General features: G+C 43.4%; 2 protein-coding genes across 10 annotated transcripts; both read left to right on the top strand.

Moving 5' to 3' along the window:
- The first annotated feature begins 26,008 nt into the window (after positions 1 to 26,008).
- LOC141027258 (uncharacterized) lies at positions 26,009 to 26,869 on the top strand. Its single transcript, XM_073504247.1, has one exon. The coding sequence runs from the start codon at positions 26,009 to 26,011 to the stop codon at positions 26,867 to 26,869; it is 861 nt and encodes a 286-aa protein (XP_073360348.1).
- Positions 26,870 to 30,281: 3,412 nt separating this feature from the next.
- On the top strand, positions 30,282 to 56,805 carry LOC109748988 (GDSL esterase/lipase At3g43550). 9 transcript variants are annotated; one of them, XM_040394060.3, is made up of 6 exons: positions 30,282 to 30,667; positions 36,651 to 36,781; positions 36,899 to 37,132; positions 38,662 to 38,914; positions 40,050 to 40,137; positions 56,416 to 56,571. In XM_040394060.3, the coding sequence occupies exons 1-6, from the start codon at positions 30,406 to 30,408 to the stop codon at positions 56,432 to 56,434; spliced, it is 987 nt and encodes a 328-aa protein (XP_040249994.1). In that variant the 5' UTR covers positions 30,282 to 30,405; the 3' UTR covers positions 56,435 to 56,571. The 9 variants fall into 9 exon arrangements, with proteins under 9 accessions (XP_040249994.1, XP_045086575.1, XP_073360635.1 ...); XM_045230641.1 differs by lacking the exon at positions 40,050 to 40,137 and adding an exon at positions 32,101 to 32,189 and having other exon boundaries at positions 30,535 to 30,667; positions 56,416 to 56,805; XM_073504532.1 differs by lacking the exons at positions 30,282 to 30,667; positions 40,050 to 40,137 and adding exons at positions 31,783 to 31,902; positions 32,101 to 32,189 and having other exon boundaries at positions 56,416 to 56,805.
- The last annotated feature ends 15,284 nt before the right edge of the window (positions 56,806 to 72,089 follow it).

Here is a 72,089-nt window from a genome sequence, read left to right as displayed (position 1 = left end):
CCTAATAGGTTTCCAACAAGGGAAGAGAGGGGGAAGGAAGGAGAGGGAGAAGGAAAGGGGGGCACCGCCCCCCTTCCCTTGTCCTATTCGGATTCCAAGGGGGGGGGCGCGGCCTGCCCTGACTGCCCTAGTCTCTTTCCACTAAGGCCCATGTTGGCCCATTAGTTCCCTCGGGGGTTCCGATAACCTCCCAGCACTCCGATATTTATCCGGTGACCCCCAGAACTCATCCCGTGTCCGAATAACATCGTCCAATATATCAATCTTTATGTCTCGGCCATTTCGAGACTCCTCGTCATGTCCGTGATCACATTCGGGACTTCGAACTACCTTCGGTACATCAAAACACATAAACTCATAATACCGATCATCGTCGAACGTTAAGCGTGCGGACCCTACAGATTCGAGAACTATGTTGACATGACCGAGACTCATCTCCGGCCAATAACCAATAGCGGACCCTGGATGCTCATATTGGTTCCTACATATTCTACGAAGATCTTTATCGGTCAAACCGCGAACAACATACGTTGTTCCCTTTGTCATCGGTATGTTACTTGCCCGAGATTCGATCGTCGGTATCTTAATACCTAGTTCAATCTCGTTACCGCAAGTCTCTTTACTCGTTCCGTAATGCATCATCCCGCAACTAACTCATTAGTCACATTGCTTGCAAGGCTTATAGTGATGTGCATTACCGAGAAGGCCCAGAGATACCTCTCCAAAACACTGAGTGACAAACCCTAATCTCGATCTATGCCAACCCAACAAACACCATCGGAGACACCTGTAGAGCATCTTTATAATCACCCGGTTACGTTGTGACGTTTTATAGCACACTAAGTGTTCCTCCGGTATTCGGGAGTTGCATAATCTCATAGTCATAGGAACATGTATAAGTCATGAAGAAAGCAATAGCAATAAACTAAACGATCATAGTGCTAAGATAACAGATGGGTCAAGTCAATCACATCATTCTCTAATGATGTGATCCCGTTCATCAAATGACAACACATGTCTATGGCTAGGAAACTTAACCATCTTTGATTAACGAGCTAGTCAAAGTATAGGCATACTAGTGACACTCTGTTTGTCTATGTATTCACACATGTATCAAGTTTCCGGTTAATACAATTCTAGCATGAATAATAAACATTTATCATGATATAAGGAAATATAAATAACAACTTTATTATTGCCTCTAGGGCATATTTCCTTCAAACATGATATAACACTGGCTTCATTTGGGTACAAGCGTTGGTATGACCGCACACGGTCGTACCATGCGCCGTCTTCTCCTGTGAAGTGCTTGTGACATTACCTCTTCTCCGCAATAACTTCTAAGGTGAAAGGTTAGTCCCATATCCAAATAAAGCATATCTAGAGAGAGAAGTTTTACCAAGCATTAGTACCACATAATTAATTTAAAGAGATGAAACATTGTACCTATTAAAGATTAGTCCCAAACCAACTTTAATAGAAATTCATGCAAAAATAAAAGTGCCAATGCAAAACATAAATGCATCCTAGACTCAAAGACAGGAATCTAAGAAAGGCACATACTGACTTCCGAGTTTCCTCTCGCAATGTTTTCTTCAAGGCCATGTAGATAGTCTTCGATGCTCCATATATATTCATCCGACCGCGGTTTGGTGCACCTCATAGCAAGGGTTGGTCGGAGTCGTACCCGCTTATGGTGAATTGACATCATATATTTAAAGAAGTCCTCGGTCTTAAGCAGGAGCCGATGCACCAAGAATGGTAAGCATGTCTCATTATTAATCTACAAAGGGTTAAAGGATCATATATAAACTTTAAATTTTCACCTTGGATAGCTTCGATTGTGTCTCACACGTGAGTATGTGAAGCTTTCCATCATCTTGTCCCTCCCCGCGAGTTGCATATATTCCTGTATAGTCATCTAAGAAGACATTATGAGTAGGTCTTTTACCTTCTAAACAAAAACGGTAAGAAAATAACAACAAACAATACATACTATATGCAAGTGGGAAGGTAATCAACAAGCGCTATGCTCCCCGACAACGGTGCCAGAAAATATTGATGACCTGCAAGTCCACAGGGTTGTTGCAATTTGTGATAAGTAGATTTTTTGAACCCATGGGGAGTGAAGCGCAGGCAACTACCAGCCCGCATCTACGTTGTCACGGGTGCAGCCAGACGATAGTCTAGAAATATTTCATTTTATTGGTTGTTATTGAAACGATAAAAAAGGTTCTTTTACTAAACTACGAACAACAAAGTCAAAGCGAAAGAAACTAAACTGACTTAGGAGGTGCTTGAGCAATGAGGTGAAGTCATCATTACTAGTACGATGTATGTAATGTATGCACAAGCATAGCTCTACGTTGCAGATAACTAAACCACTTCACATTGTTTTTTTGCAGTGAGTGAAGGTCGGTACTACATATGTGCTATAGTGTAGTCTCTGTATCACACATGCCACCACCGTTCCTCCCCATAATAAGCTTATGGCAACGATGATTAAGGTCCAATGGGCGGTCTCCGTTATTCCCCTATCAAATGATCAGAGAAAGGAAGGGAGGACATTACTACCACCTCTTTTCCCCCACTTCCAACCATCATATGGATCTCACCTGAGGCCACTCACTTCGGCTCTCGCTTCCTTACTTTAGTAACATCCTTGTGTCCAAATAGGAAAATGTTGGAAGGTGCACTTCATCCAACAACACGAAGGTTAATAAACATGCAAAAGGGGATTTTATATCTCATAAAGGTGTTCACCTAAAATAAAACTAGAGTTCATCCTTATTCCCCAGAACTAAGAAAATTACTAAAACATATGAATGGAGAACATAGCTAGGAGTGAGAGACATATTAAAAATCTGCATCAAGTCGGCGAAGGAGAACATCATGGGTGCTGGTAGAGAATGCCCCGACTGAAGGCTGGTGCCGAGCTTGGAAGAGCCTTCTTCCTTCTTCCTTGTCTTTTCCCTTCTTCTATGTTGGAGTTGCCGCAATGGAGGTGTGGTGCCATGTGGTGGAGTTGATGAATATTGATAGTTGATGAATGACTGATGCTAGGGTTGGAGGTGCATATATAGGAGGATCTCCTCGTGTCTCCTCCTAGATCATTCACCTAACCCTTCATCCAAGGGCTCTAGGGGAGCGTTATCCTATCCCAATATCTCCTTCGGTCACTAAAGATTGCGTAGGAACAAACCGGCACAAAATGGGTCAAGAAACGCCAAACTTATGGCTGATTTCGCAGCCTTCGGAGGATGGTACGAGCACCGGTGTGACCATGTGCAGTCGTACCAGATGCCATCTTTTCCTCTAGACTTGCAGTTTCGTATTTTTGTGGTCATTTCTTCATACGAACTGCAATTTTGGAGTCCTTGGGCTCGTTAGAATCGTCTCAGAAAGCCTGATACACACATGGTAATGGATATTCAATTTGGACACTTTTTAAAATGTCATAATATCAAACTCTCCACAGGGCCCAAATCTGATTCCTGGAACTTCTTCGGTTTTGCCAGGTTGGGGACGTATATGCCATAAAACATGTTCACCCGTCAAATACGTTGGGGATGTATCATGGATCTAAAACTCTTTTTTGGCAAGATATTTGTGCCGGAGGTAATTCTTCGGCTAGTAAATTTCCTAGGCTATATAACTTAACTTTACTAGGTTTGTTACTCTACAACTGGTTAACGACAGAGGTTGGGATATGTTTGTTTTCATAAGGATTTAGTTTGGTGAGACTCAACAACAATGGAGTACTTTGAAGAAATTTTGAATGAAGTGGAACTGACTGATGACAAAGATAGAGTGAAGTGGATCCTTTATTCTAGAAACAAATCATTGTGAGAGACTTGTATCTGCACCTAGAAGCTTCTGCTTTGGTGGGTTATAGGTTTATTGGGAAACTCAAGATGCCCAATAAAATTAAAAGTTATGGTTAATGTTGAAATACAGCATCCTAACCCATGATAATTTGCTCAAGAGGGGTGGACTAGTAATGATCGGTGCCACTTCTGAGGGCAAGGTAATCATTGAACACTTGTTCTTCAAGTGTAGTTTGGCCAAGTTGGCTTATCAAATTATGATGCGGACCTTTAACTTTATCAGACCCCCAGACAATGTTGATGATCTGGTTGAGGAATGGGCTCTAATATTTCCTTAGAATTTGAGGGCTTTGGTGGTAATATGGGGGTTATATTTAGAGTACTTTGAGGAAATTTTGAATGAAGTGGAACCGACTGGTGACAAAGATAGAGTGAAGTGGATCCTTTATTCTAGAAACAAATCATTGTGAGAGACTTGTATCTGCACCTAGAAGCTTCTGCTTTGGTGGGTTATAGGTTTATTGGGCAATTAAAGATGCCCAATAAAATTAAAAGTTATGGTTAATGTTGAAATACAGCATCCTAACCCATGATAATTTGCTCAAGAGGGGTGGACTAGTAATGATCGGTGCCACTTCTGAGGGCAAGGAAATCATTGAACACTTGTTCTTCAAGTGTAGTTTGGCCAAGTTAGCTTATCAAATTATGATGCGGACCTTTAACTTTATCAGACCCCCAGACAATGTTGATGATCTGGTTGGGGAATGGGCTCTAATCTTTCCTTAGAATTTGAGGGCTTTGGTGGTAATATGGGGGTTATATTTGCTAGACTTTCTGGAAATCTAGAAACAAAACTTTTTTGAAAAGAAGTAGTTCCGTAAAGATCCAGGTGTTGTGATTTTTAGCTTGTTTTGATTTTTCACATTACTAGTTGGGGCATCCTAAAAAGAGAAGCATGTCGAAGAAGAACTAAGGAAGCTTGCATAAAGATCAAGGTGGCGTTGGAGGAAGTGTATGCCATATTTCATTGTTGGGATCCTCTGAGGAGGCACCTGGAAGCTTAATGAAGGGGTATGTGATATCTGGAAGCTTCTTTTCTGGAGGCATTTTGTTTTCCTTCTTATGAACAACCCTTGATCTCCAGGCATTGTTTAGCTCGCTCTGACAAAAAATGGTGTTAAAACTGGGGGCAAATAACCAGTGGATGGTACCCCTGGAAAGGGCTACCAATGGGGGGGCGTGGTGCGCCCAGCGACTGCCATGTGTCGCATGGTGGGTCCACCCCGCTGGAGCACATGTTTTTCTGCACACGCTTTGGGGTTATTTTTAGGGTTTTTTGTGGGGTGGATTTTGCTTGGTTTTTTTATAGATTTACTTGAAAAGAAATCATTTTTCCCTCTTGTGAAGCATACAATGTGAAAGAGCACAATTGTGCTTCTCAAAAGTAAAAAAGGAATGTTATGTTTCATGGTGAAGCATAGTTATGCTTCCCGAAAAAGTGAAAAGCACAGTTGTATTTCATGTTGAAGCACATCTGTGCTTCTCGAAAAGTGAAAAGTACAGTTGTGTGTGTTCAATTTCCCCCCTTTTGTGGGTTTTTTGTTTCTGGGTTTTTTGACAAAATAATCATTCAAACCAATCAGCGTGGGATCTAGTTTCAAAGATTTCGATGCGAGAAACGCAACAGTGAAAACTATTTGTGGTTTGGAAGTGCATAGTTCATGAGATAAAACATTTGAAAAAGATACTACGAAAGCCACAAAACTCCCAGTTTGTGACAAGTGTTGCACATAAAGCACGGCATATCTCTGCAAGAGGATGTTGGAGTGACTTTTGGAAGGAGTACCCTTTAACCAGTTATTTTGGTTAAACATTAGGATGGTTTTGTTGCTGTTGGATGTGATGTTGGCCTTGGTTGGGGTAGTTTTCGACAACAGTTATTAATTGTGATGTGGTCTGGTCTGCATCATGTGTACCGAGATGTAAGCATGTTCAGTGGTATCCCGTTATTTATTTCTTTGTTTTATTAAGATGCTTCTTAAAAAAAGATATTTTGTGAAAATTATGTTAGCGGTTTCTTTAACAAAAATTCCACAATATTGCTTGCTATTTAAAGAAAATATGTAATGTCTTTATTTTCAAACTAGAAATTTGTATTATCTTAGCTTTTGATACGGGGCTATTTTTGGTGGGGATTTTTGAATTTAGGACGAAATCACACAAAACAAGGCTAGAAAACGGTGGGAGGGACTGCAAATACGTGAGAAACGTGGCTCTGATACCATATGATATGGGGCTAACCCGGTGTAGGCCGATCTTTTACGATTGGAGTGGGTTCCCTCGAAGAACACGATGAACACGGGGAAGAACAGAGAGAAATCACAAGGGGAAACACTCAAGAACAAGTCCAATCACACATCCACTAGATAATCAAACACACAAGATCCACAAGGTACATGAACAACAAAGGTTAAGATACAAGGTAAATTTCATCTCCGTGAGGAGGTCTTGAATCCACGAGGGGATCTTCCCATGAAGGGGTCTTGAATCCAAGGTGGATCTTCTCCGTAGAGGCCGTGGTCTCTCTCGTGGAGTAGATCCGATATGGATGAGCAAAGCTCTATCTCAAATGAGCTAATCCTTTGCTGACCCTAACTAGAGGAAGGGGAAGGAGTATATATAGGCTTGTCCACGAAGGGGTAAGTGAGAGGGGGGATATATGGGCCTCTGGCCCGGCTGTGCACGCGTAGGTGCCAGATGTCCGGGCTGGGGGCCGGATGTCCGGGGCTTCAGGAGGCGTCGGATGTCCGAGGCTCGAGCCGGATGTCCGGGCTGAAGTGGCCAAACTTCGGGTGCGTTTTGTCGCCAATGCCGGATTTCCGGGGGAGAGGCCGGATGTCCGGGTGTTGGCGAGGCGCCGGATGTCCGGGGACGCGCCGGATGTCCGGCCGCTGAAGCTTGTCCGGTCGTCCGTTGGCGCAGCTGTTGGGCGGCTGCACAGGTGCCGGATGTCCGGCCGCTGTAGCTTCAGCAGCTCTGTCTTCTTCCGTCGTCTCTTCCAGGCTTCCCTCGCGGATGGTGTAGTTGTTCCTTGGCGCTTGCACTCCTCCTCAACATCCGTGAAGCTCTGACAATACCTATGCATGCACACGGGAGAAGTGTCAAGTAGTATACCATCCTCGAAGGGGTCAAGTGAGCACGTGTAAAGGAGTTGATTCACCTTTGTGTATGTGAAGTAGAGGTCGCACGTGTGGTAACCCACAAGTGTAGGGGACGCAACAGCTTTCGAGGGTAGAGTATTCAACCCAAATTTATTGATTCGACACAAGGGGGCCAAAGAATATTCTCAAGTATTAGCAGTTGAGTTGTCAATTCAACCACACCTGGATAACTTAGTATCTGCAGCAAAGTATTTAGTAGCAAAGTAATATGGAAATAATGGTAACGGTAGCAAAAGTAATATTTTTGGGTTTTGTAGTGATTGTAACAGTAGCAACGGAAAAGTAAATAAGCGAAGAACAATATGTGAAAAGCTCGTAGGCATTGGATCAGTGATGGATAATTATGTCGGATGCGATTCCTCATGCAATAGCTATAACCTAGGGTGACACAGAACTAGCTCCAGTTCATCAATGTAATGTAGGCATGTATTCCGAATATAGTCATACGTGCTTATGGAAAAGAACTTGCATGACATCTTTTGTCCTACCCTCCCGTGGCAGCGGGGTCCTAGTGGAAACTAAGGGATATTAAGGCCTCCTTTTAATAAAGAACCGGACCAAAGCATTAGCACTTAGTGAATACATGAACTCCTCAAACTACGGTCATCACCGAGAAGTATCCCGATTATTGTCACTTCGGGGTTGTCGGATCATAACACATAATAGGTGACTATAGACTCGCAAGATAGGATCAAGAACTCACATATATTCATGAAAACATAATAGGTTCAGATCTGAAATCATGGCACTCGGGCCCTAGTGACAAGCATTAAGCATAGCAAAGTCATAGCAACATCAATCTCAGAACATAGTGGATACTAGGGATCAAACCCTAACAAAACTAACTCAATTACATGATAAATCTCATCCAACCCATCTCCGTCCAGCAAGCCTACGATGGAATTAATCACGCACGGCGGTGAGCATCATGAAATTGGTGATGGAGGATGGTAGATGATGACGGCGGCGACGAATCCCCCTCTCCGGAGCCCCGAATGGACTCCAGATCACCCCTCCCGAGAGAGATTAGGGCTTGGCGGCGGCTCCGTATCGAAAAACGTGATGAAATTTTCTTTGTGATTTTTCTCTTCGCGAAACGGAATATATAGCGTTGGAGTTGAGGTGGTGGAGCTCCAGGGGGCCCAGGAGACAGGGGGCGTGCCAGGGGGAGAGGGCGCGCCCCCACCCTCCTGGACAGGGTGTGGGCCCCCTGGCCTTGATTCTTTCGCCAGTATTTTTCTTATTTTCCAAAAATAATCTCCGTGGATTTCCAGGTGATTCCGAGAACTTTTGTTTTCTGCACAAAGATAGCATCATGGCAATTCTGCTGAAAATAGCGTCAGTCCGGGTTAGTTCCATTCAAATCATGCAAGTTAGAGTCCAAAACAAGGGCAAAAGTGTTTGGAAAAGTAGATACGTTGGAGACGTATCAACGTGTCACTTGCCAAACGGACTCTTGACATGGTGATGTCCATAGGATGCTCCATATCATCTTTGCTAGAGGACCTCCTATTTGGTGTGCTAGCCCTTGGCGGATGAGCCAGCGCGTATCAGCAGAGCTATATCTCGCTTAGTGCGAGACTAGGATTTTCTATGCTACCTAGAGTAATCGGTCGGGCTGTTTCTACGTGCTCTTGGCTTGCTCGCTCGGGTTTGCTCGTTCGCTCCCTGTGTTTTGCTCTCTTCTTATCTTTTCGTTTTTCTTCTATTTATTGTTTCTTCACTTTTTTTTTGTTTTTTCTCCATTCTTCGTTTTATTCTGTTTTTACTGGGTTTTCTTTTTTCGGTTTTCTTTTGTTTCTTTCTTTTTTTTCTTCTCTATTCTATTCTTTCTTTGTTTTTTTTTATTTCTTAGTTTCTTCAATGTTCTTTTGTTTTTCTTGGTTTTTCTTTGTTTCCTCATGGGTTTGCACGGGTTTCTTTGTATTTTCGGTTTTGAGGGTTTTCGTTCTTTATTAACATTTTCATATACAATATTAACATTTTTTAAATACATGGTCAATAATATTTTATACACATTTTTAATTTTTTCAAATGCTTGATTAACATTTTTTGAATATAAGATTAAAAAAACCTAATGCATGGTCAACATTTTTTATACACAGTTAACACTTTTCAAATGTTTTATTAACATTTTTGAAATGCAATATTAACTATTTTTTAATACATGGTTAACATTTTTTCTCTATACTTTTAGTATTTTTCAATTACAAATTTGATATTTCTTTAATACAAAACAGTATTAAATATTTTTTGAATACATGACAACATTCTTTTATACACAGTTAACATTTTTAAATGCTTCTTTAACATTTTTTCAAATGCAAGATTAACAATTATTGGGCCGGCCCATGTGCGGGGTTGCACGTCCCTTGTTTTCTTCATTCATATTTTTATTTTCTTTTATTTTTATTTTCTATTTCTTTTGTTCTTTAAAATCACCGAGGATTTCCAAAAACTTCAAATTCTAGAAAAAATGTGAATTTCTTTTTAAAAAATGTTCAAGAAATCATGAAATGTTTGTGAATTCAAAAAATGTTCATGATTTTGAAAACTGCTCACAAATAGTAAATAAAAATTGTGATTATGATAAAATGTTCACTTATTCAAAAATAAAATTTTATTTTGAGAGCTTACTGTCGTGGTTCTATAACTGACAGTAGAGTGGGGGGTGCGGACCCTTGTGCCTGAGGAGGGGGGTGGCTTATATAGAGTTCGCCAGACCCCTCCGGCCCTCAGTTACACAGGGTTCAATGTACATAAAGAGACGGCGTTACTGGTAACGCCAGTAATAAAGCGACATAAATGACCATTAAGTCTATGAAGTAAACGTCCGACCGTTGCTATGCAGAGTGACTTTAGATCTTCTGTCCGTCGAGTGGTTTCTGCTACGGTCGAGTGATATCGAGCTTTCTGAGTGGAAAGCTTCTGGTCGAGTGGATGATGCTATCCCTTGAATGCATCTGACTTTAGGGTGATGTCTTAGGGGAGGGTGTCTAGGTCAGGCCTATGACCCTACCCTAGGTACATAGCTTCATCATTAGCCCCCAAATGGTTCAGGGTTCGAGTGGAAAAAGGAGTTGAAGTTGGTTCCGACTCAGTTTTACGCTGCAGAAAACGTTCTCCTTGGATTAATGAACCACGCGACAACTTTGACTTCCATTTTCAGTCGCCTTGATCCATTCTTGGTTTTGTCGAGTGAACTTTCATTGCTAGGCTTTGAGTGTTGATATGGAGAAAATCTCCAGTCTGACAGGCCGCTCTGCTGCTCGCGGATATCACGGGATTCGAATTTTGGGAAGTGCGCGGGGCTGAGGAGGCCGCAATAATCGGGATGGATTAGGCAGGGCCGCCTCGATCTCCGCGCCACATTTTTCGCCACGTATCGCGCACGCGACTGTTGCGGGATTTGATAGGATCACCTGGGCCCACGGGTCAGCCACTCGGAGGTGACCTCATATAAGGCTCTGGACCGGGGTGTTTTGCACAGTGCGTTCCCATTCTTCCTCTTTCTCTTCCGATTTCTCCACCGCAACCATCTCTGTTCTCGGCGCCGCCGCTCTGCTCGAGCTCCGCCCGCCGCCATGGGGAAGGAGAGGACGGTGGCCTTGGAGCGCGCGAAGAAGGTGACGGCGAAGGTGAAGTGGAAGAAGACCAGCCGGGCCGGATCTTCGTCGAGGTCTGCCTTGCCGCGCGGCTGGATCCAGGGCGATTGGATCCGGTCGACGATCCGGTAGGAGGACATCGATGATCTGGCCGAGGGGGGGGTCTGATCCCCCATGGATCAGCGCGACTCCCGGAGGACGAGACCGAGCCACGGCTGGAGGAAGGTGAGTGCGTTCCTCACATCGACTGTGGGTTTTCTCTGCCCCCCCCATCCTTTCTTCCGAGGTTTCTTGAAATTCTTTGGAGCACAACTTCATCACTTTTCCCCCAACACCATCGTGTACCTTGCTGCCTTCGTGTCAATGTGCGAGAATTTCTTGGGCTGTCGACCACATTGGGGCCTTTTCAAACATACCTTCACGTGTCGTTCTCTGTCGGTCAAAAAAGCAAATCCAAGTGATGAGAGGACGCATGTGATCCAGATGTGTGGGGGTCTTGGGATTCAGATGAGAGGTAAAAGCACTTTTCCAGCCATGATCCTTCCTGAGTCAGTCAGAGGATGGCAGTCGACCTGGTTCTACTGCAAAGACCAGCCGACTCCAGGTTAGTCGACTGGACTCCCTCCCTTTTCCATGGCTCGAGTCGATTAGCCCTCTGCTCTGAAAGTGACCGCGGAGGAGAAAGCGGAGGTGAAGGTGCTGGTCGAGCGAGTAGTCCAGCTCGTTCGTGACGGCATGACTGGCATGGACCTGTTGGAGGTTTTCCTCAAGCGACGCATCCAGCCGCCTCAAGCTCGTGACCATCCAATGTGGATGTATTCGGGCCTCGACGACACCACTCGGATCCACCCAGAGGAAGTCGGCGAGGAAACGGTGGAGCAGTGGCTGAGGGGTATCACCGGCAACAAGGACAACCCCAGGGGGTCCAGGAGGATCCCTCCAGTCGACAACTCTTCTGAACCAGACAAGGTCCGACTCTACGTTGCCGAGTGTTTTCTCGATTTCTCGTGTAACTGCTTGCTGCCAACTGACTGATTTTTGTTTCACTTGCTGTCCTTCAGGCCTTTACTGAGATGTACTCGATGCCCAACGGGGAGCAGGAGCAAGACCCAGAGGGGGAGGCGAGAGCGGCGAGTGGCACTCTGACGGAGAAGAGGACGAAGACAGTGACGACCCGAGTGATGAAGAAGAGGTCGACTCTCCTCCCCGTAGGGAAAGGCGTTCCAAGCATACTCATGATCCGGCAGGTACCCATGGCAAAGCGATCGTGCAAACCCGCGAATCGTCTAAGCGCCCTCGGACTTCCTCTCCAGTGACGACTGAGAAGGCACCAAAGCAACAGAAAGTTGTGCCGTCAAAGCCGCAAAAGGCCTTGCCCAAGATCAGAGTGGCTATCCCCATTGCTTCTGGGTAATAATTGGACTTGTTTTCTTGGTTTACTTCGAATCCGAATTTTGGTCGACTCACTACGGCAGACATGACCGACTGAATCTTGAAATTTACAGTGCTGCCACCTCTGAGACTTCTGCTTACAAGGATGAAGACTAGGAAATGGAAGATGCAGTCACCTCCAACCCAGGTTCGAATCTCGTAATCCTTTCTTCGCTTACTCGACCGTTTGGTTGGTCGATTGAATATCTGACTATTGATCCTTTTTGCAGTTCCTCCCCCTGTCATTGATCTTCCGGACGACGACGAGGACGTGTCGCTGAGGCCTCACAGAAGGAGAAACAGGAAGGCGTCAGCTGGGAAAACGCCTCAATCAACGCTGGCAACGGAAACGGCAACCCCGGAGGATGGCAATGCCAATCGGACTTCGGTGACTTTCGCCGTACCATTGACGAGTGCTCAGCCCTCAGCGTCGACTGTGCGGACTCCAGCCGACCCTTCTTCACTCTTTACTGCACATCACGTCCCGGAGGATCAAGTGGGTGCTGCCAAGGAGGCCATACGCCAGGCGGGCATCATGATGGAGCAAATGAAGGTGGTCCGGGAGGCCAGCCAAGCTGCTTATGACGCCAGCTCAACTCTCCAGAGCAACGTCCACGTTAGCTGATCACCGACTGACTCCTTAGTTCGTCACTTGTTCTCTTAGGATATGGTACCTGAAAATTTTTCTTGAAGAATCTTTTCATCCATCCGCGTTTCGCGTTTGCACACCCACTGGGTGTTTTAACTTGCCACTGAGCGAATTTGTATCTTAGAGTCGACTAGGTCCTATCAATTGAGTCTTTGAACTTCGTCACTCAGCCTGGACAGACTAGCTCGAGCGGAATCTGAACCAGTGGGGGCACGCTAAGTGCACCCACTGGGTGTAGTCCCCGAGACCATAGTTGACTGCGGGCAGTTGACTGTGGTCTGAGAATTGAAATTTCCTCACTCGACCTGGACGGACCATGTCGAGTGGAACCTGGACCAGTGGGGGCACGCTAAGTGCACCCACTGGGTGTAGTCCCCGAGACCGTGGTCGATTGCGGGCAGTCGACTATGGTCTGAGAACAACCTCTTCTTTTTTTACACACTCGGCCTGGACGGACCATGTCGAGTGGAAACTGGACCAGTGGGGGCACGCTAAGTGCACCCACTGGGTGTAGTCCCCGAGACTATTGTTGGATGTTTGATTCGGCAGTAGTCTTAGAATTTGTAGTATTTTCATCTGCCGACTGACAGTCCTTTGATTACAGAAATCCTGCGAACTTGGAGCTCGTTTTGCTGACCTGGAGCAGAAGCAGATCCAGCTCAACCTCGATCTGGAGCTGGCCAAGGCAAATTTGCAGAAGGCCAAGGATGAAGCCGTTGTTATGAGAAACTTGTCGACTGATCTGTTCCCGAACCGATTGTCATTTGCTTTTATCTGAATCGAGCACTATTTCTTTCAGAAACGATGAACCAGGCTCTTGCACAGAAGGATCTTGATCTTGCAGCCGCACGGAAGACAGCCGAAGAGAAAACTGCACTTGCCGACCAGAAGTTGGCTTCAGTCGGCACACTGGAGGAAGAGAATACCAAGCTGAAGGTTGCTCTGGATGAAGCCAACAAGGAGGTGACTCGCCTGAAGAAGGACAAGAGGGTTCTGACTGACAAGATTGGAGATATTGCCGGCAAGAGGGACAACTTGGAGAATTATCTGGGAGGGCTTGCTAAGAAGTTGTTCACCATGCTTGAAGGTGCCTTCTTTTGCTCGACTGGTCTGTTACAGTCGACTCAACATATAATCACCAACTCATCATTGCATTGTGTGTGCAGAATTTTGTCAAAACTTCGATGAAGAAACTGGGCGAGTCAAAACAAGCTTGGACCCCATTCGCTCTTCCGTGAAGGATGAAGCTGCCATGAACGTGCTCCGACTGGAATCTCGTGTTGCTGGCGTCATTGACTACCTCGCTCGTCTGAAGGTCGCGGTGTCGCGCATTGACACGGCGCTCTGGCCAAGGATGACGCTTCAAAATGACCTCGAGTCTCTGATGACTCGACTCAATGAGATCCCTGGTCGAGTCCAAGAATGGAAGAAATCCTCTGCATGATGCGGTGCTGACGTGGCTCTGTCGCTTGTTCGTGTCCACTGCAAGGAAGCTCGAGAAGAGAAGCTGGCGGCGATCAAGGTTGCCAATACCAAAAAGCATGACTTCCAATCCTTCATGGAGTTTCATTGCTGCTGCCACTCGGATTGCCGACGGAATTGACCTGGACGAGTTCGTCGGGCCTGCTAGCCCTCCTCCTGCGGAGTGAACAAACTTTATGTCCCACCTTAAATTTGCCTCGGAATGCCGAGTGATTTTGTAGTCATTAAACTCCTTTGGGCCTGACGCCCAAGCACTTTTATCCGTGGTCCGGAACCTTAGGATTTATCTGAACTTGGCTTATCTCTGAATATGTTTGTGTTTGCCTCCGAGTGGAACTTGGTCGACCTGCACCTCATCGTCCTTGCGGATAGGTACGGAGCGTACATTGTACTTATGGCGCAGCTCTGAGGAGAAGGTCGCAGTCGACCTACACCTCGTCGTCCTTGTGGATCGGGATGGAGCGTACATTGTATTTATGGCGCAGCTCTGAGGAGAAGGTCGCAGTCGACCTACACCTCGTCGTCCTTCTGGACCGGGATGGAGCGTGCAGCCAAGACTCCGAGCGAGAAGGCCGGTTCTCACTCGGAACATATTTTACACTTAGGCAAGTACTGGACTGTAGCTAAGCCCCCGAGTGAGAGGGTTGTTCGCCACTCGGTAGGATTTTCAAACTTAGGCGAGTACTGGACTGCAGCGAAGCCTCCGAGTGAGAGGCTGGCTCACCACTTCGTAGGATTCTTTGAAACTTAGGCGAGTACTGGACTGCAGCTAAGCCCCCGAGTGAGAGGGTTTCTAACCACTCGGTAGGATTTTACAAACTTAGGCGAGTACTAGACTGCAGCTAAGCCCCCCGAGTGAGAGGGTTGCTCACCACTTGGTAGGATTTTACAAACTTAGGCGAGTACTGGACTGCAGGTAAGCCTCCGAGTGAGAGGGTTGCTCACCACTTGGTAGGATTTTACAAACTTAGGCGAGTACTGGACTGCAGCTAAGCCCCCGAGTGAGAGGGTTGCTCACCACTCGGTTGGATTTTACAAACTTAGGCAAGTACTGGACTGCAACTAAGCCTCCGAGTGAGAGGGTTGCTCCCCACTCGGTGGGATTTTACAAACTTAGGCGAGTACTAGACTGCAACTAAGCCTCCGAGTGAGAGGGTTTCTCACCACTCGGTAGGATTTTACAAACTTAGGCGAGTACCGGACTGCAGCTAAGCCTCCGAGTGAGAGGGTTGCTCACCACTCGGTAGGATTTTACAAACTTAGGCGAGTACTGGACTGCAGCTAAGCCTCCGAGTGAGAGGGTTGCTCACCACTCGGTAGGATTTTTTGAAACTTAGGCGAAACAGATTCGCAGCTAAGCCCCCGAGTGAGAGGCTGGCTCACCACTCGGTAGGAGTTTTTGAAACTTAGGTGAAACAGATTCGTAGCTAAGTCACCCACTGGGGGATTTTAGACAGAAGAATACAAAATGACAATCATTTTTAGATAACTGTAAAACTCTGTCTTTGATAAACAAACTAAACAGGCATTTCTTATTACATCTCAACAGGCCGAGTGCTTAAGTATAAAAGGGGCGGAGCAGCTCCGCATTCCAAGCGCGTGGCTCGTCTTTATCGTGCTCGACATTGTAGAGGTGGTATGCCCCGTTGTGGAGCACTTTGGTGATGATGAAGGGACCTTCCCAAGCTGGGGCAAGCTTGTGTGGTTTCTGCTGATCCACTCGAAGAACCAAATCTCCCTCCTGAAAGGCTCGACCTCTCACGTTTCTGGCGTGAAATCGACGTAGGTCTTGCTGATAAATGGTCGACCGGATTAGAGCCATCTCTCTTTCTTCTTCCAGGAGGTCCACTGCATCTTGCCGTGCTTGCTCTGCTTCAGCTTCTGAGAAAAGTTCGACTCGGGGTGCATTGTGAAGCAAGTCACTCGGAAGTACAGCTTCAGCTCCATAGACCAAGAAGAATGGAGTTCGGCCAGTCGACCGATTGGGTGTAGTTCTCAATCCCCAAAGCACTGATGGAAGTTCATCGACCCAGGCGCCTGCTGCATGCTTGAGATCACGCATCAATCAGGGTTTCAATCCTTTGAGAATCAATCTGTTCGCTCTTTCTGCTTGTCCATTCGACTGGGGATGAGCGACTGAAGCATAGTCGACTCGAGTGCCTTGGGAAGCGCAGAAAGCTCTGAACTCATCAGAATCAAAGTTCGACCCATTGTCAGTGATGATGCTGTGCGGCACACCATATCTGAATGTCAATTCTCTGATGAAGCTGACAGCAGTACTGGCTTCAAGATTTTTGATAGGTTTGGCTTCAATCCATCGACTGCCACGAGCACATGAGTGAAGCCACTCCTGCCAGTCTTCAGAGGTCCAACCATATCTAATCCCCAGACAGCAAAAGGCCAGATGAGTGGAATGGTCTTCAGAGCAGATGCAGGCTTGTGAGACATGTTGGAGTAAAACTGGCGACCTTCGCACTTGTCGACTATGTCCTTTGCCATTTCATTTGCCCGAGGCCAATAAAATCCTACTCAGTATGCTTTGGCCACAATGGTCCGAGATGACGCATGGTGACCACAGGTCCCCGAGTGGATGTCGTTGAGGATCACTCGACCTTCTTCTGGTGTTATGCACTTTTGGCTGACTCCAGTTGCACTTTTTCTGAACAACTATCCTCTTATCACAGTAAATGCTTTGGATCGACGAACAATCTGCCGAGCGTCTTCTTCATCCTCTGGGAGTTCTTTCCTAAGAATGTATGCAATGTATGGCACTGTCCAGTCGGGAGTGATGACCAAAGCCTCCATGATCATGTCGACCACGGCTGGGACTTCAACTTCAGTCGGATCAGTGGCACTCTTAGGCTGTGGGGGCTCTTCTGTGAAAGGATCTTCCTGAACTGAAGGTGTATGAATATGTTCCAAAAACACATTGCTGGGAATGGCCTCCCTCTTGGAACCTATCTTTGCCAAGTCATCAGCTGCTTGATTTTTCAGTCGGGGTATATGATGGAGCTCTAACCCCTCAAACTTCTTCTCCAACTTTCTTACTGCATTGCAATAACCAGTCATAGCCGGGCTCCTGACGTCCCACTCTGTCATTACCTGATTAACCACCAAATCTGAGTCGCCGTAAACCATTAAGCGACGGACGCCGAGTGAAATGGCCATACGCAACCCATAAAGGAGTGCTTCGTATTCAGCATCATTGTTGGAGGAATCAAAGTGAATCTGGAGAACATATCTGAGCTTGTCTCCTCGGGGGGATACCAGTACTACCCCAGCACCAGAACCATTCGGCATCTTGGATCCATTAAAGAACATAGTCCAATGCTCCGAGAGAATCTGAGTCGGTTGCTGCTGCTCAATCCACTCGGCGAGGAAATCTGCTATTGCTTGGGACTTGATAGCTTTCTTTGCCTCAAACTTGATATCCAATGGAAGGAGTTCCATCACCCATTTGGCCACTCGACCAGTTGCATCTCTGTTGTTCAGAATCTCAGACAATGGTGCGTCGCTGACAACTGTAATGGAATGATCTGAGAAATAGTGAGCAATCTTCTTCGTGGTCATGTAAATTCCGTAAACAAGCTTCTGATAATGTGGATATCTCCTCTTGGACGGAGTCAAGACTTCAGAAATATAGTACACTGGGCGCTGAACTTTATAGGCTTTTCCTTCTTTCTCCCGCTCGATCGTGAGCACCATACTAACAACTTGTCCAGTGGCTGCAATATAAAGCAGTAAAGGTTCTTTGCTGATTGGAGCAGCAAGCACCGGCTGGGTGGAAAGCAGGGCTTTGAGCTCTGCAAACGCTGCATCAGCTTCATCAGTCCACTCGAATTTGTCAGACTTCTTCATTAGTCGGTAAAGAGGCAAGGCCTTTTCACCGAGGCGAGAGATGAATCGACTCAAGGTGGCCAAACAACCAGTAAGCTTTTGGACATCATGCACACGCACAGGACACTTCATCCGGAGTATGGCACCAACTTTTTCTGGGTTTGCGTCGATCCCTTGTTCGGAAACGAGAAAACCGAGTAATTTTCCACCAGGAACTCCGAATGTGCACTTTGATGGATTAAGCTTGATATTGTACCTTCTTAGGTTGGCAAAGGTTTCAGCGAGGTCAGTCAGCAGGTCGGAACCTTTACGTGACTTGACCACGATGTCATCCATATATGCTTCCACATTCTGACTGATTTGAGTGAGCAAGCACTTCTGAATCATCCTCATGAATGTGGCACCAGCGTTCTTGAGGCCGAATGGCATGGTGACATAGCAAAAGCACCCGAACGGGGTGATAAAAGCCGTTTTAATCTCATCGGGTCCACACAGTCGGATCTGATGATACCCGGAATATGCATCCAGAAAAGACAAACGCTCACACCCCGCAGTTGAGTCGACAATTTGGTCGATGCGGGGGAGAGGAAAATGATCTTTCGGGCAGGCCCGATTGATATGCTTGAAGTCAATGCACATGCGGAGTGAATCGTCCTTCTTGGGGACCATCACAACATGGGTGAGCCACTCGGAGTGGTAAATCTCTCGGATGAACTCAACTGCCAGGAGCCGAGCCACTTCCTCGCCGATTGTCTTTCTCTTCTCCACGACGGACCGACGGAGATGTTCTTTGACAGGTTTTGCCTTTGGATCGACTCGCAAACGGTGCTTAGCCAGTCCCCTGGGTACACCTGGCATGTTAGAAGGTTTCCATGCAAAGATGTCCCAGTTCTCACGGAGGAACTGGATGAGCGCTTCTTCCTATTTGCTGTCGAGTGTAGTTGAAATATGAGTAGGAGCAGCATTGGGATCGGTCGGGTGAATATGAACTAGCTCGGTTTCACCGGACGACTGAAATGCAGAATCCGTGGCAGGCTTCTTGGCTCGCAGCAAATCACTCGGATATGCGTTCTTCTGATATTCTTGCAATTCAACTGCTGCCATTTGTGCATCAGCGATTTCGAGCCCTTCTGGAGGCACTCTTCTGCCTTCTGCCGATTGCCAGTGACTGTGATCACACCTCTGGGACCAGGCATCTTCATCTTGAGGTACACGTAACACGGTCGAGCCATGAAACGTGCATAGGCGGGCCTACCCAGAATAGCATGATAAGCACTCTGGAAATCCACTACTTCAGATGTCAACTTTTCCTTAGGATAATTCTTGGAATCACCGAAAACCACGTCAAGGGCGATCTGGCCGAGTGATTCGGCTTTCTTTCCAGGGATGATGCCATGAAAACTCATGTTGCTTTCACTAAGTTTGGACATCGGAATGTCCATCCCCTTCAAGGTTTCTGCATACAGAATATTCAAACCACTTCCACCATCCATGAGCACCTTGGTCAGTCGGGTGCCTCCAACAACTGGATCGACCACCAACGCTTGCCTCCCAGGGGTGGCTACACGTGCTGGGTGATCAGACTGGTCGAACGTGATGGGAGCCTGAGACCACTTCAAGTCACTGGGTGTTGCCGGAGCAACCATGTTTACTTCCGGGTTGATAACTTTCAGTCGACTTTTGCTCTCGACATCAGCAAAACTCACCAGAGTGGAGTCGACGTGAGGGAAACCATCATCATCCCCATCTTTGTCCTCATCCTTGTCTGACTCCTTTTCCTTTTCGCTGGGCTGTTTCTCTCTGAACTGCTGGACCAGGAGCCGACATTGTCGAGTGGTATGCTTTGGGTAAATCAGATTACCCTCTTCATCCTTCTTGGTGTGAATGTGGCATGGTAAGTCCAACACATCATTTCCGGCTTGATCTTTTACTTTCTTGGGGGTCCAAGGTCCTTTGGGCTTCCCCTTGAACTTCCCTTGAGCCACAACTAAAGCCTCACCGGGTGCAGCTGGCTCGGCTTTACGCTTCTGCTTCCGATTAGAATTACCACCGCCGGTGTCTTGACCGACTGGTTTGCCCTTCCCGCTACGGAGTCGATCTTCTTCTTCTCCGTTAGCGTATCGAGTGGCTATTTCCGTCATCCGAGTCAAAGACATATCTCCTATCCGACCGAATTTCAGGACCAGCTCCCGATACTTCACGCCTTCCTTGAAGGCACAAACTGCTTGATGTTCAGATACATTTTCCACTGTGTGATGCAAAGTGGTCCATCTCTGAATGAAATCTCTCAAAGTTTCACTCGGTTTCTGCATGCAATGTTGCAATTCTGTTAGCCCTGCTGGTCGTTTGCAAGTGCCTTCAAAGGTTCTAACAAACACTCGGGCGAGCTCCTCCCAACTGAATATACTGCCAGGTGCCAGCTGATTCAGCCATGCTCTGGCCGAGCCTTCCAACATTAGAGGAAGGTGCTTCATGGCCACTTCATCATTACCGCCACCGATCTGCACCGCCACTCGGTAATCCTCAAGCCAAGTATCAGGCTTGGACTCACCAGTGAACTTGCTGACTCCAGTCGCCAACCTGAAGTTGGGAGGAATCACCGCAGCTCTGATGGCTCTGCTGAAACACTCAGGACCTGAAACATGTACCCTGCTGCCAGTCAGCTGGTCTCTATCACGACCCTCTCTGTGTGCCCTGTTCCTGTCAACCAGACCTTGAACAAGAATTGATCTCGCATCAAAGCTTGGCTCCCTGGGGTCGACTGGACCTCTGCGCTCGCCACTGTGAGGGCGTCTGTCATCATATTGCCGAGGCATATACGATCCACTCCTCGGAGGAGGTGTGGGCACTCAACGACGGTCATCACGACCGAGTCGGGGATCATATTGCTCATGGTTTCTGTACCGATCTTGCCGGGGCTCACGTCCCTCACCCCTCGGGGGCGATCTTGGGTTGTGGGCCGACTGAACTGTATCCGCCATCACAGACCTGCTATGAGTCCTATTCCGCGACTGAGATACTGATGTGTTCTGTTCCCCTGCTGCCCGGAGCAAGGCCCGAATCTGCATCAAACCTCGGCCAGCCTCCGACTGGGAGGGCTGAATTGACTCTGCTATACGGGCCGTAGCAGTGAGATTTTCAATCAGAGTACGGTATACCTGCAGTGGAGGTGGAAAAAGTTGTCATCGACTGGAATCAGGAATCCGCTGCCGAGCACGCTCGTCGAGAGCACGCTGGAGGTTATCCAGTCGAGTGCGTTCAGCCAAGTTGGCCAAGCGCACCTCCTCCAAGGCCCGGGCCTCAGGGGTCTCCCCAACGATGGGAGTGTAAAGTGCATCCATATTGCGGCGTCGAAGCTCTTCCCTCTGCTGCGAAGAAAGGGGCTCAGGGCGGTACTCCTCATGAGCACGCGACGGATCGCTGCCGCCATCACCGCCATCATCGCGGGGGAAGCCAAAAGGACTGCGTGGTCCGTTGACCATTAGGACTTCTGCCGCGGGATCGCTGCTGTCGCACTCGGATGCAGTCTCTATGGAGCCAGTCGACAGGTCGAACAGGCCGTAGAGAGTTTCATCGGGCTCTATTGCCGCGACTTGTGGGGCGGCCGATTGACGAGCCACTGCGTGTCTCACCCACCACTGGAGTCGCGACTGACTGGATCGCTTGCGCCGGCGTACAGTGGGGAGCGAGGACGCCACAGGAACCGACCGATACTGGGTCGACGGCTGCCGGAGGAGGACGCCGCGGACGCACGCGCGGAAGTGCATTGCCCCGCGGACGGGGAGCGCCTCGACGTCGAGTGGAGCTTCCTGGAGCCAGGCGGAGTCGTCGGCGACGAAGACGAGCGCGCCGAGACGGATCTCGCGGCCCTCAGCCAATTCTCCGCCAGAAACCATGATGATGAGAATCAAGAAAAACGCAACTTCACCAAAAAGTTGCTAAGACACCTGCCCCATGGTGGTCGCCAACTGTCGTGGTTCTATGACTGACAGTAGAGTGGGGGTGCGAACCCTTGTGCCTGAGGAGGGGGGTGGCTTATATAGAGTTCGCCAGACCCCTCCGGCCCTCAGCTACACAGGGTTCAATGTACATAAAGAGACGGCGTTACTGGTAACGCCAGTAATAAAGCGACATAAATGACCATTAAGTCTATGAAGTAAACATCCGACCGTTGCTATGCAGAGTGACTTTAGATCTTCTGTCCGTCGAGTGGTTTCTGCTACGGTCGAGTGATATCGAGCTTTCCGAGTGGAAAGCTTCTGGTCGAGTGCATGATGCTATCCCTTGAATGCATCTGACTTTAGGGTGATGTCTTAGGGGAGGGTGTCTAGGTCAGGCCTATGACCCTACCCTAGGTACATAGCTTCATCACTTACCTCCCATGTTGCCCCTCCTGTGGTGACACGGGGGGTTACCCTAGCCGTCGCCAGCGGCCTCCTTCACGACCTCTCCTTGCGTCACCATCACCGAAGGGCTCACCGGCGAAGCCGAGCGGAGCCCAGGGATGGTGGTGGTAGGGCGGGTTCATTCCCCCATGGCGCTGGCGTTGCGCCTTCCCCCTCCCCGAGAACCGGCCATGCTACTCGGGAGGTGCCCTCGGACTGCTGCTTTCCCCTTGCCCTCGAGCGTTGCTACAGAATGGTAGTGCTACCCTGCTGGCTTCGGCCCTGCTACTCCTCCGCTGCAGTTCCCCCGATGGCACAGCCTAGCTCCTCTGCTTCGTCTGTTGTTGTTGGCCGGGTGCAGGCACAACTGTTGCGGCCATGCTGGGGCCTTGTTGGCTGGGCGCTGCGTGCCTGCCTCGACGGAAGTGGGTTGTTTCATCCACGTGGGCGTCTGCCTCCAAGCTATGGTGTTGGCTTCGGTTTGGTGGTTTTGAGGTCGTGTGGTTTTTCCCAGCGGCAGTTGCCCTTGGCGGTGCGCCGGCCTGGTGGGGTGGTCGACACGTGTGACCTCGCAGCAGGCGTTTTGTCAACGCTGCTCTGGCCCAGCTTTCCAGGACCTACGTCTTCTAGTGTCCACGGTTCTGCCGACATCCTCTACCGGTGCAGTTTCAGCCCCGACGACCTGGTAGCGACGTTCCTTCCCGCTTCGTCAGCTCGTCGGTGTCCTGATGGCTATGGCGTCGGCGGCTCAAATCTGCATCACTTCCAGTTCCTTGCTCACTTGCGTTGCCGACTGTTCTCGCTTTCCTTACGTTGGTTCTCTCTGCCCATTGCCTCCCCGACCACATCCAACTCCACACCTTGCCTTGCGCCAGATCCATTGCTCGTGGTCTGGCGGCGCCCGATGCCATCCTCCGACGACAAGTGCAGCCCCAACCACCTTCCTGAGGTGGTGGTTCCGACCGGCGGCTTGACTTCCTTATCTTTGATTTTCCACCTGGCGGCTATGGGATTGCTCAGACTCATGTCAGGGCGAAATCCATGCTTGGCTTGCCGATGCTGGTAGCGGCGACATCCGCGGGTGCCGTTTCCTTCTTGAAGGCGCTGTCATGGCCCTCATCAACGCCCCTCTTCGAGCACATGGGGAACCCTTGGTCTAGTCCTTCGGATCGGATGGCGACGACGTCTCGGCATCGTTCTTCTTCCTATAGGCACCATCTTGCTCGCTCGCGGTGTCCCTGTGGTTGGCTTTGGTGATGTTAGCTTTAATGGCGGCTTCGGCCCGCCCTTCTACTTCTGAGCCTGTTGGGTTTAGTTGTGTTGTACCCCTGTTCGGGCCGAGAACCCCCCTTTATTTTTTCTCATGGCATCACGTACACGCCATCTTGCGTCCGTGTATTGTGTTGTACCCTTCCTTGTACTCATCATCTTTCCTTCTATCAATAATGATACGCAAGTGTTGCGTATGCGAAAAAAAATATTCAAAACAAATTTGCGAATTTGATAAATATTAGGGATATCATAAAGAATGTTCACAATTTTTTAGGAAGTTTTCAAAAAAAATACAAAAAATGTTAATTTAAAAAATTGTTCCCAAATTTATTGAAAAGTTCATCAACTCAAAAAATGTTCATGCAGTCAAGAAATGTTCGTCAAAAACAAAAAAATGTTCATGAATTTCAAATATTGTAACCAAATTTTCAAAAATGTTTGTCGATTAATTTTTTTTCACCGATTAAAGAAATATTTGTGGGGGTTCAACAAAATTTTCAAAATTTCATAAATGTTTTAAAATTGTCAAAAATTGTTCGTGAATTACAAAATTGATTAAAAATTATTCATGATTTCAAAAAATATTTATGATTTCAATAAATATTCATGTATTTGAATTTTTTTATGATTCCAAAAAATGTCCACGAATTTGAAAGATGCTCATAAGAATGAAGAACAAAAATGAAGAGAAAATAAAAGTAAAAAAGCTTAACATGAAAGAAAGAAAAGGAAAAAAAGAAAATGAAGAAATAAAAAGGAAATAGGAAAATAGAAAAGAAAAATGAAAAAAAGGGATAAAAGAAAGAAAAAAAGTAAACCCGGTTCAAGGAAGGTTCTAGAAGCTTCCCAAAACTGGTGGAATAAAAATGAGTATGGGTCGGCCCATACAAAGGAAACGCACACAGAGATGGTACGTGTTGCGTCGCTACTTGGAAACATGTGCACTAAATATGACTCGTCAACCCCCTCCTTGGGCCATTCCTTCATGGTTGTCGTGCATTTAGCGATGATTTTGGTCAACCCCCTCCTTGGGCCATTCCTTCATGGTTGTCGTGCATTTAGTGATGATTTTGGTCGATGTCGTAAAAAAAATTCAGATAGCAACTAGTTAAAGTGTACTCTCTATGTTTTTCCGAGAGGTCATTTATGGTTGTGGGAGCACTCCAGAGGTCCACACGGTGCGTCCCAGTGCCGTCACGTGTCGCGTGCTAGTCGCTTCCCCACTGAAGTGTTTATTTATTTATTTATTGTGATTATTTTTCCCACATTTCTCTGGGTTTTTCATTTTTCTGATATTATTTTCTAGGTTTATTTGGTTTCACCTGTCAGGAGCACGGGTGTATTGTGTTCCTGCGTAGAGCGCAAGTGTGCTTTCAGCCTTTTACATGGAGCACATTTGTACTTCGCACGGAAGTACGGGTGTATTGTGCTTCCAAGTGAAGCATATTTGCGTGTCACCACGCGCGGGGAATCACTATTTTACTTGGTAAGCACATGTATGCCTCACGCTGAAGTAGTGGTATATTGTGATATATGTGCTTCACGCTGGAGCACATGTGTGTCTTGGGTGGAGCACCTGTGCGCTTCACCGTGAACGGGAAATCACAAGTTAGTTTACTTGGGAAGGGAGTACATGTGTGCTTTCTCGAAGAGCACTATTGTGCTTCACCATACGATAGCACAAGTTAGTTTCACTAGGAAGCACGAATTAATACAATTTAAAAGCACATGTTAATTCACTTTGAGAGCATTTTCTGAAAAAGATTCATCAAAATATATTTAATATCACTGCTAAACCTCGTCTGGTGGCACACTTGTAGGAGCGCAACAATCGGATCTTCTAGGGCATCTCTTCTACTCCGGCGCAGCCGCACCTGATAATCAAAAAAGGACATCGAGCTCGGGAATGCAGCACAGAAGTGCAAGATCTACAACCTGATGCATAGACCCCTGGAACCTGACTAGGCACTTTCTTATCTGATTCATGTTGCGGTTTGTGTGGCAACCTGTTGTTGTAGCACTGCCCGAACTCTTGATGGTGGCTCTAGGGCATGTACTTTCTCCTCTTCTTCCAAATATATTTAACATGAGTTTCGATTTTGAAAATCTTGATATGAGGAGCACATCAAGAAAAACTGTTCGTGATTTGAACGCATGATTCAAGAGATAAGTCGTATTGAAAAACTGTTCGTTATCGGGCGGTGTCGATTTTGATTGGCATTGCCTTCCTCCGCGAGGAAGATCGGGTGGGATCTTGCTTGGAGTGAGGTGCGAGTCGCTGGAAGTCCGAAGAGTTGTGATGGGGGACTTCGCGGTTAAGTTCCGTGTCAGGTCCAAAGCTGATGGGTTTAACTGGGCACTGGTGGCGGTGTATGGGGCCGCGCAGCCCGAGCTTAAGCCGGAGTTTTTAGCGGACCTTGTTCGAATCTGTGGATCCGAGCAGCTCCCAATTTTAGTTGGGGGTGACTTCAACATCATTAGGAGGAGAGAAGAAAAGAATAATGATAATTTTGACGGTAGATGGTCGTTTATGTTCAACACCATTATTGAAAGCTTGGATCTGAGAGAGATAGAGCTTTCCGGTAGAAAGTTTACTTGGGCTAATGCTTTGCCAAATCCGACGTATGAAAAGCTTGATCGAGTCCTCGCGAGTGTTGAGTGGGAACAGAAGTTTCCTCTCGTAACGGTCCAGGTTCTCTCGCGCGGTATCTCGGATCACACACCTTTATTCGTGGACTCTGGTGAGCCAAACCACGTGGGAAACAAAAACACCTTTTCTTTCGAGCTGGCATGGTTTGAACGAGAAGGCTTCCTGGATCTGATTACCAGGGAATGGGCTAAGGATGCAGGAGGTACGACGTCTGTTGAGCGTTGGCAGAATAAGATTAGGCATTTGAGAAGTTTCCTACGGGGATGGGCTAAGCACCTTAGTGGGATTTATAAGGTTGAAAAGGAAAGGCTCCTTTCTCTTATTCAGTCCCTAGATTTAAAAGCCGAATCCACGATCTTGCAAGCCGCAGAGCTGCAGGTTAAACTTGATGCTGAGATGAGGTTGAAAGAACTTCTCCGCGAAGAAGAATTGAAGTGGGCGTTGCGGGCTAAGGTCCGCAAAGTTGTCCAGGGGGACGCGAACACTCAATTTTTTTCACTTGATCGCTAATGGCAAGCACAGAAAGAAGAGAATTTTTCAGCTTGAACAAGACGAAGGAACTATTTTAGGACAGGACAACCTAAAACTTTACATAACTAAGTATTATAAGCAGTTATTTGGACCTCCGGAGGAAAGTTGTGTGTCCCTCGATGAGTCCAGGATTGAGGATGTGCCTCAACTGACTGCTGATGATAATGATATTTTGGTTGCCTCGTTCTCGGAGAAGGAGGTGTTTGATGCTATAGCGCAGATGAAAAACAATAAAGCTCCCGGGCCAGATGGTTTCCCGGCGGAGTTCTACAAAAAGTGTTGGCATATTATTAAGGGGGATTTGCTACCAATGTTCCACGATCTATTCTCTGGACAGCTTCAATTATTTCACTTAAATTTTGGAACAATAACACTGCTTCCTAAGAAAACGGATGCTATGAGAATCGAGCAGTTCAGGCCGATCTGCCTTCTCAATGTTAGTTTCAAAATCTTCACCAAGGTTGGGACTAATCGGCTCTCACAGATTGCGCATTCTGTGGTGCAGCATTCCCAAACCGCTTTCATGCCGGACAGAAACATCCTAGAGGGGGTGGTGGTCCTTCATGAAACGCTCCATGAAATTCACTCGAAAAAACTAGATGGAGTTGTTTTTAAGGTGGATTTCGAGAAAGCGTACGATAAAGTCAAATGGCCATTCCTCCAACAGGCATTGCGTATGAAAGGATTTGATGAAGCCTGGCGCCGCCAGGTTGAATCGTATACGCAAAAAGGGAGTGTTGGAATTAAAGTGAATGACGAAATAGGTCATTATTTCCAGACACATAAGGGCCTGAGACAAGGGGATCCGATGTCTCCTATCCTGTTCAACATTGTTGTTGATATGTTGGCAATTATGATAGGGAGGGCTAAGGAGGCTGGTCAAGTGGGTGGCCTGGTACCTCACCTCGTTGACGAAGGTGTGTCCATCCTTCAGTACGCTGATGATACAATCATCTTTATGGAGCACGACTTGGCCAAAGCGAGAAATATGAAGCTGGTGTTATGCTTATTTGAACAATTGACCGGTTTAAAGTTTAACTTTCACAAAAGCGAGTTGTTCTGCTTTGGGAGAGCCAATGACGAACAAGAGGCTTATAGGCAATTGTTTGGGTGCGATTTGGGGGCATTACCCTTCACTTATTTAGGAATACCAATCCACCATCGTAAGCTGACAAACAGAGAATGGAAGTGCATCGAGGACCGATTTGAAAAGAAACTGAGTTGCTGGAAGGGCAAGCTCATGTCTTACGGAGGCTGATTAATACTGATTAATTCGGTTCTCACGAGTATGCCTATGTTTCTTTTGTCTTTCTTCGAAGTCCCAGTTGGAGTTAGGAAAAGACTGGACTTTTATCGATCACGTTTCTTTTGGCAGGGTGGTGAAATTAAAAGAAAATACCGTCTTACCAAATGAGATATCATCTGTAGACCGAAAGACCAAGGGGGTCTTGGTATTGAGAATCTTGAAGTTAAAAACAGATGCCTTCTCAGCAAGTGGCTATAGAAGTTATCTAGTGAGACGGATGCCACTTGGGTGCAAATCCTCCGTAGCAAGTATCTTCAAACCAAAACTTTGTCTCAGGTGACAGGAAGGCCGACTGACTCACCTTTTTGGAAAGGCTTATGAAAGTCAAACTGTCCCTGTTTAATAGGACAAAGTTTATTATTGGTAACGGTGCTAGTACGCGTTTCTGGGAGGATACTTGGCTCGGAGAGACACCCTTAGCCATTCAATACCCGTCTTTGTAACGTATTGTTCAACGACGTGAGGTGTTTGTTGCAACGGTACTTCAATCTATCCCCCTTAATATTCGGTTCCGAAGGGCGCTAGTGGGAATCGTTGGGAAGAATGGCTCCGTCTAGTTAGGAGACTGATGGAGGTTCAGCTTTCTCAACAGTCTGATGAATTACGCTGGAAGCTTACTAGGTCTGGAGTATTTACAGTTAAATCAATGTATGTTGATGTTATCAATTCAAGCTCGATTCCTAGTTCCAAACATGTTTGGGTTGTCCAAGTCCCTTTGAAAATCAAAGTGTTTATGTGGTTTCTCCATAAACAAGTTATTTTAACCAAGGACAACTTGACAAAGCGTAATTGGACAGGACCTACTAGGTGTAGTTTCTATGATCGGGATGAGACGATCAAACACCTCTTTCTTGATTGCCCGCTAGCCAAAGTTTTATGGCGGACGGTTCATATTGCTTTTAATATTACTCCACCGAGTTCTGTCAACACGTTATTTGGAACGTGGCTTAACGGGATAGAGCCCGCTTTAGCGAGACAGATCCGCGTAGGAGCCTGTGCTTTGTTGTGGGCACTCTGGAATTGCAGAAATGATTTGGTTTTTAACAGGACGACACGCATTCATTTTTTGCAGGTTCAGGACAACACGCATTCATTTTTTGCAGGTTATTTTCCGAGCCACGACGTTGATCCGTTCGTGGTCGTTACTCACTCCGCGGAGGCGAGGGAGCGTTTGGTTACTGGATCTATCCGCTGGGAGATGATAGCTTGGAATATCTTCAACCCGTTTGGATGGCGGTCATGTAATAGGATAGGCAATTAGTTTTCCTATCTCTTTTTTGCCAGCTGGTTGTGGCGTCTTTTATTTGGCTAGTTTGGCTTCTAGCCTTTTTAGCTCTGTGTGAGCCTCTTTTTATTTTCACTTGGAGACTTTAAGACCTTGTTGGAACCTATTTATTTGTTCAATAAGATGGCCGTATGCATCGTTTTGATGCAGAGGCCGGGAAATCCCCCATTTTCGAAAAAGAGTATTGAAAAATCAAATCTACGAAAAACACGCAAATAAACTCACTCATCCATTTTCTCATCCCTCATGTGCAGGGAATGAAATATATCCAAAACTCCACGTACAGACGTCATTTGTCGTCACTAGAGAAGATGGGAATAATCTTTTCCAAAGGGCATCCTTCAATAATCAGTGATTTCGGGGAACTCATCAGTAGGGTGGTGTCGACGTACCCTGTGGAGCGGTGCACCATTCCTATACTACAGTCTACAGGATGAGAAGAGGATAACGCTGTCAGGCGACGGAGCTCTTGCGCCTGTAGCCCAAGCCGCCGCTGTATGGGTCGATGGCTGACCGACTGGTTCTCCATGGGTCGGTTCGCACCGCTATATTCGATCGGTCGGTAGGTTTGGTAGCCAGCGGGTCCCTTTCCACGGATGAGATCGCGATAAGCTACCGATCAGCTTGCACTACAGTGTAGAGCATATCATGGAGGTGGCCTCGTAGTAGTATAACTTTTCGCCATCATACATTAAATCGGCCCGTCTGGTAGGAGTACTACGACAGAGAACATTACTATTCAATGCACGCGATGAGCAACCAAACCGTATGCATCCATCATCGGTGCGCGCGCGCATGTATTCCGATCGGCTCCATACCTCGCTATAAAAATGCTCCCGTGCTGTGCGATCCATCGCGCCTGTGCCAGGACCCGGGAACACATACCGCTAATACATTGTATACAGACATACGCACGCAAGTACAATGCCTGACCATGCGCTGCTGCTCGTGAGCAGCATGCTGGTGGTGGTGATGGCGCATCTCTCGTGCGCCGATGGAGCAGTAGGCACGGGTAAGAGCAAGATCTCGGCCGTCTTCATGTTCGGCGACTCGATCGTCGATCCCGGTAACAACAACAACCGGCTGACGGAGGCGAGGGCCAACTTCCCGCCGTACGGGCAGGACTTCCCCGGCGGGAAGGCCACCGGGAGGTTCTCCAATGGCAGGGTTCCTGGGGACATGCTAGGTACGTACGGACATAACTATGACTACGCTCTGTGCCCTGCTACAAGACAATATTTATATAAAATCATTGACCGAGATGAATGTTTTGTTTCGGCCATGCCGCAACAATGCAAGGCTGGGTTTTTTTCAGAGAAAACTTTTAAACTATTCATCACTCGTAAACCAGTATCATTAAAAAGTTTATACACTGACCAGAATAGTAAATAAATATATTACAAGACACGACTCAAGAAAGGAGCAATAGTGTAGAGAGTAACTAAAAACAGAAAGGTGACGGGCATAACAAGTTGTCTATTCTCGTCGTGGACGGCTCTGATTTTGTCCAGCACCGTCCTTGCCAGCGTCCAATCCTTATCTTTTCCAACAAAACCACGATTGAAAGAAAACAGATTGTGTAAATAAGTAGCTAGCCGCCTGATTCGAAATAACTGTTTCAACCATAAGATTATTACGACATGTCCAAAGTGGTCATCAAAGTCGAAGCTTCCTGGTCCCCGACGTCGCCGCCCGCGTTTGGCTTTGGCCGGCAGGGTCCTCATGCCTCGTTTGTTCGGAGGGGTCTTGACGGGTCGTCCACGGCAAAGTTCGAGTCGCTTGTTCGAGGAGAGGTGATGACACAATGCAAACAACCTCGATGGTGTCTTTTCCTCGGTGGTGTGTATAGGTCTTGTGGACGCCGTGTCGGTCGCGGTGCCCTCTTTGTGTGCATGTTGTAACAATTTCTGCTCGGTTTTTCGTTAACCGGACAGCTCTATTCTTTTTTTAAGAAATTGAGATCCTCATGGCCGAGTTCCCCAATAAAAAATGGCCAAGCAAATGCTACAAACACCCTCCAAGCAATTCTACAGTTTTGGGTTTCAAGCCCGATTAGTATCCAAACAGGTAGGAGAGAATTAAGAGGAAGGTTAGGTAAATCGCATGTAAAAGAGTTGCGCAGGTGCAGGATTATTGATAGTCTATCATAGGGTTTTACCATGTCGAATGGAAGGATCAGTAAAAAATTAGTGTACATGGATTTGGCCGAGAAGAAGCCCGAGGCCTCTAGCACCATACCGGTAATATATTTAGTGTGCAAGGTCCGTTTTCAAAGCTTCCCACAAAGCTAATTTCACAGGGATTGAGGTGGCGCTTGAAGGTGATGTTTGCTTGCTGCCTCTAAAAGCATCCTTGACAAGAACGTCCAGCACCGAGGCCAGCACAAAGAAGTCATGGAACTTTCCATTTTGGGGAAAAGAGGTACGGGAACTTGACATAGGAGTAGAGTTTGAACAGCCCGATTAGCCAACCAGAATTTGGCGTCGTCTCGCATGACGCATTCTCTCCTCATTTGTTCCGACGTTCTTGCTGGCCCCTCCGTCCCTTCCCTTGCTCTTTGCGTTGTTGTTACTTCGAATCCATGCACGTCTTCTCCAACTCTTTTTTTTTTTCTTGCAGGTTGTCTTCTCCAACTCAAATGAATCACAGTCGCTACTACCGCTACACAATTTTCTTCAGCCTTAGCTCCGTCTTAACCTTGCTTCTAGGTATCCTCGCCAGAAAATTGAGCGTAGCTCAGAGATGGTTGGATCCTTATGGTCGAACCAATCCACCAGAGTTCAAGCACTAAATTTGAAATTGACACTGGCATTTTTCTGTATTTACTCCGAACTTTCCGGCGTTATGCTTGTATATGAGCATCTATAATTATACTGTGTTAAAAATAAAATAAAAACAAAATCTTTTTTTTGCCGGAAATAAGAAACATAGCATGACTCTGGTAAATTTCCATGAACGCCACGCCCCCACAAAATGCCGTACGTGATAAAAAAAATTATCCACTCAAGTCCTGCTCACATGAACGGAAGGTGAAAGTTTAAACAAATCGCAACAGCTAAATCCTAATGCACGTCTAGCATCGCCGTTTAGTCCACGGACGGACGTACCATCTTAATTATTCTGTAGATGGACCACCAAATGCAAGATGGACGAAAAAAAAAACTCTTTCTTGGGCACCAGTCTTGCTCATCATCGAGCTAGCTCTCCGTACCTTCGTAGAGTACTCTCCCTCCCTCCCTCGCCGGATGATCGACGTTGAACCTTGACCAAGCAGTTGCATTAATTAAGCTGCATTATTTGAGGGAGAAAATTAAGTGCATTTCTTGTGGACCCCTATGTAAAATCTACCATATTCCTGGACTGCACAAAGTCACTATGGTTTCCTGGAAAATTGGGAGCCTTCGAAGTGCAAGATTCTTGCGTAGCTCATCACCCAAAACCAGGTTTGGACAGCGGACCAACTCGCCAAGTGTGGATGGGCCTACTGCGGCCTTTGCCTCCTTTGCAGCTGTGACCCGGAGACGGCGGCGCATTTGACCTTCCAGTGCCGCTACTTCACCAGGATTTGGAACATGGTTAAGGTTTGGCTTGGTCTACACCTTTTTGGTACATCCTCTTGGAATGATTTCGACAATATCTGGGATTATCTCATCTACCTAGACCTATCTAGGCGTAAAGCGGTGGCTTCTGTTGTCATGCGTAAGTTGGGACGTATGAAACGAGTATAACGTAAGAGTCTTGAACAACAAGCACTCACTCACTTAGATCATTTTCTCACATACCCTCAAGTAGTCTGTATTGTGGGTAGCCGCATAGACGAAACACTTGGGTTTTATATTGCCAGGAAAGTAGGCTTATTTTTCTTTTCTTTTTTCACCTTCGGGTGTTCAGTCTGTTTAATTCTCTTCTTAATTAATGAATATGGCATATCTTTTGCCACCTTTCAAAAACTATGGTTTCCTCTCTACATTGGCGAATAAACATTCCAGGTTGGAGCCCGACAATTACGAAAGGAAAAGAGAAAGGTCGGAAACCTGGCTTCTTACATAATTTTGAGGTATACAGAACAATATACCTACCGCAACAGTTTAATCATCTACCTTGTTGAAATTTTTATAACAGAGTTTGAGTGGGATCGAGCAATGTGGGATATGTACACTTTACACATGCTAACACGACTGCACCCTAATTGACGAGTGTGTTTTAAATTCGTTGGCTTAACTGCCGCCTCAAAGTAACCCCTGCAAATTTTACTGATTTCAAAAATGTTAGCATAGACATGAGATGAAAAGGTAGCAGTCACACTTGTGTACCAGAGTTATAAATTAAAAATTGCAAAGAAATTTAAACAAAAGCAACTTGATGGAGGAACTCCGAAGTCGGCGGTTCTTATGTCACATCCTAATTAACTCCTACAGTGAGCACCATTTAATGGGCTTGTTGTATGATGCTCCGTCAAAATTTCATCTAACCCCTGTCAGTCGACATCTTCGTAGAAATTTCATTAATGCATGGTACATAATCATAAAAGTGTTTATTTCATACTAGGTAAGTGTCAATGCATTACAACGGAAACCCACTCAATGCATGGGTGATATGTTGAGGTGATACTATGGAAAATCAAGTCAACCAGAAATTTCATTCGACATTTCCTCCTATTGTTACAACATAATATATGTGCAGTGCATGTATTTGTTTAAGTAAAAATATATAGATGATATACTTGAATGCCCATGCATTATTATGGAGGAAAAATAGGACCTAAATGCAACTTGCTCATTTCCCAATTAAACTGAGGCACCTTGTTCAATGATATGAACTCCCTTGCATGCAAGTACCAACTAAACCTAGTTTAGTGTTACGATAGAAAAACATTAAATTGCACGTAAAATATTCCGTCATTCTTTTTTATTAAGAATCATTTCATTTGATCGATATATCAAAATGATACAACTACACTAAACGAATGCCCAGCCTCTGCATAACATGATGCACACAATCAATGTGTTCAACATAACCACAAAGTTCCATTGTATAGCAAAAAAAAGGTAGCCTAAGATGGCGTAAATCCTATCCAAAGATTACATCACCATCTATGATGAGAAGAAAACACGCCTGGTCATATGCTCTAACCGGGTAGAAGCCGTCATCAAAAGGTCTCTGTCCTCCGTCCTCTACAAGATAGAAGTAAAGAGTCATCATGTACATGAAATGATTAACCTAGATAGGAAATTAAACACCTTTCTTGTTAAAAAAAAACACACCATCCCTAGTAAGACATAGTGCCCAACATAAGATTGCCACCCTCACAATTATGTGCAGAAATTTGTTTGCCAATACCCTACTACTAGTCGTCGAGCATATTACACGCACTACGTGAGGGGCAAAGGTTTGAAGCCACTTGAACTATGACCCACACTGCAGAGCAAACTTACACTCAAAAATAGATGTCTAATAGTCTCGTCATGTTGGCAAGAAACAATTTTTACTACCTTACCAACTATGGTGCGTCAAACTATGCTAGTTAAGATCACACTTCCATTAAAAATCAGGGAAATATCTTCACTCGAAGAGGTAGTTTGAGTTTCCACTTTTTTTATAGGCAGGAATACTTGCAAAAAAAATTTGTTGATCAGGAAAAATATATTCTTGAACTCCTTACACATGTTTGTATAAAAAATAAACCCACAGTAATTATTCAATTTAATAGCTAAGAAACATAATTTAGTTCACCCCAAATATGCATAAAAAGAATACTCGTAGTTACTGGTTAAACCATTAAAGTGTAAAAAACATTTCATCATTGGTCCTACAGTTGTGTCCACCCTGATTTGTTTTAACAAAAAAATTCTGGAATTAAGCATGGGAAGCAACCTTTTTTCCCTCTTTCATACCATTTGAATATGTTTATTTTGTATTCATTTTGATTTCGAGCAGAAAGCCGCAACAGAGACTTGCCATGTGAGGAAAACATGTGTTTCAACAAAGCCACCTACATAGGTGGCAGATTTGCCAAAAGTGCAAACAGTAGATGGGTGCATTGGAGGACTTCAAAAAAATAGTTCTACATTACAAAAAACCAAAACTTTTTTGTACATGCACAAATACATATATAACACGTTCAGGGGAATTTTCATAAAAATATACTTCCATATGTAGTGTAGACAAAAAAAATACTTACATGAATATGGGCCATTTTTACTATTGTGCCGGGTTTTTTTGTAGCTTGCAAATTATAACATTTTTGAACGAAATTTTACAGATCCATCGCGAAGATGCATAAGTTTTCACAGATTTATTTTTTTTATTTTTTTGAAACTTGAAAAATATAATTCGGAATCATTTGAAATAAAGCCATCCGATGCATCCGTCCACTAAAACTTCGCTATCGGAGATTTGGGAGTACCCGCTCTCTCTCCCTCTCGCTTTATTCTTGTCCTTGTTTTTTTTTTTGCCATTTCAGAGGATGCAATACTCAGCTCATTCATGGTAAACAACTTTAGTTCTAAAAGAACATGTGCACACATAATCATCTATTCTTAAATATTTGTAATTGATTATCTAATTTTTCTCTCCATGCAACAATTCCACATCGCCAAGTCATGATATAGTCATCTTTTGCATTAATTTGTTCATACAAAACATGCCACCTCATTACCTCATGCATGTCATTTTTTAGGGGAACTAAGCCATGTAAAATAATTATACATTCCTTTTATTTTTCTAGAGCTTATTTATGCATTTTTAATAGGATTCCGTACCATTGTGTGGGGTATCGTCTAAGTATGCATGTGTGTGACATTAAAAGTTCTAATGAAAAATATGCAGTTTTCTTCTTCATAAATCATACTCGTCCACCTGCAAAATAAAATCGTACTCATCAAAAATAATTTATCGTTTGAAGTTTCTGTTGAAACCACACGAATATATAATGATTTCCTTCAGAATTATTCTTAATGCTTATGATGTCGACTGAAATTAATTTTCACAATATCCAAAGATGTACCTACCTATGTATGCAAGTTTTATGCCCCTAAAAGGGTTACTTTTTAGAAGAACTATTTATGAATTTAAACTCTCTAATATACTGGAAATTTATCTATACACAAATATTACGGTATTAGATCATGTAAAAACATCCCTAATTATTATTTTTCTTGATTAAACAGCTTCTAAATTAGGAGTCAAAGAGTTCTTACCACCGTACAATGGAGATGATCTTGAACTAAGTGACCTACTTACTGGTGTCGCATTTGCCTCTGGAGGCAGTGGATATGACCCCTTAACTTCGATACCCGCAGTAAAAAAATCATAACACATGCACCTCAAAATATAGTTTTTGTTATATTTATTTTCAATTTAACTAGAAATTAATCTTGTTATCATAATTTGGAAATACTATTCTCTCATGCTTCAGACTGCTACTTCAAGTACTGGGCAACTTGACTTATTTCTTGAATATAAGGAGAAGCTAATAACCTTAGTCGGAGAGGAAGAAGCGACACGTGTTATCTCTGAAGGCATTTACTTTACTGCCATGGGAGCAAATGACATTGCAAATAATTATTTTTCAATTCCGTTGAGGCGCCATCAATATGATCTTCCTTCCTACGTGAATTTTCTTATCTCTTCCGCAGTAAATTTTACCATGGTAAGGGTTATTAAATCTTGAGGTTATATTTGTTTGACATAAACTCAGTTGACTCTCTCTTTCTCCATAAAAAAATGTTATTGAGGGTTTTAAAGTTATGCATATTTCCACCAGACTCCTATGAACCATTACTTTTATAGTACATGTAAAGTTTCCCTTCAGTTCCATCACAAATATTCTATATCTAAATACATAGCCCTCGCTAACTTGTTTTTGAGCACATGCAGCTATTGCACCTCATCACAATTACCACATCACCCTTATTAGCTTTAGTAGTTAATTGCATGCATGCCTCCTCCAGTCCATACTTCCCATCTCCTGCACCACAATGTGGTTTTTTCTCTAACTCCCTTTCAACTGGTAAGTGAGGGCACATATGGTGAATTTAGATAATTTGTATTTAGGAGTGTCCCAGTTGTTTGCTCTACCTGGAAATAAAAAAATAGTATGGTACTTAAACATTCCAACTAAATACTATTGTTTATTTGCCAATCAAAGTTTCTAAACATCTACGTCGAAGGATTGAATGCATGTCACACAGTCGTTTACTTCATGTTGCTTAGATATTTTAGTTTCTACAAATATCCAATCCAACGTGTAGGGTGTCATCTGGTATACATAATTTATGTGTTTGTGAATTTACTAGATTGTTGACTTTTTGTATAACATTGAATTCTCTAAGCAATTGTTTCAGTATATATAGAAATGTTTTATAATTATTTCCTTATCGGGGTTTCATAAATGATTTACACTCACCTACTAGCATTTTCATTATTCCTACAGTTTCCATTGATTTACATTCAACCAGGTCACATGTATTTAAGGGGGGGGGGGGTAAGTCTAACATTCTCTTCTATATCGAAATTAAATGATATTGGTGCAAAGAGGATTGGATTCTTCGGCATTCCGCCAATTGGATGTTGTCCTTCCCTATTAGCTTTAGTAACTAATTGCATGCATGCCTCCTCCAGTCTGTACCCACTTCCCATCTTCCGCACCACAATGTGATTTTTTTATAACTCCCTTTCAACTGGAAAGTGAGGGCACACATGATGAACTTAGGTAGTTTTTATTTAGGAATGTCACGGTTATTTGGACCTGGAAACAAAAAATAGTATGGTACTTCAAGGTACATTCCAAGTAAATAATATGTCTGTTTGCTAATCAATGTTTCTAACACATCTACCCTAAAGGATTGAATGCATATCACACGGTCATTTACTTCATGTTGCTTAGAGCTTTTAGTTTCTACAAAAATCCGATGCAACGTGCGGGGTGTCATCTAGTATATATAATTTATGTGTTTGTGAATTTACTAGATTGTTGACTTTTTGTATAACATTGAATTCTCTGAGAAATTGTTTCAGCATATATAGGAATGTTTTATAATTATTACCTTATAAGGGTTTCATAAATGATTTACACGTGCCTACTTGCATTTTCATTATTCCTATATTTTCCATTGATTTAAATTCTACCAGGTCACCTATATTTAAGAGGAAATCAGTCTGACATTCTCTTCTATATAGAAATTAAATGATATTGGTGCAAATAGGATTGGATTCTTTGGCATTCCGCCAATTGGATGTTGTCCATCCCAAAGAAAACATGGATCAAGAGAATGTGACACACTTCAGAATCAAGCAGCAGAATTATTCAATTCTGGGATAGAAAAGGAAATTGAACGATTAAATGCAGAACGAAATGTTCATGATTCAAGGTTTGCTTATCTTGATATATACTACAATCTTCTTGAGCTCATTCAACAACATGATTTTTATGGTGAGTGTACACTATTTCCTCAGTTGTTACTATTTTAGAGTATTGATGTCTTAGAACCATATTAGTAGAAAGACAACGACACATTAACCTCTTAAATTTTGTAAACTCAAAAACACTACCACAACACTGGATCCTCGACATTCACCTCACATAGAATAAGTCGGTAGGTGAAGGGTTCTGCCGACCGACCCATACTGCCAGTGAAAGTAAAGTCGGGAAAGGTCTTTCCCAACCGACATTTCTTTACTGACCGGCAATTTTTCATTGGTGTAACAGGTTTCCCGACCAATATATTTTTGGCGATGGACATTAGTTTCAACCATTTGTCGATCGACAATCCAACAACATAACCTTGGCCAACCAACCTTCTATTGGTCTAGTTGTGAGATTTTCCTGGGTGACTGTGTGACAGCGATGTCTTTGCCAACCAACATTAACCTTCACAGGCAAATATAACATTAAATTTACATCTAGATATTTGACAATGGTCACACTGACCAAGCAACCATGAAATTTTATGCCAAAGAGTATGGATTCAAAATATCAATATGCATATCCCCCAAAATATTAAACCACAACCGAATGATAATGGCATACATTAACTCTCACACATATTGTTCATCTGTTCTCCACATGTTCACCACATACATCAGGTTTACAAAATGATAGTCAAAAGGTGCATGTCCAATGAGATATAATTTTCTCCATTACACGAACCATCCATTTGATACAAAAAACGATGGGTAGCTCCTCATGCTCGCAGATCATAATACACGTCACATTCAATCTTGTTCCAGTTTATGCATGATGAAGACACTATTGAATATATCTTCCTATTTCATTTTAGGAGTTATAGTTGCACTAGAGCCCTCAATCCCATCTAGTACAACAGTACAAAAGAGGGAGGATGGAAGATGAACAAATACACTAGAAAAGATCAAGAATGGTCTCTTTTGCTATTCACAACACAAAGCAAGTCAAACACCTGGTAAAAGAACAACTATAGTATATGTTTATCAACCAAACCAAACTAATTTAGAATGATAACAAGATCACAACAAAGCACAATGCACATAATCATGTCACATTTTTCTGATAATTACACATAATCATGTCGCATTGTCTACAAATCTAGTGCAAGGTGGAGGTGGTGGAGATTCTCCTTTGACAAGCATCATATTGGATCAGATTCATCAGCAAACATACACCATGACAGTTTTTAAGTAAGGAGGTTAATTTTATGAGTGCATTTAGTAGCCACTTAGATACTATTTAAGCTTTGGAAACCCCTAGCTTTCTCGTACTTGTTAACAAGATAATCATGATACCATGCCTTAGTGGGTTTGGTACGCATAGACAAAATTCCATAGCTAATTGATAGAAATACCTTAGTGCCAGGATGACTAAGACAATGCGGGCTTGTAGGGCTTCATTTGGGAAACTAGGCGATTTCCCCGCGTGTTGCGGCAGGAACTTGAGGATTAACTTGAAATGTATTATAAATGAAGGAAGTGATCTAAATCAAGAGCTGTTGTTTTTAACGTAGAAATATTGCATACTTGCACTATGTGTGAACAAAGAGTATGGATGTGATCTGCATGGGGCCGTAAACTAGTGTTAGTGGATGCTGGCATGGCACACTTGTGAGATGGAAGGCCGTATGTTCAGAGAATTAGACTTAATGTGGATCAACTATTATAGTAGATTAATAAACTAAACAACATCGGACAACAAATAGTACAAGCTAAGTGGTGAAAACAAATAGGGTTGGTGATTACTTTGCTAGATGGCCATGCAATGGACTTTGTGACAACATCACTGAAATATCATAAACCATCATATTGATAAGGCTGCATGGCGTCCCTTATGATTACAACATTGACAAGAACCTCATAAAACCCCGGACCTAGGGGCTCCCTGCCCACAATAGTTTCTTTGTTGATCAAGAGAATTCTTTCCTTAGCAACATGAGTTTTAGGACATGTACATGCATATATAAGAACATACATACCAATTTGACAAATGATTATTTCAAAAACATGGAAACAAAAAAAATATAGGTCAGGATGAGAAGATTACGATGCTTTCATCTAGGTGGGTAGAGGAGCTTTTGCAACGAGCTTTACAAAAAAATCAATGAACATATACCCCTTGGTTAGCATCTTCTTTGGCATATTATTCTTCCTTGGGTTCAACTCTTGAGTCATGTAAAGCAACAATATATAAATACCCTCATTCATGGATGATGAACCATTAATTCAATGAACAAAAGTTGCAACACTTCATTACTTGCCAAGAATTAGAACATATACCCCTTTGTTATTTCCTTCATCTAAAGTTTGTCTCAGAACATGTACAATTGGTAGCTTGCATGGTTTAATAGAATTACAATTTGTAACAGAGTTTTAGTTTTTTACTTGCTTGGTGCCTTCCCAGAAAATAGTTTGATGCTTAAGAGTAGGTCAACATTTCCCTAATATTGACATAATTGTCACTAGGACTACTATCGTCAGTCAATGCACATGCATGAGCAATTTTACTACCAGTGCTAGCTTATTGGCTAAACCCCAACCTTATCTAACAAATTGTACTCTAGATATACAAGTTGCACTCTTTGATGGTAGTGATGGCATAGCAATATTATACTAACATACAATAATTACAAGGAAGAATACAACTATGAAGTACAATTATATGCTACAAGTAATTATCTGTTTCTAGGGAGCTATTGAGCATCTTAGTTTTTTTCTTTTCTTTTTTTGAAAAGGAGTTTGAAACCCCTGGCCTCCACATCCAAGGATGCACACAACCATCTATACTATATTATTCAGCAGAGCCAAACAAAACAAATGCATGTATCAACCCAAAGCCACCTTCCTCGTGACCTCTGTCGCTACACATACAAGCTTGATGATGTGTCCTGACCTCGCACCAACACACACACACACACCATCTAATCCAGTGACCTTGGCAAGCTCCCCATGGTGAGCCGAGAGCACCAAACGGTCTAGCAGCGCACCACATGCGCACGCCCTAGAATCCGCCGCCACTATCTTTTGTCATCCCAACTTTAGGAGGGATCAACACATTGACCTTATCAGGCCCAACTACCGTCGATGCCACCATGACACCAAAGTTTGCCATTGGCCTACACTCTTCCATCAAGACACATCTGTCACCGAGACCCATCGTCGTATACGCAGTAGTAAAAGCGTCGCTCCATGCTACTTGTGAGCTGTGTTGGGATTTTCCCCGAAGAGGAGAGGAGATGCATTACAGTAGAGATAAGAATTTCGCTCAGTGAGAGTCAAGGTTTATCGAACCAATAGGAGAATCATGCAAAGCTTCGTGAACAGCACCTGCACACACAAAAGCAAATACTTGCACCCAACACGGGCAAGAGGGTTGTCAATCCGCTTGAACTCGTTACCTGCAAGGATCAAATCTTGTAAAGGTAGATATATTAATTGCAAAATAAAATAAAAGTAAATAAATTGCAGCAAGGTAGTTTTGGATTTTATAATATGATTAAAGTAAACCCTATGCCATAGTTTTCACTAGAGCTTCTCTCTCGAACACATAGCATACGGTGGCTAGACAAATTATTGTTGGGCAATTGATAGAAAAGCGCATAGCTATGACGTATTCATGGCAATGATCATAGATATAGGCATCACGTCCGTGACAAGTAGACCAACTCCTGCCTGCATCTACTACTATTACTCCACCAATCAATCGGTATCCAGCATGCATCTATGGTATTAAGTTCATGACAAACAAAGTAAAGCTTTAAGGGAGATGACATGATGTAGACAAACTAACCCCAATCAATATGAATAAACCCCGTTGCTTTATCCTTAGTAGCAACAATACAATACGTGCCTCACTACCTCTTCTGTCACTGGGTGAGGACACCGCAAGATTGAACCCACTACAAAGCACCTCTCCCACTGAAGATAAATCTATCTAGTTTGGTAAACCAAACGGATAGATCGGAGAGAAATACAAAGCTATCCTAATCATGAAGAATAAAGTTCAAAAAAGACTCAATTACTCAATGAATAATCTGATCATAAACCCACAATTCATCGGATCCCAACGAACACACCACAAAAGAAGATTGCATCGGATAGAACTCCAAGAAGATCAAGGAGAACATTGTATTGAAGATCAAAGAGAGAGAAGAAGCGATCTTAGATACTAGCTATGGACCATTCTGTGGTGAACTACTCACGCATCATCGGAAGGCTGCAAGGATGATGTAGAAGCACTTCGTGATTGATTCGCCCTCCGAGAGAGTACCGGAAAAGGCCTCCATATGGGATCACGAAAGAGCAGAAGCTTACGGCGACAGAAAAAGTGTTTCGGGTGGCTCCCTGGGGGTTTCCCAATATTTTTAGAATTTATAGAAGTGGAATTAGGTTAAACGGAGCCTCGTGGGGCCCAGAAGGTAATAGGGCGCCCCCTGGGCACCCCCTGTTGCCTTGCTGTCTCCTCGTTTGTCCTCCGGACTCCTCCCAAAGCTTCTAGGGTATCTTATGTCCATAAAAAATCATCAAAAAGTTTCGTAGCATTTGGATCCCATTTGGTACTGATTTTCTGGAAACCAAAACAAGCTGAACACAGCAACTGGCACTAGGCACTCAATTAATAGGTTAGTTCCCAAAATGATATAAAATAACATAAAATGCACATAAAGTATCCAGGGTTGATAATATAATAGCATGAAACAATCAAAAATTATAGATACATTGGGGACGTATCAGCATCCCCAAGCTTAACTCCTGCTCGTCCTCAGGTAGGTAAATGAAGGGCCATATAATCTTGGTCATATAATCTAATCATGGCAAATGAATATTAAGATACGAGTAATTCAAGGCAATAGTCTATCATTTGATATAAAGACATCAATACTCGGGCATACTAACAAACAATCATGCCCTTCAAAATAAAGAATGCTAAAGAATGTCATCCCTACAAAATCATATAGCCCATCATGCTTAGTCTACCTAGCATAAATATATTAATCATGTACTACCCCGATGACAAGCCAAGCAATTGGATCATACTTTTAACGTGCTTCACCATTTTCAACCCCACGCAATACATGAGCGTGAGCCATGGATATAGCACTATAGATGGAATAGAATGCGGTAATGGAGATCAATAAGGAGAAGTCAAAAAAGGGAAGAAAGTCTCGCATCGAAGCGGTTAATCAACGGGCTATGGAGATGCCCATCAATCGATATCAATGCGAGTAGAGATTGGCATGCAACGGATGCATTAAGAGCTATAAGCGTATGAAAGCTCAATGGAAACTAAGTGGGTGTGCATCCAACGTGCTTGCTCATGAAGACCTCGGCATTTGAGGAAGCCCATCATCAGAATATATAAGCCAATTTCTATAACGTTAAATTCCCACTAGTATATGAAAGTGACAGCTCGGGAGACTCACTATATGAAAAACATGGTGCTACTGGGAACCACAAGTGTGGAAAAGGATAGTAACACTGCCCCTTCTCACCTTTTCTCTCTTTTTTTGTTGGGCTCTTTTTGGCCTCTTTTTTTTCGTTCGGATTCTCGTCCCGACTTGTGGGTGAATCATAGTCTCCATCGTCCTTTTCTCACTAGGACAATGCTCTAGTAATTATGATCATCACACTTTTATTTACTTACAACTCGATAAAACTGAGAATATGACTCTATATGAATGTCTCTGACAGTGTACCAGGATGTGCAATGATCTAGCGTAACATGTATAACAATGATGAACGGTGGCTGAGCCACAAATAGTATGTCAGCTATATGGTCATGCAAAGCGATATGAAAATGAACATATATGTCATGAAAAATGGAACGGTGGAAGTTGCATGGCAATATATCTCGGAATGGCTATGGAAATGTCATAATAGGTAGGTATGGTGGCTGTTTTGAGGAAGATATAAGGAGGCTTATGTGTGATAGAGCGTATCATATCATGGGATTTGGATGCGCCTGCGAATTTTGCATCAACTCTCGAGGTGAGAAAGGGCAATGCACGATACCGAAGAAGCTAACAAATTGCGGAAAGGTAAGAGTGTGTATAATCCATGGACTCACATTAGTAATAAAGAGCTCACATACTTATTGTGCAAGTTTATTAGCCCTCAAAGAAGAGTACTACTCGCATGCCCCTAGGGGGATAGATTGAGAGGAAAAGAACATCGTTCATCCCCGGCCGCCACTCATAAGGTAGACACTCAATAATAAATCATGCTCCAACTTCATCGCAAAACTAGAGGCTATATTTGCATGCTTCGGGAATCACAAACTTTAACATAAATATTTTTACTAAACCACAATCATCCACTAGTACACCCACATATTACCGTCTTAATATCGCAAAACTATTGCAGGAAATCAAACATATCATATTCAGTGATCTATATGAAAGTTTTTATTATATCCCCCTTGAATACCTATCCTTTATGGACTAGTCTTATAACCCGTGCAAATTGCCATTACTATTTATTAAACTCTAAAAAATATTTAAGTGAAGCATGAGAGTGCAAGTATTTCTATAAAATATAACAATTGTCGTGCTCTAAAACATATAAGTGAAGCACTAGAGCAACTGTCTAGCTCAAAAGATATAAGTGAAGCACATAGAGTATTCTAACGAATCGTGTATAAATGTGTGTCACTCTCAAAAGGTGTGTCCAAAAAAAATGATTGTAGCAAACTAAAAATATATATACTATAGCACAAGACGCTCCAAGCAAAACTCATATCATATGATGAATAAAAATGTAGCTCCAAGTAACATACTAATAGATTGTAGACGGAAGGGGGATGCCATCTGGGGCATCCCCAAGCTTAGACGCTTGGGTCTTCCATGAAAATTACCTTGGGGTGACTTAGGCGTCCCCAAGCTTAGGGTCTTGCCGCTCCTTATAACTTTATCCTTCGTGATCTCACCCAAAACTTGAAAACTTCAACGCACAAATCTCAAGCGAAACCTCATGAGATCCGTTAGTATAATAAGCAAACCATATGAACCCATTCATATTTTAATATTGCATAATACCTACTTTATTATAACTTCTACATGACGTATACCCCCCCCCCCCCGGATGTAATCCATAGCATCATCAAAACAAGTGAACAATGCAATAAAAAAATAGAGTCTGTCTAAAACAGAAAAGTCTGTAATGATCTGAATCAATACCATACTTATGTAACTCTATTTTTAAAAAATAGGAAAACTTAGGAAATTGGTATATTAATCATGTGTAAAAAATTCAGATCAAAAGCATGTTCTAGTGATTTTTAGAAATTCCTGGACTGAGAGCAAAAGTTTCTATTTTTCACAGAATCAAGTCAACTATTATCCAAATCATCCCAAAGGCTTTACTTGGCACAAACACTAATTGAAACATAAAAACACAATCATAATAGTAGCAAAAATTGTGTCAACACACCAAAACATAAAGTAAATGAAAAAAATAAGATAACTATTGGGTTGCCTCCCAACAAGCGCTATTGTTTTACGACTGAAAGATCGTGGATGTCGCCTAGAGGGGGGGGGTGAATAGGCGCTTTAAAATAATTACGGTTTAGGCTTGAACAAATGCGGAATAAACCTAGCGGTTAATTTGACAAGCACAAAACCTACAACAACTAGGCTCACCTATGTGCACCAACAACTTATGCTAAGCAAGATAAACAACTAAGTGATAGCAAGATATATGACAAGAAACAATATGGCTATCACAAAGTAAAGTGCATAAGTAAAGGGTTCGGGTAAGAGATAACCGAGGCACACGGAGACGACGATGTATCCCGAAGTTCACACCCTTGCGGATGCTAATCTCCGTTTGGAGCGGTGTGGAGGCACAATGCTCCCCAAGAAGCCACTAGGGCCACCGTAATCTCCTCACGCCCTCGCACAATGCAAGATGCCGTGATTCCACTAAGGGACCCTTGAGGGAGGTCACCGTACCCGTACAAATGGCAACCCTTGGGGGCGGTCACCAAACCCGTACACTTTGGCAACCCTTGGGGGCGGTCACCGGAACCCGTCAAATTGCTCGGGGCGATCTCCACAACCTAATTGGAGACCCCGACGCTTGCCCGGAGCTTTACACCACAATGATTGAGCTCCGAACACCACCAACCGTCTAGGGCGCCCAAGCACCCAAGAGGAACAAGATCAAGGGCACCAAGTACCCAAGAGTAATAAGCTTCTCAACTTGTAACTTCCACGTATCACCGTGGAGAACTCAAACCGATGCACCAAATGCAATGGCAAGGGCACACGGAGTGCCCAAGTCCTTCTCTCTCAAATCCCACCGAAGTAACTAATGCTAGGGAGGAAAAAGAGAGGAAGAACAGGAAGGAGAACACCAAGAACTCCAAGATCTAGATCCAAGGGGTTCCCCTCACATAGAGGAGAAAGTGATTGGTGGAAATGTGGATCTAGATCTCCTCTCTCTTTTCCCTCAAAAACTAGCAAGAATCCATGGAGGGATTGAGAGTTAGCAAGCTCGAAGAAGGTCAACAATGGGGGAAGAACACGAGCTCAAAGGATAAGGTTCATTGGGGAAGAAGACCCCCTTTTATAGTGGGGGGAACAATCCAACCGTTACCCCCAAAACAGCCCCGCAGAGGGCGGTACTACCGCATAAGGCAGCGGTACTACCGCTGAGAACAGCGGTACTACCGCTCCCCCGGGCGGTACTACCGTGGAGTTAGGAGGGCAGGAGAGATACAGACTCGAGAGGTACTGCCGCGATGGTAGGGCGGTACTACTGCTCATGAGCGGCACTGCCGGTCTACTGTCGCTGCGGAGTACCGCACAATCCAACACGAAAAATGACCCCTCGAGTCGACGCGGTAGGGGCCTGGTACCGCAGCGGTACTACTGCTGAGGACCCACCGGCGGTACTACCGCTGCGGAGCGGTACTGCCGCCTGTGACTCCTAAGCGATACTACCGCTGGGTACCGCGGTACTATCGCTGGCGCCATCCTAAAGCCACTACCACGAAAACAAGTATACTCCACGGGAAACCAAAACTGCCATAACTTCTGCAAATAAGCTCCGAATTGAGAAAACTCAAGCTTGTTGGGTAGAGGAAGACGAGTAGCATCAAAACAGCGAAGAGGCAGGGGAGGTATGCCTAACAAATGGAGGAGTGAAACCTCCAACAGAGAAGAACGGACATAACCTCCAACATCGAAAACATCATAGAAGATGCAAGTGAACTCCGTTTTCGATGAACTCGAGCTTGTCAACAAGATGACCAAAAGCTCCAAAACTCACAAAGAGAAGCAAACAAGAACCAAGAAAGATGATGCAAGGATGCAATGGTTTGAGCTCTCTACGAATGATACGATCAAGCTACTCATCGAGAGCCCCCCTTGATAGTACGGCAATCGATCCTATAACCCGGTCTCCCAACTACCATCATGAGACTGGTAAAATAGAAAACCTATCAAGGGCAAACCTTTGCCTTGCACATGGTCCACTTGAGCTAGATGATGACGATCTTGACTCCCTCAAGTTGGACCACCTTTCTTGGTTGCGTTGGCTCGATGAAGACTAGTTGATTGCTCCCCCATACTCCACTATGGGTGAGCCACTCTTCCGCACATCTTCTCAAGTCCATTGTCACCACAATTGACGGCAAGCTTCAAGCATTTGATCTCTTCATGATGCTTCACTTGAACTTGCACACCGCAACATCTTCACAAGTCCATTGTCACCACAATGGACGGCAAGCTTCAAGCATTTGATCTCTTTCATGATGCTTCACTTGAACTTGCACACCGCAACCTAACCCCACAAAGAACTCTCACGAAGATCATGGGTTAGTACACAAAGCGTAATTGACAATGCTTACCACACCATGGGATCGCTTGATCCCTCGGTACATCTTGTGCGCTTTGTGTGTTGATCAACTTGATTCACTCTTGACTTAGTCTTGATCAACCTTGACTCTTTCCAACTCTCTTCATTTGGATGATGTCTTGAAGGTAAACATGAATGATCACACAATCTTCTTCTTCAAGACATTCTTGCAATAAGCTCAACTCTCACATGACCAATCTTTGGATAATTCCTTAATAACACCTTGGTCACCACATAAACTCCTTGAAACCAACACATGGACTTCAAGAAATGCCTATGGACAAATCCTTCAAATATAACTCAAGGCAACCATTAGTCCATAGAGATTGTCATCAATTACCAAAACCAAACATGGGGGCACCGCATGTTCTTTCAACCACCCTAGCTAGGTGTAAGGCATTGTTTCAAGTATTGTCATCTTTCATATTAATTCCATAGGTAGCCCTCATAACAGATTCATATTGTGGTTTAATTTTATTTTTAGGAAGTGTTCCATCCCTTTCTTTAATGGAAATTGGAATCTTATGTTTCCTTCTTTCATATCAATAATAGCACCTATGGTTCATACGAAAGGCCTACCAAGTATTATAGGACATGACGGGTTGCATTCAATATCAAGCACAATGAAATCCATGGGCACATAATTTCATTAGCGAGTATGAGCACCTCTTTATTCTACCCAATGGTTTCTTAATAGTTGAATCTACCAAGTGCAAATTAAGGGAACATGCATCCATATCGGTGAGACCTAGCACGTCACATAAAGATTTTGGTATAGTAGAGATGCTAGCACCTAGATCACGCAAAGCATTACATTCATAATCTTTAATTTTTACTTTAATAGTAGGTTCCCATTCATCATGCAATTTCTAGGTATTGAAACCTCCGACTCTAGCTTTTCTTCATGAGCTTTTATCATAGCATCTACAATATGTTTAGTGAAAGTTTTATTTTGTCAGTAAGCATTAGGTGAATTTATCATGGATTGCAACAAGGAAATACATTCAACCAAAGAACAATTATCATAATTAAAGTCCTTGTAATACAAAGTAGTAGGCACATCACTATTTAAAGTCTTGACCTCTCCAAACCCACTTGTATCATGTTTATCATTAAGATCGTCACCCTCCGAACAATTGGGATGCCTTCTAGCTAAAGTTGACTCATCTCCAGTCCATTTTTCATCAAGTTTTATATTACTAAACAAAGATTCAATAGGTGAGACACCAATCATTTTAATATTTTCATCATGATTACGATAAAAACCGGGTGGAATAGCTTTTTCTAGGAATTCTTGCTTAGCTCTCAACCTAGCGGTTCTCTATTTACTTTCATTAATGGAGACATAGATAGATTTAATAGACTCATTAATATCATTCTTGGGTGGCAAAATTTTAATTTAAGAGTTTCCACGTCATGAGCAATTCTATCCATGTTTCTAAACATATCATCAACTTTATTCAATTTTTCTTCTACCATAGCATTGAAAATCTTTTGAGAACTAATTAATTCTTTAATGTTGTTCTCATGATCAGTAGGTATCCTATTATTTTGTTGTAATAATTTCCATAGGAATTACCATAATCATTAGAGGAATTTCCGGGATACGGTCTAGAACTGAAATTGGCTCTATAAGCATTGTTGTTGAAATTATTTCTAGAGACAAAATTCACATAAATAGCCTCATTATTTTTATCAATCAAAGTAGATAGTGGCACACCATTAGGATCAACATGAGCATTTTTACTAGAAAGCATTTTCATAAGAGCATCCATTTTATCACCCAACGTAGAGACTTCTTCAACTGAATTTACCTTCTTACCAGTTGGAGCTCTTTTGGTGTGCCACTGAGAGTAATTTGTCATAATATTATCAAGGAGTTTCGTAGATTCTCCTAATCTGATTTCCATAAAAGTAACACTTGCAGCAGAGTCTAGAAGATTTCTAGAAATAAAGTTTAGTCCCGCATAATTTTTTTGTATAATCATCCATAAGTTTAAACCATGAGTGGGACAATTTCTAATCACTAATTTCATTCTCTCCCAAGATTGTGCAACATGTTCATGCTCAGGTTGCCTAAAATTCATGATTTGATTTCTAAGAGAAATAATCTTAGCAGGAGGAAAATACTTGGCAATAAAAGCATCCTTACACTTATCCCAAGAATCAATACTATTTCGAGGAAAGGATAAAATCCAAGTTTTAGCACGATCTCTTAGCGAGAAAGGAAATAATTTTAACTTAATAATATAATTATCCACACTTTTTTATTGTGCATATCACATAATTCAATGAAAGTATTAACATGGGAAGCAGCATCCTCATTAGGATTTCCAGAAAATTGTTGTTTCATAACAAGATTTAGCAAAACAGCATTAATATCATGAGACTCCACACTAGCGGCTGGAGGAGCAATTGGAGTACTAATAAAATCATTATTATTAGCATCTGAAAAGTTACACAACTTGGTGTTTTCTTGAGACGTAGCGACAAAGCAAGCAAACGAGCAAAGCAACAAAATAAAATATGTTTTTGTGTTTTTGTTTTTATGAGAAGTGGGGGAGATGAAAAAGAGAGGCAAATAAAAAGTAAAGCAAGTAGATGGTAGTTTGTGCGAAGGTACTTGATAGGTTTTGATTATGTCTCGGCAACGGCGCCAGAAATTCTTCCTGCTACTTGTGAGCTCCGTTGGGATTTTCCCCAAAGAGGAGAGGTGATGCAGTATAGTAGAGATAAGTATTTCCCTCGGTGAGAACCAAGGTTTATCGAACCAATAGGAGAATCATGCAAAGCCTCGTGAACAACACGTGCACACACAAAAGCAAATACTTGCACCCAACGCAGGCAAGAGGGTTGTCAATCCCCTTGAACTTGTGACTTGCAAGGATCAAATCTTGTATAGGTAGATAGATAAATTGCAAAATAAAATAAAACTAAATAAATCGCAGCAAGGTATTTTTGGATTTTACAGTATGATTAAAGGAGACCCCGGGGCCATAGTTTTCACTAGAGGCGTCTCTCTCGAACACATAGCATACGGTCGGTAGACAAATTACTGTTGGGCAATTGATAGAAAAGTGCATAGTTATGACGATCCATGGCAATGATCATACATATAGGCATCACGTTCGTGACAAGTAGACTGACTCTTTCCTGCATCTACTACATTTACTCCACTAATCGACCACTATCCAGCATGCATCTAAGGTATTAAGTTCATGACAAACAGAGTAACGCTTTAATCAAGATGACATGATGTAGACAAAGTAAACCCGATCAATATGAATAAACCCCATCGTTTTATCCTTAGTAGCAACAATACAATACATGCCTTGCTACCCCTTTTGTCATTGGGTGAGGACACCGCAAGATTGAACCCACTACAAAGCACCTCTCCCACTGAAGGTACATCAATCTGGTTGGCCAAACCAAACGGATAGATCGGAGAGAAATACAAAGCTATCATAATGATGCATAATAAAGTTCAGAAAAGACTGAACTACTTTCAATGAATAATCTGATCATAAACTCACAATTCATCGAATCCCAACAAACACACTGCAAAAGAAGATTACATCGGATAGAACTCCAAGAAGATCAAGGAGAACATTGTATTGAAGATCAAAGAGAGAGAAGAAGCCATCTAGATACTAGCTATGGACCCGTAGGTATGTGGTGAACTACTCACACATCATCGGAAGGCAGCAAGGATGATGTAGAAGCACTCCGTGATCGATTCCCCCTCCGGCAGTGTATCGGAAAAGGCCTCCAGATGGGATCGCAGAAGAACGGAAGCTTGCGGTGGCAGAAAAAGTGTTTCCGGTGGCTCCGTGGGGGTTTCCCAATATTTGAGAAATTATAGAAGTAGAATTAGGTCATACAGAACCTTGTGGGGCTCACAAGGTAACAGGGCACGCCATGTTGTCTTGTCGTCTCCTCGTTTGTCATCTAGACTCCTCCCAAAGCTTCTAGGGTCTCTTATGTCCAGAAAAATCATCAAAAAGTTTTGAGCGTTTGGACTCCGTTTGGTACTGATTTTCTGGAAAACAAAAACACGCAAAAAACGGCAACTGGCACTAGGCACTAGGTTAATAGGTTAGTTCCCAAAAAAGATATAAAATAGCATGAAAATGCATATAAAGTATGCAAGACTGATAATATAATTGCATGAAACAATAAAAAATTATAGATACGTTGGAGACGTATCACTCCACCTCTGGACCCCTTTAGCTAGCACATGCTCCAAGTATGATGTCTCCATGAGGGTGAGCAGAGCCAGACGCCGCCATCGCCTGATCCGGAAGGCTAAGATCAAGGGTATCCCTCGGAACAAATGAACCTTCCAACCAAGTCCCGTGGTGGTCGAACACCTCCACGCCTCTGAGATCCCATCGGTGAAGCTCCAAAATAGTGCCTCCAAGGAGGTAAACGACGCCACATGCCACCACTATCCAGTGTGGCAAGCCAAACCTGAGGTTTCCCTTGGAGCTCGACGAGACCACCACCATGAAGATGCCCTCCAAGGAGGTTAGTGGCGCCTGCAGACATCATCTACAATGATGGATCCATGCAAGGGAGCTTTGAGCATCTTAGTTACATGTGGTGTAGGATAATAATTGAATGCTTCATGCATTTTTCCTAAAACTAAACCACGACAGCCAGCGAATCTATCACACACACTCAGCTAATGCGAGAATAACTAAGTTATGAGTTTTTAATCTCATTTTCTCTATACTTCAACCCATACTCACCCTAGGCTCTTCAGATTGTGAATGGTACAAAAACAACACACATATTTTGACATCCGCATAGGAGATTGTCGGGACTCTGAAAACTCGCTGGAGTGTAGTTGCATGTCAAGTGGATGGTATTTTGAAGATGAATTCCCGGCATGTGGCCTATACGGAACTGTTGAAGAGGCAGGATGGTGTGGAGGCGGCGATGGATAAGCAAGATGGCACATGGAGAGCTCTGCCAAGGCTGACACGGTCTTTTAGTACAAGTTTAGCCTAGTCTTCCCTGAGAGCTAACTGATGCTAGGGTGACGACAAGGTACCAGATCTTGGTGACAGGGTGGGAAGGGAGAATCTAGGTGGAGGGGAGGGTTCGAGCTCGTGGGGTGGCACCAGGGTGTGAGGATAATGGTGTGACGTAGAGGTTGACTGGAGAGTTGTAAGGGCACCTCCAACACGACACATCAAATCTCCCATGTATGTCTGGACTGGATGGTCGCAACACTTTTGGGCCTCCAACATGGACCCTCATTTTGGGTCGGACTGGTACGAACGTCCAAAATACGCCAGACCGGCCCCAACTTGGGGGAGCTTTATGGGAGTGCATATGTCAGCCATGTCGACATCGGTACCCCAAATCCCACCCAAAACAACACTCGCTCCCGTGCATTTTCACAATCTTCTAGACTGTTCCTGCACCAGATGTCGCCCTCATGACCTCGAACTCCACCACCCCTGCATGTTCCACCGTTCATCGCCAACGCAATGGATCCGTTGTAGCCCACCACAATGTTCATCGTCTCGGCAGACCAAGTGCTCAGCCTCACCATGTTTACATAGGTGGATCTGAAGGCTATCAAACGACAAGAGTTGCACATGAGGGCAAGATGTGTCCAATCGTATGTCTACGGACACGTACAAATGTGTCTGTGGACATTTGGGGGCATCGATGTGCCCTTTGACATCCATTTTAGATAGCGAAGGTTTCCCTTCCTTTACCCGAGGAGTGGCCCTGAATTATCAACCCCGCGAGAGGATGTGCACTACAACATAGGCTCTACCAAGTATTTTCGAGAGAATAAATTCTAGTTTTGTAAACAGACCTTAACAACCTTAGGGGTGTAAGCACTTAGAATTAAACAGGCATGGGTATGAGACTTGATTCTTACAACCATATATTTCCCCTAGGAACCACCGTGATCTTAATTTGTCCTGATCCTCATTACGGTGTAAGTACAACAAGATGAAGTTGGGGATGTGTCCAAATTACATCCTGACCGTCCTACGACCTGCATCAAGAGTCAGTTTCGCAACCGCAGGCCCTTACCGTCGCATGGGGTTTCCTTGGTTATTAAGAAGCTCTAGTGGTTAAGAATATATTTCAGACAAAAGCATTGGGTATTTAATCACTATAATTCATGTATCCCCAAGGATTGGATTTCCGCTACAGTACTAAACCTTTCTGTCACTGGTTTTTAGAATAACATTTCGCATCCTCCCTGCTCCTAACCTCCTCCTTCATTGATCTCCAAGATCTCGGGTACCAGCAGGGTCATAGAACGAGAAAGAGACACGAGACAACTACATAGTAATTCTAACACATACATGGCATTAATTCAAAGTCATTCCATTGATCCCTCATAAAAATACATAAGGTTGCATGGCTATGCCTCAACCAATTGCCTTATCGAATTACCAACACATGGTGATCGGATCGCAAGAAGAAATCATTGGAGAAGACATAAAGATGAATGCTTTATTGATATTATGTCTTATAATGGTTGTCGAATGTGACACATGATTACAAGTATGGCTAAATTGGAGGAGAGTTGCTGCGGTGATGGTGGTGGTTATAGAGATGAGATGGAAAATGGCGGCGCCAAGGGCTAGAATATGGCTTCCGGTTCGCGAATGGTCTTCTCGATGCTCCTCTATTATGATTCTGGTGTTGGCCCCTTTATAATAGTTGGAGGGTTGGACCTTATGGAAGCGTTGGCATGTCATACGACTGTTGGTACGAGCATGTACCAGATGTCGTCTTGCACTTCGACTTGACTGTTGTGCCTCCAATTGCCTTCCTTCTTTCTCCATGTTCTTATTTAGTTTGAAAGTATGTTTTATCTCCATATTTGGCCTCTTTTCCCGTGAAAACAAATTAAAGAAAGGATTTACATTCTCTCACATTCATTAGTCATCATTAGCGATATCAGAGTGATTTTGTTAGATTTTCTATGATTATCCGATTTAAACAAGGGTGTGATGAGCACAAAAATATCATTCATCGGGCATCCATTTGTTGATTGTCATTGGAGATGCCCTAAGCTTCATGGTGTTGGGGCAAAATAGTGTGGCGTGAGTGGTGGCTTCATGGTGGAGAATTAGGGATTTTGATGTATTACTGTTGTGGGGAAAGAGTAGTAAGCTTCGCTGACTGGGCCAAAATTTGGCGTTTAAGTCTCTTACTCTAAGTGCATTAGCCCATTTAACCACAAGCGGTTGGTAGGTGTTATTTACTAACCAAAATTTCAATGGGTATATAAGCATTCCTGATCGACCGCTCGATAGCAAATATGTATGCATTCCCGACCGGCATTTTGTCAATGTACATAGGTTTTCCCGACCAACTGTCGTGAATTTTCTCGTCCAATGGTTGGTCAGTGATATAAACACTTTTCCTAGCACATGTCAGTAGGGGATACATTACAGTGGTGTGGTTAAACTTCATATGAACTAAAGTAACAAAATTTGCATAGTGGACCATATGATGTATTAAAGAAATCACAATAGTTCATATCTTTGTGCTTAGGAATATGTGATATGGATGTGTTATCATCATAACATTTTAATACTAAATATTTTGAAACTTTCCATTTTGTAGGTTTCAAGGAGGTAACTGAGGGGTGTTGTGGCAGCAATGTGCTAAATGCGGCAATATTCATTCAATACCACCCTGCATGTCCAAACGCTTATGACTATATTTTTTGGGATAGCTTTCATTGTACTGAAAAGGCCTACAACATTGTGGTTGATGAGATCTTCCAGCAAAACCTACACTACCTAATGTGAAGACACTATCATTCTCTCTACCTAAGTTTGAACAAATATAGCAAGTAAAACTTTTCTCCTTCCACAGTGTGTGAATGCTGGCAGTGTGAAATATATGAAAGATGCCCCTTTCAATTCAATCTTTGTATCTCCATATAAATTACGCCAAAATGTATTTGTGCAACAATAATTCCACCAAATTGATCACATTTATATGCATTAATGTGGGTGTCGATGTGCATATTATAGCAATTAAGTTCATACTCGGAATTTGATCAACAAGAGGAGTCGGAGTTGTGAGTGGGAAGCCTTTCTAGTTGTTGTAGAGGAAAATTAAACAAAATGGTAGTGACATCTTCCCATTGTGTTTCCATGTTGTTAGAGTGTCTTAGAAACCCTAACTATAATCTTTTTTCTTGATAAACTGCACTCTAATAACCCGAGATGTATCATCAAGCAGATACAAGCATGATGAGCAACACCTTTCCGCTACATAACAAAGATGAACAAAACCAACACAAAGAGTATGACAAAGTAAGAATGACATATTGGCAATAGTAAAGTCATATGAGATTGAAACTATGCCTATGTCGAAAAAGTTTGTGGACCAATCCGGAGATTATGCCGCACTCGTGTTGGCTAAAAACCTCCATGGCCACCCGCTCCAACCGCATACACACTGCCTTTAGCAGTGGTTAGTACTCTGTTTGATGTAGCATAGACCACATATGTATACGAAGAGATTGTTTCATCAAGTAGAATATCATTTCTACATATCCAAAGCAACCATAGTAAGGTAGACGCTCCCATCCTTATTACCGTACTAAACTTTTTTGGTATTTTGTCAAGCCAGTGACCATCTATATAGGCAACACTTGTGGAGGGATGCAAAGTGGATGCTATTTGGATGACTAACCACGTAGAACGCGCAAACTTGCATGAGAAGAAGATGTGTTTGATTGTCTCGTTGTGACTATAAAAGCAAAACTTTTTTGCTTTCTTGCCAGTTGCGGCGAGCGAGGTTGTCTTTAGTTAGCAAAACTCCCCTTCGAAGATACCACATGAAAATCTTAAGTTTATCCATATTTATTTTCTATTGTTTGATGGAATCTTTGAGTGGAGATTGCACGGTACATAGACTCGACTGCAAAGGGCCCATTAGTAGTTAGATCCAGCTAAACACTTTTCGTCCATGTGTTAGGTAAATCAAATCCAAATGGGGTAGAAGATTTTGCCATGACACAAGAAGGGGGCGATCAAATCCCACCTAAAGGATATATCATGTGGGGAGGAGCTAAGCCATGTGCAAGAGTATCATTCTTATCATGTACCATGTGGTACAAGGTTGGGTACTATTCAGGGAGAGTGTTATTTCCAAGCCACTTGTCCTCCTAGGAATGTATCTCAGAGCCATCCTTTACCCCAAAAGATCCAAAGAGGAAATGATGTTTCTTTGCCGCCATCGAACTAGCCCGAAAATGCGAGTCTTCTAGGCTTCCAATGTGTGCATGACACCACATTTTAGCCTGGATACTTGTTGCGTAGCAAGGTTTGCCAAACATCGTCATCAGTAAGTAGCTTGAACAACCATTTACTAAGTAAGGGATCATTCTTGACCTCGAGGTCATGAATGTCTAAACCTCCTTGGTCTTTAGGTCGATAAACCACACTCCCTTTGGTTAGCCTATACCTTTTATTTTCACTATCTCCTTACCAGAATAATCTAGATCGAAAATAATATAGCCTTTGCATGACCCCTTTTGGAAGTTGGAAAAATGAGAGCATATAGAGAACCATGTTTGTGGGAACATAATTGATCAAAACCATCCATCCTCCAATGGAGAGAAACTTGACTTTCCAACTACTTAATCTTTCTCTAAGCGATCTTCGACCTGTTTCCACTCAACATTAGTGAGACGCCGATAATGAATCAGAATTCCCGGATATTTAATCGGGGAATTGTCCTTGTGCACAACCAAATAGTTCGGTGTATTGTGCAGTTACTTCTTTGGTTTCCCCGAAATAGAATAATTCACTTTGGCTTGACATTTGCTAAAAATCTGGAACTAAGTGTTTCAAATATCTAGCCTTATCCAGGTCATGTTCCATAAAAGAATCGTATGATCGGTGTGTTACAAGATAGAGAACCCCCATCCACAAGATGTGGCACTACTCATACAATGTGACCGTCCTATTTGGGGCATTCAATCATAATATCCAATATGCCAGCGACAATGTTAAATAACGTTGGAGATAGAGGGTCACCCTGACATAGTACATTTTTGTCTGGAAGTAATGATCTACATCATCATTGACTTTGACAACCACACTACCTCCAGTAAAAAAAATTGGATCCGGTCTTGCCATTTAGGGAAGAAACCTTTCAAGCTCAAGGTTAGTTGGAGAAACGGCCATTTGATTTTATCGTAAGCCTTTTGAAAGTAAATTTTGAGCACTATCCCACTCATGTTTTTAAGGTGCATCTCATGAACGGTCTCACAAAGGATACCTATTCCGTCGAGTATATTTATTCCTTGCATGAAAGTTGTTTGGGATGGCCGGAAAACATGGTTAGAAACTGCATTGAGCCTATTGGTAGCAGCTTTCGTAAAGTTTTTGAAGCTGGCATTAAGGAGACATATCATTTTGTATCGTTGCATCTAGTCGACTTCCTTAATGTTTGGCAACAAAACAACTTCCCAAAATTAAGCCTAGATATGTCAAGTTGGCCAGTGTGAAGAAAATTGAGTGACTCCATTAGGAAAGTCTTGATGACATCCCAGAAGTTCTAATAGAACTCTATGGGGAATCCATTAGGGCATACAGCTTTGTTATGTTCCTTCTGGAAGAAAGTGGATCTCACCTCATCTTTAGATAAAGTTGTCGTAAGGATAATGTTCTCTTCAGTTGTGACCTATGGAATATCATCCATTTGGGCCTCATCGAGGGTGTAGTTCCCTTCGTCTGGAGCCCGAGACAGAGACTTGTAGTACATATTGATATAATGCTTGATATCTGCCTAACCCTCAATCTATCACTCATCTTGTTGTAGGCTAAAAATACACTTCTGCTTATGCCGCTCATTGGCCATAGTGTGGAAATATCATGTATTTATATCTCCCTCCAAAATGAATTGGGATTTGGATCTTTGGTACCATTCGATTTTCTCTTCTAGCAATATAGGTGCACTCTGCCTATTGGGTTGAGTTTTCATATCAATCTCCTGCTGAGACAGAGTGTGAGTCTCTGCAATATTACTATGGTCATCGATAATAGTGGGAAGGTGTCGCTTTACTTTTCTGTGCATACCACTGGTGTGTTTCGCCCAACATATCGGAATTTCTTTGTGGCCTATAACTTAAACTTCCATCTCTGAATCGGTATATGACCAGTGGCGGGCCTCTCCCATGCATTCTTAATATGTCTACAAAGTCATCCCGATATGATCATCCCAATTCGAATATGAATAGGCGGTGTGTGGTAGTGGGGCTAGGAGAGTTAGAATCAAGAATGACTGGCGCATAGTCCGAAAGAGTCTTGATATGCTCAAGAGAACACATGATTACCCGAGGAAATTTTAATTCCCATATGGTATCCATAAGTACAAGATCGAGTTTCTCTTATGTCTGGCACCGATGATTATTAGCCCAATTGCACTGTCTGTTGACATACTTGCTTTTGTAGATTCAAGCTATCAATCACAACATTGAATAAGAAAGTCCGGTGAGTATCAAAGGGGTCGTTATATTTCTCTTCCTAGTACCTCGGGATATTAAAGCCCCCCCAACCCCTAAGAGGGATGTGGGTTATCCCTTGCAAGGTTCACCAACTCCCAAAGGAAGGCCGATTTATTCCCATCTTGGGCATCCCCATATGCTGCAACTAGGCTCCATGTAAAATTATTAGCCCTATTTTGAAGGTGAAACTTGATATGTAATTCACCAACTGAAAAAGCTAAGAATTCCATGGTTGTGGTATGTATCCCAAGTAAGATGCCTCCTAACCATCCACGTGGTGGTAGAAAACCATTTGAAGCCTAACCAACCTGACAGGTAATCGAGGACGTCCACAGGGAAGTCATGTTTACCAGCCTAAAAATTGCCACAAAATCCAACCCAAGTTCCCGCACACATGAGAGTTATTATTTGGAATAACAGAGGGTTTTCAGATATTTGTGCTTTAATTAATGTTTGCATGCATATCTAGATGTCTAACTTGTACCATATTCTTATGGAGTCAGCAAGATTTGCTATATTCAATTTATTTATAAAAAAATAAACGAGTAATGCCAATCCTTGAAGTGGCAGGGGGCATGGGTGGTAGGGAGGCACGTGATGCTTGGGCCGCATGTGAGTCATGGGTTGCATGTGAGGCATGTTTGGCAATGGAAATAATGCTGGCATCGGAGAGAATGCAAGCACTACTGGTGGCAATGGTGGCAATGACATTTCAGAGCTCTATGCATTCATGTTCTCTGCACTTTTGTTGTGTTTTCATGAACAATGCTTGCGGTTTTAGGCTTAAATTGGAATTGGAATCTGAAATATTATGGATTTGAACTTGGATTTGAAATGTTGTTGACTATGTGTGGTGTGATGTTGCAAAGTTTCATTACCATGTCATAGTTTGTTTGGATGTGTATGCAATTGTGGAGTAGAGAAGAACAATGCCAAATTATAGATATCCATTTTAGGTATTACTACTATAAAGGTTGCTAGAGTACCCGCCTCCTGGGGGGCTTCGGCGCGCGAGAGTGCCCTGTGTGACATGCGTCTCATCTATCTCGCGTCAATGGCTCTCTAGTGTGCTCTTCATCGTCCGATCTCTGCAGCTCCCCGCACCTGGTCGATTTTCCTCGGGGGTCCATGATGGGTGGGCCATGGGTGTGTGCGAGGCCACTTCTCTATGGGGGTTTTTGTCATTCCCGTGTGCGTTGGGTCACACGCTGCTCAACTGGCGCCGGGTGAGGCCAGGACGGCCTGTCAGCATCCTTTTCCCCCTGTTGGCTCCTTCATATGCGTCCATACAGTACGTCCTATGTGCCAGGCTTTGGGTGTGAGTGATATCTCCTTTTTATTGATCCAGTATTGGAACAAGAAAGGGTATCCCGCACCTATTTCCTCAGAGGTGACCTTGGGTATCGACCCCACGAGAGAAAGACTCCCTTGAAGCCATGGTCTCTAGTAAGCTTTTGTCAAAATGTCAAATCCAGCTTTTGACAGGATCAACAAGCAAATACTGATTCAAACACTTATAATAAAAAGAAGGTACGGGGATGAGGTCTTAATGCTTACAACCATGTATTGGTGATAGGATCAAAAATGATATTAGTTTATGCTCGAAAAGTCACCCATCAAGAGGTGCTTGCTTCGTTTGGAATGGGGGATGTGTCCAAATTACATCTTGACCGGCACGAGTCCTACATCAAGAATCATTTGTCCTACCGAAGGCCCTATCCGACTCGCGGGGTTGCCCCGATAATTAAGATAATAATATCAGACAAAAGCTTTGGGCGTTCAATGACTACACCTCATGAATCCCCAGGATATGATCCATGTTACCCTACTAAACCTTACTGTCACCAGTGTTCGGTATAACACTTCACGGTCCCCTTGCTCTTAACCCCACCGGTGCTCAATCTTCATGATCCTGGGTACCTGTAGGGATGAAGATCATGGACAAGACAAGAGATACTTCATGATGGAATTTTATTTTACACATACAAGACATTGTGTCAAAGACTTGCATTGATCCCTTCTCCAAATACCTGGGGTTGCAAGGCTCATGCCTCACCGCATACCTTATGAGACTACTCACACATGGAGATCAGATCACAAGAAGAAAACATTGAAGAATGCATCTTGAGATTGATTGATTGCAATATGTCTTACAATGGATGCCTCGTGCGATGCACGATTACAAGTATGAACTAGATGAGAGAGGGCTATGGTGGTGGAGATGGCTATGGAGGTGAAAATGGCGGCGGCTAGGGTTTGTGGATGAAGATGGTCATGAATGGGTTGTGGCTGTGCTCGACACTCCTCCTCTGCTTGTTCTGTTGACATTTCGATGGGGTCCCCTAAATAAAAGTTGTTCAGGTGGACGACCTACCTCGGTTTCCATGCCAAACGACTGCTCATGCGAGCGCGCGTGGTCGCATGGAATGCTGTCTTTCGCTCTGGTGGCCTCCTGATGATTTATTTATTCTCCATTTTCCTTCCTTTCCCTTCTCCCACGTGATGTCTTCCCTTTTCAGCCCATTTTCTGTGGGAAAATATTGAAGAGAGGATTTGTGGAATCCTTTGCATTCATTAGTCATTAGTGGCAATATCGGAGCAAATATTTCTCTTTCAATGAAATATCTCGGTTTAAACAAGGTTGAAATGAGTGTGAAAATATCACTCATCAGTGAGTGTTGCATGACCGGCCTTGCCATTCGTGTGGGTGTGCATGTGTGGTTGTGAGGGGCTTGTTTGACAGGCCTTGTCTGCGTGCTTGTCTTGCCATCCTAGTTTATGTATGCTCGGATGGTGGATGTTGTCGGGGCAGTCACGACCACTAGTATGGGTCATTGTTATCTTTCTTTTTTGCATGTATCTCGGCGGCCTTTTCTGCATATGGTAGGATGTTGGATGTTGTCGAGGTGGTTGTGATGGATAGTATGGGTCTCTATTGCACAACTTTTTTCACGCGTACTTGAATGTCGGACGTTGTTAGTGCTGCTGAGACGGCTCCTTGCATGTGTGGGTCTATTTGTGAGGGTCACTCTTCCCAGGTGTTAGAGAGGTGCTTGCTCGGGCTTTCTGAACACCCAACTTCTGGCTTCCCTAGCTAGGTTACCTCGTCGCTTATTCCATAGCACTTCCGTTCTAGCTTCCTCTGCCGGTTGTCCTACTCATTGTCCTGGGGTTAGTCGGTCGTTTGAGGTTGTTCTCTCTACAATTACCCGGATGCTAAGGCTTTCCGTTCAGTAGAGCGCTTGTTGTCGGTGTGCTTGGATGTTGCACACTCTTAGGGCTAGCCAGTTGGGAGGGGTGCTTTTTTCAGTTCGTCAAGGTACTATTTATTCGGCGGAGGGAATAGGCTTTTGTACCTTCTCTTCTCCGTACGTGGTTGGTGGGTGTGGGATGGGACATGTAACTTCCCTCGTGGCTCTCTGTACTATTGCTTCCATATTTTTTTGATTTACCCGGCTGGTTGTTGTCGCCGGGCTATCGTTGGGTCCATCTATTAGCGTCTCCCGTTTCATACGGTGGGTACAAGCACGTCGTCTTCTTGGTCATTTAGCATTGCCTTGCTCCACGTGTTTGTGGTGTAATCTTCTTAGTTCGCACATCAGTTGGTGTGTGGGTTTTATTTATGGTTGTTTTGTCAATGTTGGTACAACACGCAGGGGTATTTACATGCGCTTTGCTTTCCTTCGTCCCCGCCATCTCACATCTAGCAAACCACTCTAGCCTCCTTTCGCTTCGCTCTCCTGAAATGTAAGGGGTACTGTGAGCTCTTTCATTGGCCATCCTTCCAGCTACCTAAGGTTCGTATGTTCTGTCCCTCTTTCTTGTTGTTGAAGGTGACATATTTGTACTTATCTCCGATTGATCCTCCTATGATCTCTAGCCATGTATAGATTAACTACTAGAGATATTGTAGGGATTAGTTGCCTTGTCACGCAAGACATCACCGGTATATATTGTCACAGACTTCGATGAATACAATTGAGTTGCATCCTATAGTCTTCTACATGGTATCAGTTTCCTAATGATCTCCATCGCTTCCGCCCTAGGCCGCCGTCGCACCTTCCACACAGCCGCCATCCCTTTCCCTCCTGCCGACGCTACTGCTTCCTTGCCGCCACTGCTGCTTATTCTTTCAAGTCGTCGCCGCCGAACCCAAACCCTACCACGCCGCCGCTGCTTCTTCCCTAAGCCGCCACTGCCCCCATCCATCATCATGGTTGGATCATCCTCTTCCCTCACCAATGCAAGCTCCACCATCGTCTTTGTCTTCACCTTCGAACACCTCAATGATATTCCCAACAAGGATCATGTTCCCATCGTTCTCGAGCTCGACTCCCCTTCCTACAACACATGGTGCACCTACTTCGCGTTGCTCTTTCGCTCCTACCATCTCATCGATCATGATGATTGGAGCATCGACATTCGCGACATGAAACACGACGACGAGTGGATTGCCATCGGCGCATGCATCATCAAATGGTTGTTCCTCACGAACTCGTGAGGGCTCTTCGACATGGTGAACATCTGCGACCCCTCCACGCACGTCATCTGGATGTGCATATGTGACCTCTTCCTCGACAACCAGCTCCAATGCCGTGTGTTTCTCCAAGGCGAGTTATTCACACTACAGTAAAATGATCTCACGATCGATGAGTATTGCACGAAGCTGAAGGTACTCTCTGATGAGCTTTGCGACATCGGCATGGTGATCGATGACTCCGTCCTCCTCACCAACCTCCTCTACGACCTCCACCCCAACCACGGCCAATCCACCGCCAACCTCTCCCTCATCACGCCCACCTTCGCCAAGGCGGTCACCTACCTTAGAATGGAGGCAAAATGCCTCTGTCGCTCAGCCCAGTAGGCGACTCACGCAGCCCTCCATGTCGGCACCACCGATGGCTCCCCGCGCACCTGCTCCCAGCCCCCGCTGCACTCAATCGTAGCCACCAGAGGAAGCACACTTTGGGGAGGGCGTGACGGGCGGGCCTGCAACCAGAGCTCCACGTCGCGCCAAGCCGCTGCCCCGGCCACTACATATGTCGCGGCATCCCCGCCTCCCTAGCTCATGGGGTACAACCCCTGGACCGGTGTGGTCCATGCATATTCCATGTCGGTCCTACGGGCCCCTGCTCCGAGCCTCCTCGGCCCACGACCAGCCGCCATCAGGCCCTCCTGACCACACCTGCCCCTGGTCCTCCGGCGCATGGCAGTCCGGTCTACGACGGCCCTCCGATGTATGGCGTTCCCACGGCCTCGCCGTATGGTGCTGCCCCTAGTGGTTCTCCTTGGGACCCGGCGCTCCTCGCCACCCTCCCCACTACCCCTTTCCCGAGCAACTACAACGGCGACAGGGACTGGTACATGGACACAAGAGCTGGCTCTCATATGGCATGTCACCCCAGTATCCTCTCTCATGCCTCTCCCTATTCCTTCTTCTCGCATCATCATCGGTGATGGCACCACTCTTCCCATCACCCACCACGGCGCCTCCTCGCTTCCCCTTCCATCTTCGTCATTACCTCTTAAAAATGCGCTTGCTTCTCCATCCTTGATTGAAAACTGATGTTCTGTTCGTAGTCTCACTCGTGAACACCCTATTACAATTGAGTTTGACAAACTGGGTTTTTCTATTAAGTACGCTCACTCCCGAAAGGTTCTGCACCGATGTGATCCCCTCGACGATCTTTACCCATGCAGTCCAACGGCGAGCAGCGGTCCAGTGACCCTTCACACCGACATATCCCTTTGGCATGCTCGCCTTGGTCATCCCAGCACTGATGCTCTTAATAAAATTTTGCGTTCCCTTTTTCTGTAATAAATCGGAGGGTCATACTTGTCATGCCTATCACATAGGAAAACATGTTCATTTGTCATTTTAATCATCATCATCAATTGCCACTTTTCCATTTGATGTTATTCACTTGATGTTTGGACCTCTTCGGTGCCTAGCAATTCGGGTCTTTCATATTACCTTGTGATTTTGGATGATTTCTCTCACTTCACTTGGACTTCTCTGTTACGCTATAAATTCGACATCGCCTCGACACTTCATGCATTTTATGCCTATGTCGCCACCCATTTTCATCACACCATTGCTCATCTTCAAGCGGACAATGGAAAAGAATTTGATAATCTTGTTATTCACAACCTTTTATCCACCCCGGCACCATTTTTCACCTCACATGTCCTTATACATCACAACAAAATGGTTGTGCCGAACGTGTTCTTCGAACACTTAATGAGAGTGTTCGTGCTTTGCTTTTCCATGCACATATGCCTGCACGGTTTTGGCCGGATGCTCTTGCCGCCGGTACTCTCTTTCTCAACATTCGTCCTTGCAACCCGCGGTGGAACTACACACCTCATCATCTTCTATTTGGATCTCCTTCGTCCTATGACAGTCTTCATGTTTTCGGTTGCCTATGTTACCCTAACAGCATAGCCACCGCATCACACAAACTCGTGCCTCGGTCTCTTGCCTAAGTCTTTCTTGGATATCAACTAACACCAAAGGTTTCCGCTACTACGACCCGGTGTCCCATCATGTGTTCGTCTCGCGGCATGTTTACTTTGATGAGGTCATTTTTCCCTTTCAACAGGCACCTCCGGCCGCAACACCATTGCTATTTGTGACTGCGTTGGGATTTCCTCGAAGAGGAGAAGATGATGCAGTATAGTAGAGATAAGTATTTCCCTTAGTTATTAAGCCAAGGTTATCAATCCAGTAGGATAACCAAGCAACACTACGTAAACAACACCTGCACACAAATAACAAATACTTGCAACCCAACACGTAAAGGGGTTATCAGTCCCTCAACGGTTACGAGCAAGATTAAATGGTATAGTTTTTGATAGATAGATCAAACTAAAATACAAAATAAAATAAATAAAATAAATTTTAGCAAGGTATTTTTAGGATTTTTATATGATAAAAGATAGACCCGGGGGCCATAGTTTTCACTAGAGGCTTCTCTCGAGAAAATAGCATAAGATGGGTAGACAGATTAGTATTGAGCAATTGATAGAAAAACAAATAATTATGACGATATCCAAGACAGTGATCAAACATATAGGCATCACGTGCAAGATTAGTAGACCGAAACAATTCTACATCTACTACTATTACTCCAAACATCGACCGCTATCCAGCATGCATCTGGTGTATTAAGTTCATGGAAAAACAGAGTAATGCATTAAGCAAGATGACATGATGTAGACAAGATAAACTCACGTATGAATAAACCCCATCTTTTTACCCTTAATAGCAACGATACATATGTGTCATGTCCCCTTCTGTCACTGGGATTGAGCACCGCAAGATCGAACCCATCACAAAGCACCACTTCCCATGGCAAGATAAATCAATCTAGTTCGCCAAACCAAACCAATAAATCGGAGAAGAAATACGAAACTATCTTAATCATGCATAAAAGAGTTCAGAGAAAACTTAAATAATATTCATGGATAGATCTGATCATAAACTCACAATTCATCGGATCTCAACAAACACACCACAAAAAGTCATTACATCAAATAGATCTCCAAGAACAACAAGAACATTGTATTGAGAAATATCGAGAGAGAAGAAGCCATCTAGCTACTAACTATGCACACGTAGGTCTGTGGTAAACTACTCACACGTCATAGGAGGGGCAACAAGGTTGATGAAGAGCCCCTCCGTGATCGATTCCCCCTCCAACGGAGTACTGGGGAAGGCCTCTAGATGGGATCTCTCGAGAACAGAGGCTTGCGGCGGCGAAAAAAGTATATCGTGGACTCCGTCGAGGGTTTTCTGAGTTTTGGGTATTCATAGAGGAGGAGTTAGGTCAAATGGAGCATGGGCCCCACCACCCATCAGGGCGCGCCCTGGTGGGTGGTGGGCCCATGCTCCCACATCTAGTCTTTTCCCAAAGCTTCTAGTGTCCCTTATGTACAGAAAAATCTCCAAAAAGTTTCTTGGGATTTGGACTTCATTTGGTACTGATATTCTGCGAAACCAAAAAAAGCAAAAAACAACAACTGGCACTGCACACTGAGTTAATAGGTTAGTCCCAAAAAATGATATAAAGTTGCTTGTAAATGTATATAAAACATCCAAGATTGATAATATAATAGCATGGAATAATCAAAAAATATAGATATGTTGGAGGCCTATCAAGCATCCCCAAGCTTAATTCCTGCTCGTCCTCGAGTAGGTAAATTATAAAAACAGAAGTTTTGATGTGGAATGCTACCTAACATGTTCATCACATATTCTTTTCTTTTTTAGCATGGATATTTGGACTTTAAATGATTCAAAGCAATAGTCTATAATTTGACATGAAGACATCAATACTCAAGCATATCAACAAGCAACCATGTTTTTCAAAATATCAACGCTAAAGAAGGTTGTCCCTAGCCCATTATGCTCAATCATTGATCCATTCATGAAACACACTCAAATATTAACTAGATCCAATGCACAAGTATGACAATAGTGTTCCCTAGTTCGTGCTTTATAAGAGAAGATGGAGACTCAATAAAAATAAAAATTGCATAAAAATAAATAGAAAGACCCTTCGCAGAGGGAAGCAAAGATTTGTAGAGGTGCCAGAGCTCATAGCTTAAATTGAGAGATAAAATTATTTTGAGAAGCATGCTTTTCCTGTCAACAAAAACGATCGAGAATTCCCAATATCTTCCATGCTAGATAAATCATAGGCGGTTCCCAAACATAAAATAAAGTTTATTTTCTTTCCACCATTCTTACACAATCCATGGCTAGACGTATCCAAGGGTGCCTTCCATACCAACACTTTCCAAGGAATTTATTATGAACAACATATGTAAAAAAATCATTTCGGGACTAGGCATCCCTATTACCTGCCACACTCTCATGCAATGATAAGTGACTAAACACTCATTTTGAGAACAACATACCTAGGATGCAAAATATTGGCCACCCTGTGCCGCTTCATGAGCGGTACGGGCACACAAAATGGAAATTCATTTTGAATATTAGAGTTGGCACATACAAATTTACTTGGAACGGCATGGAAATATCGCATATAGGTAGGTATTGTGGACTCATTTGGCACAACTATGGTTTAGGGATTTGGATGCACAAGAAACATTCTCGCTTAGTACAAATGAAGGCTAGCAAATAGATTGAGAAGCGACCAACCAAAAAACAAAAAACGGTTATAAACACGCATTAAACATAACTAACACTGAATAATGCACCACAAGTAGGATGTAACTTCGTTGCATAACTATTGACTTTCGTGATTGCATAGGGAATAACAAACCTTAACACCAATATTCTTACTAAAGTATAATTACTCACCAACATGACTCACATATCACTATCTCCATATCGCAAAACTATTGCATGGAATCAAGTTTTTAATATCCAATGATCTTCATGAAAGTTTTTATTATATCCCTCTTGAATATCTATCACTTTGGGAGCAAATTCATATATTATGCAAATTACCATTGCTATTATCAACTCTCAGAAAGATTTAAGTGAAGCACGAGAGCATATATTTCTTCAAAATAAAAATCAACTCTCAAAATAATATAAGTGAAGCATGAGAGTGCGTTTCTTTAAAATTTTCGAACTCTCAAAATAATCTAAGTGAAACATGAGAGCATATTTCTTCAAAATTCACTACTCTCAAAATAATCTAAGTGAAATATGAGATCATATTTCTTCAAAATTAAAACACCACCGTGCTCAAAAAGATTTAAGTGAAGCACTAGAGCAATTTTATCAAATCATGATATCATTATGGCTCTCTCAAATAGGTGTATCCAGCAAGGATGATTGTGACAAACTAAAAAACAAAACAAGAAAAGAAAAGACTCACATAATACAAGACGCTCCAAGCAAAACTCATGATATGTGACGAATAAAAATATAGCTCCAAGTAAAATTATCGATGGTCGTTAGAAGAAAGAGGGGATGACTTCCGGGCCATCCCTAAGCTTAGTTACTTGGGAGTCCTTGAATATTACCTTGGGGTGCCTTGGTCATGCCCAAGCTTAGGCTCTTGTCACTCCTTATTCCTTCATACATCGTGATCTCACCCAAAACTTGAAAACTTCAATCACACAAAACTTAACAAAACCTTTGTGAGATCCGTTAGTATAATAAAGCAAATCACCACTTTAAGTACTGTTGCAAACCCATTCATATTTTATTATTGAATTATACCTACTTTATTATAACTTTACCATGGCTTATACCCCCCGATACAATCCATAGATTCATCAAAATAAGCACACAATGCAACGAGAATAGAATCTGTCAAAAATAGAATAGTCTATAGTAATCTGAACTTTGACCATACTTTTGTAACTCTAAAAATTCTAAAAAATTAGGAAAACATGGGAAATTTGTATATCAGTTATGTGCAAAAACTTCAGACTAAAATCACGTTTCTGTGAATTTATGAAATTCCAGAACTGGGCGCAAAAGTTTATGCTTTTCAACAGAATCAAGTCAACTATCACCCAAACCATCCTAAAGGCTTTACTTGGCAAAAAACTAATTAAAACATGAAAAGAACAATCATAACAGTAGCATAATTATGTATTTATTAAATAACAGAAAATAAACAAAAATTTAAAGTATAACTATTGGGTTGCCTCCCAACAAGCGCTATTGTTTTATGCCCCTAGCTAGGCATAATGCGTAGTTTCAAGTGTTGTCATATTTGGTTTTTTCTCCATAGGTTGCCCTCATGATTGACTCATATGGTGGTTTAATTCTAGTTCTAGCGAAGTGTTCCATGCCCTTCTTTAACGGAAACTGAAATTCAATATTCCCTTCTTTCATGTCAATCACGACACCTATAGTTCGTAAAAACGGTCTACCAAGTGTTAAGGGACAAGACGGATTGCAATCAATATCAAGTACAATAAAATATATGGGTACATAATTCCTATTTGCAAGAATAATAACATCATTAATTCTTCCCAAAGGCTTTTCAATAGTAGAATCCGCCAAGTGCAAATTAAGAGAACATTCTTCCAAATTGGTAAAACCTAGCACATCACATAGAGATTTCAGAATTGTGGAAACACTAGCACCCATATCACATTCAACATTGCACTCATAATTTTTGATCTTGACTTTAATGGTGGGTTCCCATTCATCATATAATTTTCTAGGAATTGAAATCTCTAACTCTAACTTTTCTTCTAAGGCTTTCATCATAGCTTCTACAATATGTTTGGTAAAAGCATTATTTTGTTCATATGTATTGGGTGAATTTAACATGGATTGTAACAAATAAATGCATTCAATCAAATAGAAACTATCATAATTAAAGTCTTTGTAATCCAAAAGAGTGGGCACATCACTAGTTAAAGTTTTTACCTCTCCAAACTCACTTTTATCAATTTTTCAACAAGATTTTCACCCTCCGAACTATGGGGACGCCTTCTAGCTAAAGTTGACTCTTCTTAAGTCCCTTTATCATCAAGTTTAATATTACTAAACAAGGAATCAATAGAAGAAACACCAATCATTTTAACATCTTCATCATTACTATGAAAAAAATTGGGCGGAATCACCTTTTCTAAAAATTCTCGTTTAGCTCTTAGCATAGCGGTTCTCTTCCTACTCTCATCCATGCAGATATATAAAGCTTTAATTGATTCATTGATAACAACTTTGGGTGGCAAACTTTTAATCTTAAGATTTTCCGCATCATGTGTAATTCTATCAGTGTTCCTGGGCATATCATCAATTTTACTCAATTTTTCTTCTATCGTAGTG

The sequence above is a fragment of the Aegilops tauschii genome, chromosome 7 (genome assembly GCF_002575655.3).
Source record: "Aegilops tauschii subsp. strangulata cultivar AL8/78 chromosome 7, Aet v6.0, whole genome shotgun sequence".
Lineage (NCBI taxonomy): Eukaryota > Viridiplantae > Streptophyta > Magnoliopsida > Poales > Poaceae > Aegilops > Aegilops tauschii.
This window is presented reverse-complemented; position numbering and strand designations above follow the sequence as displayed.

Coding starts and splice junctions, on each gene's coding strand:
- LOC141027258 (XM_073504247.1), top strand. CDS start 26,009: ATGGGGGACTTCGCGGTTAAGTTCCGTGTCAGGTCCAAAGCTGATGGG.
- LOC109748988 (XM_020307989.3), top strand. CDS start 30,406: ATGCCTGACCATGCGCTGCTGCTCGTGAGCAGCATGCTGGTGGTGGTG. Junction 30,668..36,650: donor GGTTCCTGGGGACATGCTAG/GTACGTACGGAC, acceptor TTGATTAAACAG/CTTCTAAATTAGGAGTCAAA. Junction 38,915..56,415: donor TCAACAACATGATTTTTATG/GTGAGTGTACAC, acceptor TCCATTTTGTAG/GTTTCAAGGAGGTAACTGAG.